At 53.0% G+C, this 66,361-nt stretch overlaps 7 protein-coding genes across 10 annotated transcripts in view; 4 read left to right on the top strand and 3 right to left on the bottom strand.

Moving 5' to 3' along the window:
• Positions 1–4,015, bottom strand: part of LOC129545288 (testisin-like) — a 4,591-nt gene extending 576 nt beyond the window's left edge. For both annotated transcript variants that reach the window (XM_088833022.1, XM_055409275.2), the window contains exons 1-6: positions 3,949–4,015; positions 3,824–3,853; positions 3,711–3,737; positions 3,324–3,489; positions 2,365–2,648; positions 1–131 (exon numbers count right to left, since the gene is read on the bottom strand). The exon at positions 1–131 is cut by the window's left edge and continues 24 nt beyond it. In XM_088833022.1, the coding sequence (XP_088689148.1) occupies positions 1–131; positions 2,365–2,648; positions 3,324–3,489; positions 3,711–3,737; positions 3,824–3,853; positions 3,949–4,015 (705 nt within the window). The remainder of the gene's footprint in view (positions 132–2,364; positions 2,649–3,323; positions 3,490–3,710; positions 3,738–3,823; positions 3,854–3,948) is intronic.
• A 6,696-nt stretch (positions 4,016–10,711) lies between these two features.
• Positions 10,712–20,048, top strand: LOC148773707 (testisin-like). Its single transcript, XM_088833052.1, has 7 exons — positions 10,712–10,778; positions 10,874–10,903; positions 10,990–11,016; positions 11,232–11,397; positions 12,074–12,357; positions 16,204–16,301; positions 19,983–20,048. Exons 1-7 carry the CDS (start codon positions 10,712–10,714, stop codon positions 20,028–20,030), a joined length of 720 nt encoding a protein of 239 aa, XP_088689178.1. The 3' UTR covers positions 20,031–20,048.
• A 6,108-nt stretch (positions 20,049–26,156) lies between these two features.
• Positions 26,157–30,027, top strand: PRSS33 (serine protease 33). The gene is given in 8 exon segments (XM_088833025.1): positions 26,157–26,165; positions 26,439–26,544; positions 27,330–27,356; positions 27,628–27,790; positions 28,111–28,324; positions 28,326–28,383; positions 28,796–28,965; positions 29,163–30,027. Coding segments are annotated over 7 exon segments (837 nt in total). The 5' UTR covers positions 26,157–26,165; positions 26,439–26,498; the 3' UTR covers positions 29,322–30,027.
• Positions 30,028–42,522: 12,495 nt separating this feature from the next.
• ELOB (elongin B) lies at positions 42,523–46,526 on the top strand. Of its 2 annotated transcripts, XM_088833184.1 has the most exons (5): positions 42,523–42,668; positions 42,818–42,952; positions 44,040–44,145; positions 45,306–45,441; positions 46,362–46,526. In XM_088833184.1, exons 1-4 carry the CDS (start codon positions 42,666–42,668, stop codon positions 45,413–45,415), a joined length of 354 nt encoding a protein of 117 aa, XP_088689310.1. In that variant the 5' UTR covers positions 42,523–42,665; the 3' UTR covers positions 45,416–45,441; positions 46,362–46,526. The 2 variants fall into 2 exon arrangements, with proteins under 2 accessions (XP_088689310.1, XP_055265255.1); XM_055409280.2 differs by lacking the exon at positions 45,306–45,441 and having other exon boundaries at positions 42,525–42,668.
• Positions 46,527–46,829: 303 nt separating this feature from the next.
• On the bottom strand, positions 46,830–50,083 carry LOC129545289 (serine/arginine repetitive matrix protein 2). Of its 2 annotated transcripts, XM_055409278.2 has the most exons (6): positions 49,941–50,083; positions 49,604–49,698; positions 48,906–49,190; positions 47,727–47,840; positions 47,488–47,598; positions 46,830–47,396 (listed from the first exon to the last, which is right to left on the bottom strand). In XM_055409278.2, exons 2-6 carry the CDS (start codon positions 49,678–49,680, stop codon positions 47,387–47,389), a joined length of 597 nt encoding a protein of 198 aa, XP_055265253.1. In that variant the 5' UTR covers positions 49,681–49,698; positions 49,941–50,083; the 3' UTR covers positions 46,830–47,386. The 2 variants fall into 2 exon arrangements, with proteins under 2 accessions (XP_055265253.1, XP_055265252.1); XM_055409277.2 differs by lacking the exon at positions 49,941–50,083 and having other exon boundaries at positions 49,604–49,850.
• A 1,123-nt stretch (positions 50,084–51,206) lies between these two features.
• LOC148773706 (uncharacterized) lies at positions 51,207–56,217 on the top strand. The gene is made up of 5 exons (XM_088833051.1): positions 51,207–52,107; positions 52,327–52,619; positions 52,867–52,936; positions 55,648–55,856; positions 56,167–56,217. The coding sequence occupies exons 1-5, from the start codon at positions 51,207–51,209 to the stop codon at positions 56,215–56,217; spliced, it is 1,524 nt and encodes a 507-aa protein (XP_088689177.1).
• Positions 56,218–57,681: 1,464 nt separating this feature from the next.
• On the bottom strand, positions 57,682–64,706 carry SRRM2 (serine/arginine repetitive matrix 2). The gene is made up of 11 exons (XM_055409279.2): positions 64,496–64,706; positions 61,197–61,467; positions 60,190–60,297; positions 59,835–59,999; positions 59,592–59,669; positions 59,116–59,178; positions 58,988–59,020; positions 58,714–58,764; positions 58,475–58,567; positions 58,113–58,389; positions 57,682–57,813 (listed from the first exon to the last, which is right to left on the bottom strand). Exons 2-10 carry the CDS (start codon positions 61,436–61,438, stop codon positions 58,347–58,349), a joined length of 876 nt encoding a protein of 291 aa, XP_055265254.1. The 5' UTR covers positions 61,439–61,467; positions 64,496–64,706; the 3' UTR covers positions 57,682–57,813; positions 58,113–58,346.
• Positions 64,707–66,361: the final 1,655 nt, after the last annotated feature.

Below are 66,361 nucleotides of genomic sequence, written 5' to 3'. Positions count from 1 at the left end.
AGGGTCGCCAGCGCAAATCATGTCTCCCCAGACGTCAATGCGGAAATCGGGCATTGAGAACAGGTGATTGCACATGGTGGTGTTTATGATCCCGACCTGCACTTCCTGGAGGGTGTAGGGAGATGGCAGACCTGCCACGGAGGTGAGGGAACAGAGAAAGACGGCGTCCTGAGCCTCTCCTCTGCCATCAGAATGGCATGCGGCAGGGGACCCTGGGGCACCCACAGTACCTGGGACATTGCCCTCGATTCCTCTGCTCTAGCCCAGCATCCAGCACGTGGTGGGTGATGAACACACCACGGAAGGGCCTAGAGGAGGGACAGGCTGCTACAGCTTCCCTCACCGCAGCCTGCAAACAACAGGCCCCGCTCCAGCCCCAGGGAGAGACCTTAGTACTCCGGGTGGGGCTGGTGCAGCTGGGGCGGTTTAGGATCTGCACAGTCCAGCGCCCAGGGGCTGCAGACGCGGGGCAGCCTGGCGTGTGCTCTCCCCCTCCAACTCTGCCCAGCCCGAGCCCAGAGCTCAACCAGGCGCTCCTGCAGCACCACTGGGATGCAGTGCAGTCAGCCTCGGTCTCGGGTAAGGAAAGATTCAGGAGGAAGGTCACCCCCCCAACCCTGGCGAAGCACCAGGAGCCGCCAGAGCCTAATATGAACCTGTGCATGCTAAGTTATTTCAGTCATGTCCAACTCTTTGCAATGCTATGGACCATAATCCACCAGGTTCCTCTGTCCATGGGATTCTCTAGGAAAGAATACTGGAGTGGGTTGCCATAATCTCCTCCAGGGAGTCTTCCCAACCCAGGGATCAAACCCTGATCTCATGTCTCCTGCATGGGTCAGCGGGTCCTTTACCACTAGCACCCCCTGGGAAGCCCTGATATGAACCCAGGCCTGTCCAAAGTCTAAACCTGAATCACTTCCTTGTCCTGCAGAGGATGGTGACCCCATTAACACTGAAAGCTGGTGAGGCAATCGTTTCTCAGCTGTCAGACGCTCTGCTAAGCCCTCACGTAGGAATGTTTTTAAGCCTCAGAACTACCCTCTCTGGTGGGAACTATTATTACCCCATTTTACAGATGAGGAAGGTAAGGCAGAGTGAAATGAAGTGCTTTGCCCAAGTTTTCCCCACTAGTACAGAGTACATCAGCTCTGGGGGTGGGGTCAAGAAGTCACCTTCTGCCTGTGGGAGTGAGGGTTCAGCTGGCGCTGGGTGTGAGCACCTGTCAGCTGGGGGAGGGACAGTGTCAGCCTGGCTGGGCCCCTCAGCTCACGGCCATCCAGTCCTTTGGGCCCAAGAAGTCTACAGTAGGGTGCTTTCTCCAGTCCCCTGGGGTGCAAGGAAAGGACATGGCAGGTCTCCAATCGACTCCCGTCTCCTCGCTGGCAATGCCAGGTGTGTGGCTGGCTACCTTCTCTGGGCCAAGGAGCCCTGGCTTCTCCATGGATCCCCAGGGCCTGGGAAACTCTCCATGCCTCTCCGGGCCTCCTCATCTGTAAAGCAGGCATAAAAATGCTCCCAGCCCCTTGGCAGGTAGACTTCAGAAGGAAGAGAGTCCTTAGAGCCCAGAACTGTGCTGGGCACACAGTGCACCAGGTGAGCTTGGTGTGTCACGGTTGCTGTGGTTGAGGGCAAGGCAGGGCTGTGCCAGGCCAGGGGGCAGCATGACTGGCAGTCTAATCCGTGAGCCCCTCTGGGGGACCTGGGCCCCGCAGATTCAAGGGACTCGTGGTGAGAGAGAAATGGGTGGCAGCTAATGGCAACCCACTCCAGTGCTCTTGCCTGGAAAATCCCATGAACGGAGGATCCTGGTACGCTATAGTCCATGGGGTCACAAAGAGTCGGACACGACTGAGCAACTTCACTTTTCCCTTTCACTAATGCCAGTACATGGAGCCCCGCAGAGATTCAGTGGGAGCAAGGCTAGAAGTTTCAAGGAGAGAGAATGAATGAGCTGGCACTCCAGGATGGGAGGGCTCCCCCGTCCCACCGCTCCTGTCAGTGCAGAAGGCGGGGAGCTGGAGTGGGAGGCTGGATGGAGCAGGTGGCGGGGAGCACCCGCTGGGGTAGAAAGAAGGGTTTCCTGAAACACACACACCCCTTCCCCACACAGCACCCAACAGACACCCAACAGGCTGGGGGAGCTAGCCTGGGCCTTCCTCCCTGGTTTCTGGCTCACAATCTCTGGAAGAGAAGGGAAGGTTAGGGTACAGAAAGCCCTGCTCTACGGGCGAGGGGCAGGAGTGGAGAGCCAGCGGGGAGAACACTGAGCAGGCTGCCAGCGTGAGGCTGGCGCAGCTAGAACCAGCGGGCGATGACACTGCCACCCTCGCCTGGCCCAGACCTGTCTGTCCCCAGACTCACTCAGCTCTTCTTCAACGTCTCCCCAGCCGGTCACCCAGCAGTCACTGCTGTTCTCAAACTCAGAGATGGAGGCCATGACACAGATGGGCTGGATGTACTTAGTGTAGGTGACTGAGGAGGACAGCTTCACCAGGGCGATGTCATACACTGGAGCTCCCAGATAGAAGGGGCTCAGGAAAATCTGATCCACATTATAACGGTTGTAGTAGGCTTGCAAGTTCCAAATGGATGGTGCGGCAGACAGCTCCCCAAACTGGACTGACCAGTGAAAGGGATTTCGGTTGCTATCAAGGGAGGAGAAAGCCCTCAGGGGTCTTCAGAGGGAGGGTGGGCCACCCCAGCACACCTGGGGCTGCTCCCTGAGCTGAGACCGCCAGGCCACTGCCCGGCTCCTCACAGACACAGGTCCTCCTTCCACAAAGAGGCCAGGGTAGCAACGGGGAGAGCCCTGAGAGCCCCAACCGAAGTCCCACACCTGGGGACTAGGGGCAGGAGGGTGCCTCCCCTGCCAGCTCACCGGGCCACTCACTCAACCCTGTCGCCTCAGGGCCCTCCTCTTAAGGGGACCAGCAGGTTTACGAGGGTCACACAGGCTGAACTCCAAACAGCTTCGGGGACCACTGACCCCACCAGCCGGGCTCCTGTCCAGCACTTTCCTCAGATCATTCCTCCCCCGGGGGACACACCTCCGCTGGGAGGTGGGGGAGGAAGGTGGAGGCTGGAGGTGCCATTTGGGGACAAACGAAGCGAGAAAGAGAACAAGACACACGAATGTTCCAGAAGAAACCGCACAGGGTCTCCTCCGGGAGCGCCCTGGGGGCCTCGCGCGGGTGTGGAACCGGCTGCAGCCCAGCCTGGGGCTCAGGAGCACACGAGGGCCGAGGCCACGTGGGACATGGGCGCGCGTCCTGGCACAGGCCCGTGACGCGGGGTCAGCGGGCCCCAGCCCCCAGACTCACTTTTCGAAGCAGTGCGCGGCCGAGAGCGCCCAGCGGCGGTTGAGCAGGCTAGCTCCGCAGAAGTGGGAGCCCCACAGACGCAGACTGCCCTGCCACGGCCAGTGCCCGATCTCTGCATCCTTTCCACCCACTATGCGTGTCGGGATGACCCGTTGGCCACAAGGCCCTGGGAGGGACAGACGAACACCAGGCTGAGCTGCGGGAGGCAGGCTCACCCTGCCCACCCTCATCCTTGGGGTGCGCGAAGGGAAGGGGCTCCCGGGGGAACCGCGCGTCCTGGGGTCGTGCCACCCAGGAAGCGTCGAACGCTGGGGACCCGCCCCACGTGGCCCGCGGGCGCCCGCCCCACCCTGCCCGCCCCCCGGCCCCCCGGGGCCCATCAGTTACATGCGAGCATCGACGAGTTCTGAAAACCTGGAGCGGGGAGAGGGAAAGCTGAGGCGCCCTTCGCGCTCGGGCCCACGAGCCCTCCGCGGGGAAGCGCCTCCCGCACGCCTTACCTGGAAGCAGCAGGTCCTTGTCCCGAAAGGCTGGGGGCAGGAGACGAGGTGAGCTCCCCCCGGCCTCCTCGCGCCCAGCCGCCCCCTTCACCCCGGCTCGCGCCGCAGCCCTCGCCCGAGCTCACCCTGCTCGGCGATTTCGATCCGCACCAGCAGCTGCGCCAGCAGCAGCGCCGCCCCCTGCGGGCGCATGGCCTCGCCCCCCGCCGCCCGCCGCCCTCTCGGCTCCCGCCAGCTCCAGGGCCCCGCTGAGCGCCCCCTGGGGGAGAGGGAGCCGCGGGAACCCTGGCCGCCCTCGCCAGGCCGACGACCTCGCTGGTCCAAGGTTTGTTTGGGTACCTGGGACGTCACAGTGCCCGGCTTTGAGCTTGTTACTGGGACTGGTCCCCAACGACGTACCTCGCCCTGGCCCGGGAACCGGTGCGAGCAGCCGACCCCTCTCTCGTCCGCCACGCTGGGGGCCTGGCCGCCCCCTGCTGCCCTCTGTACTAGCCGCTCCTTCCTCTAGAAAGGACCAAGGACCTGGCCCACCGTCAGGGCTCTCATGAAAGCACAGTCCCAAGTCCTCACTGAGTGCCGATTGGGGCAGGGCACTGTATTATCTGCTGTTAAAAGTAATGACGTTCACGGGACCCACAGAATAAATGCTGGCCTGATTTGACCATCTGCTGCTGCTGCTTCTGCTGCTAAGTCACTTCAGTCATGTCCGACTCTGTGCGACCCCATAGACGGCAGCCCACCAGGCTCCCCCGTCCCTGGGATTCTCCAGGCAAGAACACTGGAGTGGGTTGCCATTTCCTTCTCCAATGTGTGAAAGTGAAAAGTGAAAGTGAAGTCGCTCAGTCGTGTCCAACTAGTAGCGATCCAATGGACTGCAGCCCACCAGGATCCTCTGTCCACGCGATTTTCTAGGCAAGAGTACTGGAGTGGCTTGCCATTGCCTTCTCCGGATTTGACCATCTAGGGGGCTCTTAACCTCCCTGTCTGCCTGTTGCTGGGCAAGGAGCCTCATCTATCTCTACAAGAGCCTACAGGTTGCTTCCCCTCCTTGTGGACACTGTTGCAGGCACAAGGTCACTTTGTGGGCACAAAGTCAAAGTCAATGATTTTTTAGGAGGATTCACAGAACTCACAAAAGCTGTTCCTCTCCTGATTGTGGTATCTTACAGTGAATGGATACAGATAACATCAGCACATGCCAAAGGTGCAGAGGAGAGTCTGGAGAGACCGGGTGCAGGCTTCCAGCTATCCTCTTCCAGAGGGGTCGGGTGGGCACTGCTTAATTTTCTCACTCATGAAGTGCTGTCAACCAGGGGCACTCACCTAAGCTTTGGTGTCTGGAGTTTCTATTGGGATTTCATCACAAAGGTATGGAGTGCCCATGTGGCTGGTCTTAGTTCTGAGACTGTAGCCACTCCAGAGGTCCAGCTGATCCAGTCTGACCCAAGGCCCCACCATAAATTACATCATTAGCAACAACTATCTGGAGAGGCCCCAGGACCCCAGATCTACAGTCTTTTCAGGAATGACTCTCCAAGGGCTGGATGCTATTTCCTAACAGCTGTTAAAGGGCCAGTCCTTTCTTTGGACTATGCAGGGTTTGACAGTCCTAGACCTGTTCAGTTAACCTTTTACTGCACAGCAACCAAGAGTGAAGAAATGTTCACAGAAAATTTGTACATGCAGTGGAAGGATCTATTCAAATAAACTGAACTGGCTCCAGAGGAAACTGAGATATTACATGGAACAGCAGACAGCTTGAAAAATTCTAACTGGTTTCCTCAGAAAGCCTGAAGAGGTGTTTATCAGCATTAAGTAAGAATTATACTACAGAAGACCAAGCAATCAGAGAATAAGAAAGAGTGTCTGGAAATTTAAAATATTGCTGAAGTAAAGCAGTTTAGCCAAACACCTGAATAAGAAAATGGACATAGCTTTTTAGCTATGAACTGGCAAACTTAAAGACAGAGTAGTGAAACATGGAGAACTTAGAGCCAAAGGAGTGAAAGATTAGAACTTAGAGCTAAAGTTTAAAGGGGGCATATTACATGAGAGAGAAATGTAGAGACATGGAATGACAGTCAAGACTGGTTCTTGTTGGGACTTCCCAGCCATTAAGAATCTGCACTGCAATGCAGGGGATGAGGGTTTGATCCTTGGTTGGAGAACTAAGATCCCACATGTCGCCACAACTACTGAAGTCTGAGAGCTCTGAAGCTCGCTCTGGAGTCTGAGAGACACAACTAGGGAGTCCGTGCACAGCAAAGGAAGATACCCCGCGTGACACAACTAACACCCGCCACAGCCAAATAAATAATAATGAAGAGTGGTTCTTGTCTATCCATTTCTCCACAATAAAAAGTGCTTTAAGTGAAATATAATAGGGGATTGAAAAAAGGTGAAGATCAGGCCTGCCTCTAGAATCGCCATTAGCAAACCATTAGAAAGGCAGGTCGGGGGCTTCCCTGGTGGTCCAGTGATTAAAAATCCTCCTGCCAATGCAAGTGACACGGGTTCAATTTCTGGTCCGGGAAGATCCCACATGCTGCAGGGCAACAAAGACCGTGTACCTCAACTACTGAGGCCTGTGCGCCTGGAGCCCATGCTCTGTGACAAGAGGAGTCACTGCAAGGAGAAGTCCGTGCAACTCGACAAAGAGTAGCCTCCACTGGCTGCAACTAGAGAAAGCCCACCAGTAGCAACGAGGAGTACCGCAGCCAAAGGGAGAAAAAAAGCTCGGCTGTACATGGTATTGGTTCCATATCTATTTTCACCTCCTCAGTATCATTCTGAATAGGTGACCCGACACTCATGAACATAAAAAGAGTAATTGAGAGCTTCCCTGGTGGCTCAGGGGTGAGGAATCCGCATGCCAGTGCAGAAGACACGGGTTCGATCCCTGATCTGGGAGGGCCCCACATGCTGCAGAGCAACTGAACCTGTGCCCCACAGCTACTGGGCCTGTGCTTCAGAACCCGGGAGCCACATCTACTGAAGCCCGAGCACCCTAGAGCCCTGCTCCGCAACAAGAGAAGCCACTGCAAACAGAAGCCCAAGCACCAGAACTAGAGAGTAGACCCTGCTCGGGACGGCCGGAGAAAAGCCCGCAGAGCAAGGAAGACCCAGCACAACCAAAAATAAACACAAAAAAATAACAACAACAGCAATAACAAAAGAGCTGTTGAATGGCTGTGGGTCCTACGGGACATTTGATGATCAGGAGTGTCGGGATGTCTTTATTTGTATTTTTTATTAAAATTTTTTCTGTTGAAATGTGGTTGATTTACAGTGTTGTGTTAGTTTCAGGTGTGCTGCAAAGTGACTCGGTTTTTTGTTTGCTTTTTTGGCCGTGCCAGGTGGCATGTGGGATCTTAGTTCCCTGACCAGAGATCAAACCTGTACCTCCTGGCAGTGGAAGCTCAGAGTCCTAATCACTGGACCACCAGGAAAGTCCCAGGTTTATACACACACACACACACATTTTTTTTCAGATTCGCTTCCCTTATAGGCTATTATAGGACATTAAGTATAGTTCCCTGTGCTCTACAGTAGGTCTTTGTTGGTTGTCTATTTTATATATAGCAGTATGTATATTTTAATCCCAAACTCCGAATTTATCCCTCCCGCCTTTCGTAACCATAAGTTTATTTTCTATGTCTGTGAGTCTGTTTCTGTCTCATAAATCAGTTCATGTGTATCATTCTCTTTTTAGATTCCACATACAAGTGATATCATATGATGTGTGTCTTTCTTTGACTTACTTCACTTAGTATGATAATGTCCGGGTCCATCATGTTGCTGCAAATGGTATTATCTCATTCTTTTTTTCTCTTCTTTAACAAAACTTTTTATTTTATATTGGGGTATAGTTGATTACAAGCATGTCTTTACATCAGATTTACTGTGAAATGCACTGGCTCTTACATAATTCTGATAATCTAGACATTCTCAAAATAATTTCTGGGACCAAAGAAACAAAAAATCACAAACAGGCAGGATGTGCCTTTCTTTATCCCCATAAGGTGTCAGTAAATCATGAAACTTCTGTTTGTTTGTTTTTTCCAATAGCAAAAATCTGTAATACTGTTAGCAGAGGTACTTTACTATTTTACAAGGATTCCAGCAAGTCTATTCCAATAAGGGCCAAGTATAAGTAGGTTGGGCTTTCCAGGTGGCACTAGTGGTAAAGAACCTGCCTGCCAATGCAGGAGACATAGGAGACTCGGGAAGATTCCCTGGAGAAGGGCATGGCAGCCCACAGCAGTATTTGGCTGGCAAACCCCATGGACAGAGGAGCCTGGTGGGCTACACTCAAAAAGAGTCAGACACGACTTAGCATGCACACATAAGTAGGTGAAGAAATTTAACTTCTTGTAATTTCTTTCTAGGACTTCCCTGGTGGTTCAGGTGATAAAGCGTCTGCCTACAATGCAGGAGACCCAGGTTTGATCCCTGGGTTGGGAAGATCCCCTGGAGAAAGAAATGGCAACCCACTCCAGTATTCTTGCCTGGAAAATCCCATGGACGGAAGAACCTGGTAGGCTACAGTCCATGGGGTCGCAAAGAGTCAGACATGATTGAGACGGAGCACACACGCAAGCATTTGGGGCTTCTCAGAGACCCACGGAGTCCCCTTGGAGGGGGAGCTGCCTGCAGGCTAGGCTGATGTGAGGGGCAATCCAAGATAGGCACTTTTTTTTTAAATCTTTTGGCTGCGCTGCACAGTATGTGGGATCTTAGTTCCCTGATCAGGGAATCAGGGTTCCTGCATTGGAAGGTGGATTCTTAACCACTGGACCAACAGGGAAGCCCCTGGGCTTGCTCCGTATCTCTTTTCCTCTTCCTCCAATCCCTGTCTTTTCAGGGAAGCCTGAGAACTGGCTGGAGAAATGTAAGCCAGCCACTGGTGTAGGGAGCACAGGGCAGGACCTCAGGCAGGGGCAGGGGTGCTGGCCACTGTGCAGGGAGAGGAGGCAGGAGTGGGGGTCCTTTGGGACCTCCATCTGTCTTTCAATTCCTTGAACATTCACCAGCTGTGTCATACACAGTCCCTGGAGGCAGTCGACAGCTGCACATGCAAATGACGGAAAAAGGTCATTTTGGATATTGCTAAGTTCTGGGAAGGAAATGGACTTCCCTGATGGCTCAGATGGTAAAGCCTCTGCCTGCAATGTGGGAGACCCAGGTTCGATCCCTGGGTCGGGAAGATCCCCTGGAGAAGGAAATGGCAACCCATTCCAGTACTCTTGCCTGAATAATCCCGTGGATAGAGGAGCCTGGTAGGCTATAGTCCATGGAGTCGCAAAGAGTCGGACATGACTGAGCGACTTCACTTTCACTTTCAGGAAGGAAACACAACAGGTCAGTGAGAAGGACAGTCAGTGGGGGCATATGGGCTTGACTTGAAGGCTCAGAAGAAGCTTGCCCTGTGACCATCTGGGTGAGAAGTCCACCGAGAGAGGCTGGCCCAAGGCTGGAAGAAGCTTGGTGTTCACCAGGAAAGGACAGTTGGGGCAGGGGACAGGCAGGTAGGTGGTCAGAAGGAGGAGAGATCTCTGGGACCAATGTCAAGGACCAGGGCAGGACCTGTGTAAGCGGTCCCTTGGGTGTGGGGGAGGCAGGTGCTGGCACTGCGCCTCATCTCTTGCAAGGGGCTGCGCTCAGCCCTGACCCAGGGAGCTCACAGGGACTGGCCAGTCACAAGCGCTCTGTAACAAAGACCACAGAGGGGAACTTCTTAGGGGAAAGCAAACCCCCTGATGCAGACAGTGTGCCCCTGAGCCCACCAGTCAGAGCCACACCCACTGCCCCTTCTGCAGCGTGTGACGTCCAGGAGGGGTGCTGACAGCCCAGCATCAACCTCTGGAGAAGTTTCCATGCTCCCCAAGCACCAGGTATGTCCCCCATGTCTTCCCAATGTGCCCCCAGGTCAAGAACAACCTGCTCTGCCTGCTCCGGCCCCCAGCAGCTCGTTCCTTTAGAGTCACCACCTGGGCCCTGCTGAGGGTACCAGGGCCCAGTATCCCTGAGGGTGCCCACCTCCTTGGGATATTCCTGCAAGTCCAGACTCCAGACTGCCTCCCCTGCCTGGAGGGACACTCCCCCAAGAAGCCAATGCCTGGGGACTCATCACTTGGTGCACAAGGAGGGGCACCAAGTAGGCACAGGTTCCTGTCTGTAGCATCACAGGGACACAGGAATAAATAAATAATAAATAAACAACTCTTCCTTTTTTTTTTTTTTTTGCCATTTTCTTCCCCACAGGACCCAGGTAAGAACGTTTGTAAAAGGTGATTTAAACTTGAAAATTTCAACTTGAAAATCACCCAGAGGGTGACAAGAAGGGCTGGAACCTGCCACTAGGGGGGAGCTTGGGCCACACGTGGGGACCAGCCTGAGGCCCGCAGAGGGAAGGACGAGACCCAAGACCACCAGTCCCCCAGGAGAGGCTTGTGAGGGGTCTTCCCCTCCCGGCTCAGCCCAACAGCGCCCGGCCCCAATCGGCACTCAGTGAGGACTTGAGACTGTGCTTTCATGAGAGCCCTGACGGTGGGCCAGGTCCTTGGTCCTTTCTAGAGGAAGAAGCGGCTAGTACAGAGGGCAGCAGGGGGCGGCCAGGCCCCCAGCGTGGCGGACGAGAGAGGGGTCGGCTGCTCGCACCGGTTCCCGGGCCAGGGCGAGGTACGTCGTTGGGGACCAGTCCCAGTAACAAGCTCAAAGCCGGGCACTGTGACGTCCCAGGTACCCAAACAAACCTTGGACCAGCGAGGTCGTCGGCCTGGCGAGGGCGGCCAGGGTTCCCGCGGCTCCCTCTCCCCCAGGGGGCGCTCAGCGGGGCCCTGGAGCTGGCGGGAGCCGAGAGGGCGGCGGGCGGCGGGGGACTAGGCCATGCGCCCGCAGCGGGCGGCGCTGCTGCTGGCGCAGCTGCTGGTGCGGATCGAAATCGCCAAGCAGGGTAAGCTCGGGCGAGGGCTGCGGCGCGAGCCGGGGTGAAGGGGGCGGCTGGGCGCGAGGAGGCCAGGGGGAGCTCACCTCGTCTCCTGCCCCCAGCCTTTCGGGACAAGGACCTGCTGCTTCCAGGTAAGGCGTGCGGGAGGCGCTTCCCCGCGGAGGGCTCGTGGGCCCGAGCGCGAAGGGCGCCTCAGCTTTCCCTCTCCCCGCTCCAGGTTTTCAGAACTCGTCGATGCTCGCATGTAACTGATGGGCCCCGGGGGGCCGGGGGGCGGGCAGGGTGGGGCGGGCGCCCGCGGGCCACGTGGGGCGGGTCCCCAGCGTTCGACGCTTCCTGGGTGGCACGACCCCAGGACGCGCGGTTCCCCCGGGAGCCCCTTCCCTTCCCAGTGGGTGAGGGTGGGCAGGGTGAGCCTGCCTCCCGCAGCTCAGCCTGGTGTCCGTCTGTCCCTCCCAGGGCCTTGTGGCCGCCAGGGCATCCAGGTGCGCGTGGTGGGTGGAAATGAGGCCAAGCTTGGGCGCTGGCCGTGGCAGGGCAGCCTGCGCTGGAATAAAGTCCACTTCTGCGGAGCTAGCCTGCTCAACCGCCGCTGGGCGCTCTCGGCCGCGCACTGCTTCGAAAAGTGAGTCTGGGGGCTGGGGGCCCGCTGACCCCGCGTCACGGGCCTGGGCCAGGACGCGCGCCCATGTCCCACGTGGCCTCGGCCCTCGTGTGCTCCTGAGCCCCAGGCTGGGCTGCAGCCCGTTCCACACCCGCGCGAGGCCCCCATGGCGCTCCCGGAGGAGACCCTGTGCGGTTTCTTCTGGAACATTCGTGTGTCTTGTTCTCTTTCTCGCTTCGTTTGTCCCCAAATGGCACCTCCAGCCTCCGCCTTCCTCCCCCACCTCCCAGCGGAGGTGTGCCCCCTGCGGGAGAAATGAGCTGAGGAAAGTGCTGGACAGGAGCCCGGCTGGTGGGGTCAGTGGTCCCCAAAGCTGTTTGGAGTTCAGCCTGTGTGACCCTCGTAAACCTGCTGGTCCCCTTAAGAGGAGGGCCCTGAGGCGACAGGGTTGAGTGAGTGGCCCGGTGAGCTGGCAGGGGAGGCACCCTCCTGCCCCAAGTCCCCAGGTGTGGGACTTCGGTTGGGGCTCTCAGGCCTCTCCCTGTTGCTACCCTGGCCTCTTTGTGGAAGGAGGACCTGTGTCTGTGAGGAGCCGGGCAGTGGCCTGGCGGTCTCAGCTCAGGGAGCAGCCCCAGGCGTGCTGGGATGGCCCACCCTCCCTCTGAAGACCCCTGAGGGCTTTCTCCTCCCTTGCCAGGAACAGTTACACCTCCGAATGGTCTGTCCAGTTTGGGGAACTGTCTGCCACACCATCCGTTTGGAGCCTGCGGGCCTTCCTGCGTCGATATGGAGTCCAGGATATTATCACATTTCCCCAATTCAGGAAGAATTTGCAGCATGACATCGCCCTGGTCAAGCTCTCCTCCCCAGTTACCTTCAATAAGCACGTCCAGCCCATCTGCGTCATGTCCTCCTCCTCGGAGTTCAAGAACCGGAATGACTGCTGGGTGACTGGCTGGGGGGACATCCGTGAGAGAGAGAGTGAGGCTGGGGACAGACGGGCGGGGGAGGGGAGCGGTGTCCGCCAGGCCCTGTGCTGCCCCGCACACCAGCTGCAGGGGCCCCGCCTCAGTCGTGCCCACTCTGTCCTCAGCAGTGGGCCCTCACCCCCTCACCCCCACCGCGAAGCAGGGCTTTCTGCTCCCACACTCAGCTCCCCCTCCCTTCCAGAGGCTGCGAGCCCGAAGCCAGGGACCAAGGCCCACATGCCCAGACCTGCAGCCCCAGCCTACAGGGGTGTGCGAGGTTTTGGGGTGCACTTATCGGAAAAGCACCGGGCTTTTTTTTTTTTTTTTGGAGATACAGTTCACAAAGCATAAAAATTATCCTTTTAAAGTGTACAATTCAGGGACTTTCCTGGTAGTCCGGTGGTTAAGACTCTGCCCTTCCACTGCAGGGGTGGGCATGGGTTCAACCCCTGGCTGGGGAACTGAAATCCCACATACTATGTGGTATGACAAAAAAGAAAGAAAGCATAGAATTCAGAGGGGTTTTTTTTTTTTTGGATACTCAGAGTGGTGTCGGTATCACCACTATCTAATTATGGAACATTTTCATCATCTCAAAATGAAATCCCAGGCTTATTAGCCACTACTCCTTATTCCTCATTGTCCTTGGCGGCAGTCCCTGGCAGCCACCAATCTACTTTCTGTCTCTATGGATTCACCTACTCTGGTCACTTCATATGAACACATCTACAACATATGGTCTTTGGTGCCTAGCTTCTCTCACTCAGCATAACATTTTCAATGTTCATTTTTGTTTTGGCATGTGTCAGTACTTCATTTCTTCTTTCTTTTTGAGTTATTTCTCATATTAACCATTTAAAAATATATAATTGGAGACTTCCCTGGTGGTCCAGGGGTTAAGATTTCGCCTTCCAATGCAGGGGATGTGGGTTCCATCCCTGGTCAGGGGACTGACCTCCCACATGTTGTTGTTCAGTTGCTAAGTCGAGTCCGACTTTGTGACCCCACGGATTGCAGCATGCAGGATCCCACATGCCTTGGGATGTAAAACAGAAGTGATGTTGTAACAAATTCAATAAAGATTTTTAAAATGGTCCACATCAAAAATAAAGTCTATAATCAATAGCATTTCAAACATGCACAGTGCATAACCATTGACTCTATCAAGTTCAAAAATATTTTCATCACGCCCAAAGGAACTCCCATAACCATTAAGTAATCACTCCCCATTACAGCCCTCCCTCCAGTCCTTAGCAACCACTACCAGCTTTTTGTCTCTATGGATTTATGTGTTCTGGGTATTTCAAGTAAATGGAATCATCCACTATGTCACCTTTCATGTTTGGCTTCCTTCACTTAGTGTAAAGTTTTCAAGATTCATCCATGTTATAGTATGTACCAAAACTTCATTCCTTTTTTACAGCTGAATAATATTCCATTGTATGGATGCACCACAATTTGTTTATTCATTCATTCACTGATGACTGTGTCGTTCCGTCTTTTGGGTATTTGTGTCACTATTAGTATACAAATTTGTGCTTGACTACCTCTTTTCGGTTATTTTGTGAATGTACTTAGCAGTGCAATCCTGGGTCACATGATAATTCTATTTTAACTTCTTGAGGAGCTGACAGTGTTCCATAGCAGCTGCTCTGTTTTATAGTCCCATCAACAATGAGGGTTATAATTTCTCTCCATTCTCCTCCACACTTATTATTTTCCAGGTTGTTGTTGTTTGGGGGGAGGGCATCCTAGTGAGTGTGAAGTGGTGTCTCACTGTGGTTTTTTTAGATAATAATGTTTATTTATTTTGGCTATGCTGGGTCTTTGTTGCGGGCAGGCTTTTTTTCTCCAGTTGTCTGCAGACTTCTCATCACAGTGGCTTCTTCTGTTGCAGAGCTTGGGGTCTAGGGTGTGTGGGCTTCAGTAGTTGCGGCTCCTGGGCTCTAGAGCACAGCCTCAGTAGTTGTGGCCCACCAGCTTAGTTCCTCCACAGCATGTGGGATCTTCCCAGGCTAGGGATGAAACCTACACCTGCTTTGGCAGGAGGATTCATAACCACTGAGCCACCAGGGAAGCCCCCTCTCACCATGGTTTTGATTTGCATTTCTCTAATGACCAGTAATGTTGAGCATCTTTTCATGTGCTAGTTGGCCATTTGTATATCTTCCTTGGAGTAATGCCTATTTAAGTACCTTACCCTGGTTTTTTTTTTTTTCTTTTGGCACACTACACAACTTGTGGGATCTTAGGGATTGGACCTGGATCCTCAACAGTGAAAGCATGGAGTTGTTACCACTGGACCACCAGGGAATTCCCAACTCATTTTTAAAAAATATGTAGGTTATATATTTGGCTGATCCTGGTCTCAGTTACTGCACAAGGGATCATTGATCTTTGTTGCAGCATGAGGGATTTATTTTTTAGTTGCTGCATGTAGGAGCTAGTTCCCTGGGAAGGGACAGAACCTGGGCCTCCTGCATTGGGAGCAGGGAGTCTTAGCCCCTGTATCACCAGGAAAGACCCCCAACCCATTTTTTAATTGAGTTGCCTTTGCAGTTGAGTTGTAATAGTTCCTTATATATTCTGGATACTAGACTCTTTTTAGAGATGTGATCTGCAAATATTTTTTCCTATTTTGTGGGTTTCTTTTTTTTCTTTTTTCCCCTTTTTTTCTTCTTTTTCTTTTTTTTTAAACTGGTCCCTGGGTCTTATTCCGTAGATTTAATTGGTCTGGGATGTGGCATGGACACTGGGGTATTTTAAAGCTTCCCAGATGATTGTAATATGAAGCTAGGGGTGAGACCAGCTGGCTTGTTGGGGTTCATGATGAGCAGAGGGCCAAGTGATGCCAGGAAGGAGGGTTACGATAATCTCCAGGAAACGGATAAAGAGCTAAAGATTTGAAAGTTGAAATGAAGACCTCGCCAAAGTTCTGTTGAACAGGTAGGCTTTAGTGTCTGAAAGCTGTGTTTTGAATCCTCTTACATAACTCTTCAAATTCCTCGAAATAGGGATCATAACCTCCTTCCTCCCAGGTTGCTCCACGTTGTCAGTCCCTGGTGTTGATGCGGGAATAGCACTGCAGACGCAGGGCTGAGCCAAGACTCACGGACCACATCTCTGTTCACTTTCATGACAGTGTCTATTTTTTTAATATATTTATTTGTTTATTTTTGGCTGCACTGGGTCTTTGCTGCTGCTCATGGGCTTTCTTTAGTTGCAGTGTGCAGGCTTCCTCTCACTGCAGTGACTTCTCTTACTGGGGAGCATGGGTTCCAGGGCATGCAACTCCAGTAGTTGCGGCATGTGACCTCAGTAATTGTGGCTCACAGGCTCAGTAGTTGCGGCATGTGGGATCTTCGAGGACCAGGGATCGAACTTGTGTCCCCTCCATTGGCAGGTGGATTCTTATCTACTGAACCACCAGGGAAGTTCATGATAGTGTCTGTCAATGCACAACATTTTTAATTTTGATGAAGTTCAGGTTGCTTTTTTCTTTTGCTGCTTTAACTTTTGATGTCATGTCTAAGAAATCATTTTCAAGTTCAAGGTCGTGAAAATGTACTCTCATGTTTTCTTGAAGAGTTTAAGTTTTGTTATAGTTTTAGCTGTTATATTGATATGCGTGTCTGATTCATTTTGAGTTGATCTCTGACTAAATCTCTTTACCTAGCTTTCCTCTTTCTTCTTGCACTTGTTTTGGTGTTTTGTGTGTTTCTGGACTTTGCTCGCTTCTTCGTGGTTGTCTGGTTTGTTGGCGCACAGTTGCTCATAGCGCTCGCTCACGGTCCCCACAGTTTCCTTAAGGCCAGTGATGGTGGCCCCACTTTCATTGTCAGTTTTGTTGATCTTTCAGAGAACCAGTGCTGCGCTCAACATGCCAGCAAAGTTGGAAAACTCAGCAGTGGCCACAGGACTGGAAAAGGTCACTTTTCATTCCAATCCCAAAGAAAGGTAATGCCAAAGAATGTTCAAACTACCGCACAATTGCACTCATCTCACACGCTAGTAAAGTCATGCTCAAAATTCTCCAAGCCAAGCTTCAGCAATATGTAAACCGTGAACTTCCAGATGTTCAAGATGGTTTTAGAAAAGGCAGAGGAACCAGAGATCAAATTGCCAACATCCGCTGGATCATTGAAAAAGCAACAGAGTTCCAGAAAAACATCTATTTCTGCTTTATTGACTATGCCAAAGCCTTTGACTGTGTGGATCACAATAAACTGGAAAATTCTGAAAGAGATGGGAATACCAGACCACCTGACCTGCCTCTTAAGAAACCTATATGCAGGTCAGGAAGCAACAGTTAGAACTGGACATGGAACGACAGACTAGTTCCAAATAGGAAAAGGAGTACATCAAGGCTGTATATTGTCACCCTGCTTGTTTAACTGATATGCAGAGTACATCATGAGAAATGCTGGGCTGGAAGAAGCACAAGCTGGAATCAAGATTGCCGGGAGAAATATCAATAACCTCAGATATGCAAATAACACCACCCTTACAGCAGAAAGTGAAGAAGAACTAAAGAGCCTCTTGATAAAAGTGAAAGAAGAGAGTGAAAAGGTTGGCTTAAAGCTCAACATTCAGAAAACGAAGATCATGGCATCTGGTCCCATCACTTCATGGCAAATAGATGGGGAAACAGTGGAAACAGTGTCAGACTATTTTTCTGGGCTCCAAAATTACTTCAGATGGTGACTGCAGCCATGAAATTAAAAGATGCTTACTCCTTGGAAGGAAAGTTATGCCCAACCTAGACAGCAAGCCAGAGACATTACTTTGCTAACAAAGGTCCGTCTAGTGAAGGCTATGGTTTTTCCAGTGGTCATGTATGGATGTGAGAGTTGGACTATAAAGAAAGCTGAGCACCGAAGGTGGAAAAGACTCTTGAGAGTCCCTTGGACTGCAAGGAGATCCAACCAGTCCATCCTAAAGGAGATCAGTCCTGGGTATTCATTGGAGGGACTGATGTTGAAACTGAAACTCCAATATTTTGGCCACCTGATGCGGAGAGCTGACTCATTTGAAAAGACCCTGATGTTGGGAAAGATTGAGGGCAGGAGGAGAAGGGGACAACAGAGGATGAGATGGTTGGATGGCATCACCGACTCTGTGGACATGAGTTTGAGTGAACTCCGGGAGTTGGTGATGGACAGGGAGGCCTGGTGTGCTGCGGTTCATGGGGTTGCAAAGAGTCGGACACGACTGAGCGACTGAACTGAACTAAATGAGTTTTTGATATGTTGTGTTTTTATTTCATCTCACAGTGCTTTCTAATTTTCCTCATGTTTTCTTCTTTGGTTAGGAGTATGTTGTTGAATTTCCATATAGTGAATTTTTCAGTTTTCCTTCTATTATTGAAGGAACAGAATTCTAGCCTCAATCAGCTGTTTTCTATGCAGTCAGTCTTTTCTACTTTATTCTAACTCATTTTGTGGTCTGACATCTATCTTGGAGAATGTTTTGTATCCACTTAAAGAGAATGTGTGTTCTGCTCTTCTTTGGGGGGATTGTTCTGGTCTACTGACTATTCAGAACCTCAGTTTTCTTAGTGGTCTTCTCTTTGATTGTTCTTTCCATTAATAAGAGTGGGACATTGAAGTCTCTGGCTGTTATTCTAGAATTGTCTGTTTCTCCCAGAAGTTACATCAATTTTGCGTCATGTAATTTGGGGCTGTTATTAGATGTGTAGATATTTATAATTATTTTATTTTGAAGACTTGACACATTTATCAATATGTAATGTCCTTCTTTGACTCTTATGACACGTTTTGACTCAAAATCTATTTTGTCTAACATTAGTACAGCAACCTCAGCTCTTTCTGGTTACTATTTGCATGGAATCTCTTTTTCCAACCTTTCACCTTCAACCTATATTTGCATTTGGATCTAAAATTATTGTCTTGTAGACAGGATATGGCAACCCACTCCAGTATTCTTGCCTGGAAAATCCCATGGACAGAGAATCCCGGGAGCCTATAGTCCATGGGGTCACAAAGGGTCAGACACGACGGGAATTAACTTCTCACCTCACAGACAGGATATAGTTGGATCCTTGTTTTTAATCCATTCTGCCAATCTCTGCCTTTTAATTGGTGTTTAATCCACTTACATTAAAATTAGTTACGATAGGGAAGAATTTACTGCTCTCTTTATTCTGTTGGTTTTCTATATTTTGTCAGATATAGAAGATATAGATATTTTGTGTCTGTCTCTTATATCTATGCCTATGCCTTATATCTTATTTCTTCTTTTCTTGTTTGATTGATTTTTATTAGTATACTGTATTGATTTTCTTCTCATTTCCTGTTCTGTGTATTTTTTAGTTATTTTCTCAGCAGTTGCTCTGGAGATAAATTAATAATTTAAACTTATAACAGTCTATTTTGAATTAATACCAACAGGTTCAACAGCATACAAAAATTCTGTTCCTATACAATTCTGTTCTCCTTTAAGTTGTTATTGTCACAGTTTACATCTTTATATATTGTGTAGTCATTAACAGAGGTTTATAATTATTCTTATGCCTGTGTCTTTTAAATTGTATAGGGAAAAAAGTTATGAACCAAAATTATAATAATACTGGCTTTTATATTTACCTGTGTAGTTACCTTCACCATTTTTCTTTATTTCTTCCTGTGGGTTTAAGTTTCTGTCTACTGTCCTTTCATTTCAGCCTGAAAGGGTCCCTTTTCCATTTCTTGAAGGGCAGGCCTACTATGATGAACAGTCTCAGCATTTGCTTATCTGGGTATGTCTTAATCTCACCTTCATATTTTTGAAAGGAAGTTTTGCCTGATATTGAATGCTTAGTTGACTGTTTTCTTCTCTTAGCACTTTACACATGTCATCCCACTGCCTCTTGGGCTCCAGGGTGTCTGGAAGGAATTTAACTGTCAGTCTTGCCAAAGATCCCTTATACTTGATGTGTGTCTTCTCTCAACATTTTTTTAAATAAGATTCTCCCTTTGTCTTTTGATATTTTGATGAAAATGTATCTTGATTTGGATCTCCTTGTGTTTATCCTAATTGGAGTTTGTTCATCTTCTCGAATGTATAAATTCATGTGTGTGTGCGTGCTCATTCATGTCCGACTCTGCGATTCCATGGACTGTAGCCCACCAGGCTCCTTTGTCCGTGGAATTTTCCAGGCAAGGGTACTGGAGTGGGTTGCCATTTCCTTCTCCAGGGGATCTGCCCAGCCCAAGGATTGAACCCACATCTCTTGCACTGGCAGATGGATTCTTTATTACTGAGTCACATCTTTCTTTCATCAAATTTGGGAACTCTTCAGCCTGGATCATGCAGCTGTTGTATATTGATTACAAACAAGGCCAGCAGCATCAGCCCCTCCCCACTGTGTATGCTTCAGCCAAGATTTCTCCCCACTGGTCCAGGCAGGGCTGTCATCTGCAACTGAATCTGGGGAAGGAGCTTTAACAGCCTCCCCATCCATTAGGTCCTTCTGTGGTCCACCATGTGCTGGGTGCTGGGCTGGAGCAGAGGAGCCATGACCTGGGGACTGTGGGTGTCCCAGGAAGTCCACTCCCCTGCTTCTTACCCTGTTTCCCCAGATGGCAGAGGAGAGGCTAAGGTTGTTTCTTTCTCTCTCCCGCCCTCAACGCCTGGAAGAGCTGCTGCCTCCCTACAATCTCCAGGAAGTACAGGTCTCCATCATAAACAAATCCAGGTGTTCCTACCTGTTCCAGCAGCCTTATTACCGCAGCCACATCAATCATGACATGATTTGTGCTGGCTCTGAGGATGGTGACGCTGACAGCTGCAAAGTGAGTACCCCTGCCCCAGTGAGGGCCGTACCACTCCTCCCAATCTTGGTTCTGAGGGCAACCCTCTTGACTCCCTACCAATCCACCCTCAGAGTGTATTCATGAGATAACCGTAGACCTCATTTATCCAGCCTGTAAAACAAGCTTCCCGTTGCACATTCATTGTACCTCCTTGGATCCTTATGAAATCCAGAGGACAGACTCTGCTCTCCCAGTCTCTCCTGGGGCCCCTCCTGCCCCGCCCTCGGCCTTGCTCACCCACACTGCTTTCCAGGGTGACTCAGGCGGACCCTTGGTCTGCGAAAAGAATGGGCAGTGGATTCAGATTGGAATCGTGAGCTGGGGAGTGGGTTGTGGTAGGCGCAACCGGCCTGGTATCTACACCAATGTCAGTCATTACTTCAACTGGATCCAGTTGCTGACGGCCCGAAGCACACCCAGGCCAGACCCCTCTTGGTTGCTGCTCCCCCTCACTCTGCTCTGGACTCCCTTACTCCTGCAAATGGCCTGTGCACACTTGAGTCCATAAGGATGCTGTAGTTACTGCAGCTCCGGACACATTCACCAAGGACTGGGGACACCCTGGTGGCAGGCCGGCCTGCTAGATCAGGCCTCATCCCCTTCTGTCCCCTTTGCTAATAAAGTGTGTATATTCAAATTGATGCCCTGCAGCACATTCTGTGGCTCCGGGTGGCTTCCTGGACACCCTCATGGTCACCCACGCCCTGTCCACCCCAAGACCACTCTTTAACTCCTAAATCATCATCCAGTCAGGTCTGGGTTGCAAACAACAGAACTCTCTCAGGTAGTTCAATCTGAGAGGACATTAGGAGCATCAGGGTGGCTGGGGCCTTGGAGGGCTGGAATGGGGGTGCTGTGGCAGAAATGCCCCCAGACTCCCCAGTGCTCATATCATGTTCCCCACAATACAGACGCAGACACTCTGGTCTCACCACGGTCCCCAAAGGCTGACCTGGGACCAAGACAAGGGTGTGGGTAGTTCATTTGGGAGGCAATGCCAAGAAGCCCCAGTGAAGAGCAGGGAAACTGAGGCAGAAGAGGCAAGAGCCAATGACATTTGACCCTTGTGGCAGCTGAGGCCCAGTCTGGCTGGGGCCCCCAGAGAGTTCACAGAGACACACCTCAGCATTGCCTGGGGGACAAAGACCCGGTGTGGCCACTTTTCTCCTGATTCCCTGTGGTTGAGGGTTGTCCTGGGGGCATGGAGGCTCCAAGCTCCATCACGTGGCCTGGGTGGAGGGGACGGCAACAAGCATGTCTGCCCCGCCCCCACTGGGCCCCCAGAATGCAGCCTCAGTGTGGCCAATGGACAGGTCAGCAGGGTTGTCTGGGGCCCCTGGGAACTGCTCGGGCAGATGTGCATTTTCATGGGACCCACAGGTGCTGTGAGCACAGAAGGTGCTAGAAGCTCTGGTCCAGCTAGGGCTGGTCACTGTGGTGAGGCAGGCAGAGGAGTCTGGGAGGGGTGTCCTTGTCACCCCTGCCTGCCCAAAAGCCACATTGGCTGTGATACCACTTTCCTGCCCCTTCAGTTCAGTTCAGTTCAATTCAGTCACTCAGTCTTGTCCAACTCTTTGCGACCCCATGAATCACAGCACGCCAGGCCTCCCTGTCCATCACCAACTCCCGGAGTTCACTCAAACTCATGTGCGTTGAGTCAGTGATGCCATCCAGCCATCTCATTCTCTGTCGTCCCCGTCTCCTCCTGCCCCCAATCCCTCCCAGCATCAGAGTCTTTTCCAGTGAGTCAACCTGCCCCCTCAGTTCAGTTCAGTTGCTCAGTCGTGTCTGACTCTTTGCGACTCCATGAATCACAGCACGCCAGGCCTCCCTGTCCATCATCCCAAAGCTGGAGCTTCCCCTTCCCCAACAAGTGAGCCCACAGGCCACAGTGAAGACCTGATTCAGCCAAATAAATAAACGTTTTTTTAATAAAATAAATAATTTTTTAAAACGATGAGGGGCTTCCTTGGTGGCTTGGTGGTACAGAACCTGGCTGCCAGTGCAGCAGACATGGGTACGGTCCCTGTTCTGTAAAGATCCCACATGCTGCAGAGCCACTAAGCCTATGCACCACAACTGCTGAGCCCATGCTCTGTAACAAGAGAGGCCGAGCAGCACGGCCAGAGAGTGGCCAACCCCCGCTTGCCATGACTAGGGGAAGCCCACGCAGCAACGAAGACCCAGCACAGTCAAAAATAGACAAATTTTTCTTAAAAAAATGATGAAATGGAGACTCAGAGAAGTGACAGAATCCTTCAAGTCACCTAGCTCACAATGGCCCATGTCGACCTCAGGCTGCGTGGCGTGCATGACTCAAGGGCCAGCAGGCGCCTGGTGCCTGGTGTTTTCCACATGTCCCAGGTTGGACTCACCTGCTTTGAGATTTCCACCCCCCGCCATCTGCCCTTTGGAGCAGTCAAAACCTGAGGGCGTCCCCGCTCATCTCCGCCAAAAGGCCCTCCGGGCTAACCCCACACAGAGCTCTCACTGCCTGCTGTCCTGTGTGTTACCAGAGGACCGCGTGATTTAATGCCTGTGAAGCACTTGGCCCCAGCCCAGCCGCCCTGCGACACTGCCTCGCAGGCCTGCCTGGCCACGGCCCCTCCTCCAACAGCAGGCCGAGTAACCTCTGGTGGCCTAGTGCCTGCGTGATAGTCTTGTCGACAGAAATACCTTCAAGCCTGGCCAGGCACATATTCCTCATAACGTCCTGTTCAGGGCCACTTACCCCAGCCCGGTGCCACAGCGCACCCCTCCCTATGGCCCGGCTCACCCCACACGGTTGTCCCTCCTTGCATGACTCCGGTTGTTGGGGTCGGCATGGGGTGGGCTCAGGCTGCAGCCCTCCCAGAGGGTCCGGGTTGTGCTGGGACATCAGTGGGAAAACCCCTGGGTCCCGGGAAGGCCACCCCCCCACCTCATTTGCTGCCAGGTATGCAGGGTGCGTCAGGGTCTGGCCAAGAGCAGGGTGGGCACTCATCAGAGACGAGTCCTGTGCTGCAGGCAGCAGGCTGGGTGCCGCCACCCTGAAACACACTGGCAGGGCAGCCGGCTCAGGGGCACCTCCCCTCCACCTTTGTTGAATGTATCTTTGTCTTCATCTTTGGCACTTAAAGACTTTTGTTGTAAGCAGCAGGATCCCTTAGAACCAGCATGGGTGAAGGAGAGTTGGTTTAGAAGGATACAGGACAGCCCTCCGAGTGCAAGGGTGGCTGGAATGAGGAGCTCCAACCCTACAGGGCACTCTTCCTCAGTCCGGAAGATTCCAGGCTCTCAGGCTGGCTGAGAGTCCTTGCCTGTGGCCGCAGCTGTGGCTTCCCCTGCCTGGGCCCCAACGGTCCTCGCTCCTTCCCTCTCCAGGGTGAAAATCTCAGGGAAGGATTCTGATTGGCTGGTCTGGGGTCACATGTCGCCTCTTGACCCATCACTGTTACCTGGGGGCCATGGTGGGATGCTGGCCCCGTCTGGGCCATTTGCCCATACCTGGGAGTCAGGGCAGGTCCAGCAGCAGAGAAAACTGGTGCTGACTCAGCTGTGGCCCACAGAAGGAGGGTGGTGAGACGGGCAAGCAGATGACATTTGTCCAGGGGCCATTTGTGCAGGGTGATTCTGGGGTAGGACTGGGGGCATGTGGGCCAGCAGGGGCCTGTGCCTCAGTTTCTCGATCTGAGACAGGGGGCTGGGTTGGGGTAAACCCCTGGGAAGGGGTTCCCTTCCTACTCCCCTCAGGTTTGATCACCCATTAGTCAACCAGTTCCAGATCCTCCCACCATAAGCCAGTTCCTCGGTGGGAATTTGTTTCAAGGTCCCTGCCCTCAAGTGTCCTCCAGGCCTCCCAAATTGCAACATGTAGATGGCCCCCAGCTCCCCTGCTGGACTGGGCACTCAGCCTTCCAGTGAACCCCCTCTCAAGGTATGGCCCACGTCCCCGGAGACGGCTGTGTGTCCCCACGGTCCTGGCTCACCCTCCGTCCCACCAGCCTCTCCAGCTACCCCAGCTCTGCCCACTGGGCTCCACCGCAGCCAAGGCCTCCAGTGGCAGCTGGATCCGGGGTAACCAAGGTCAGCACCTCAGGGAGGGCGCTGCTTTTATTCTCGTGACCCTTCTAGAGCGTTTCCATCAGCAGGGTATGGTTCCAGGCTCTGCCAAGGCTAACCCAGTTAATCATCACGATCACCCGGGGGGCGGGTTTTATAGAAGAAGAAACTCTCCCAAGGTCTTGGGGGTGGGAGGAACGATGTTCCACAAACCAGCTCCGGAGACTGGGGCGTGGGCTTGAGCCTGGTCCCGGAACGTGGACAATGGAAGTCAGGCCCGAGGCCACAACGACTGGGGCTGGTTCGCCACTAGGTCCCCTCATTCGTCTCCTTCACCCTCGCCGCCCCCCATGCCTACCGGCCCCTTCCAGTTACTCCCGAACACTCAGTGCCCACTCCGTTCTGGCGCTGCTCTTGCCATTGGGGACTGGATATTTGTGCATGTGCTCAGTCGTGTCCAACTCTTCGTGATCCCGTGGACTGTAACCCACCAGGCTCCTCTGTCCCTGGGATTCTCCAGGCAAAAATACTGGGGTGGGTTATCATTTCCTCCTCCAGGGGATCTTCCTGACCCAGGGATGGAACCCGTGTCTCCTGCGTCTCCTTCATTGACAGGCGGGTTCTTTACCACCGAGCCACCAGGGAAGAAGAACATCTGTGAACTTTCCAAAATTTGTATGTTTAATCTTTAACCCCAATGACTCTGAAAGTAATTAAATGAAGTCATAGGCTGGACTTATTAGTGTCCTCATAGAAAGAGATACCAGCGACTCTCCTGATGGTCCAGTGGCTGGGACTCTGAGCTCCCAATGCAGGGGGCCCAGGTTCGATCCCTGGTCAGGGAACTAGATCCCACATGCCACAACTAAGACCCCACACAGCCAATAAATAAATAAATAATTTTTTATAAAAAAGAGAGACACCAGGGGACTTCCCTGGCAGTACAATGGTTAAGACTCCATGCTTCAATTGCTGGGGACCTGGGTTCAATCCTTGGTCAGGGGACTAAGATCCTGCATGCCACACAGCACAACCAGAAAAGAAAAAAGACAGCAGCACCTCCCCCAACTACCCCTCATGCCCAGCAGACACAAAGAGAAGGCTATGTGATCATTCAGTGAGATGGCAGGGCAGCCCCCTACAAGCCAAGAGAAGAGGCTCCTATCTGGCCAGTTCCTTGTTCTTGGATGTCCAGCCTCCAGAATGGAACTTAAGCCCCCAGTCTGTCAGCTCAGACAGTAAAGAATCTAAAGAATCTACCTGCCATGCAGGAGACCTGTGTTCGATCCCTGGATTGGGAAGATCCCCTGAAGAAGGCAGTGGCAAACCACTCCAGTATTCTTGCCTGGAGCATTCCATGGACAGACCACGGGGTCGCAAAGAGTTGGACACAACTGAATGACTGACACTGTGGTGTTCTGTCCTGGCAGCCTGAGCTAAGACAGGGACAGAGACCCAGACCCTGCCTCACAGAGGGGTGACAAACAGGTATGAATCAGATCTCCCCTGTCACACATCACCACTGTCTGGGACATGGCCAAGGAGGGGGTGTGCTGGACAGGAAGGCCCCCAGGAGGGGGAACCAAGTGGTTGGCTGCTGGAGGGGGACACTGACTTGGTAAAAGGAGGTTTCGGAGCCTTTCTGGGAGGTGGGAGCAGTCCTGCCCCCACCCCCGCCCCATCCCATTCACCGCCCCCTACTCCACCCTGGCCTGGCTGGACTCAGGCTCCCACCCCCAGTTCCGTACACCTTGGCCCAAGCCAGGCTTCCTTCGAGAAACCCAGGTGTCCCTTTTCTGCCACGGCAAAAGCAATGTTCAAAGCATCTTTGTTCAAGGCCGGACTGAGGAAGCCACAGCCCCGCCCTGACCTCCTTAATTACCTCCTGGCCCCCACCCCCTCCTGGCTCTTTAAGTCCCCAGATCCTCTCCCAGCCCAGTTAGCAGAGAGGACACCAGCTGCAAGGGTGAGAAAAGAATCCAGGGTCTGTGGGGAACAGGGTTGGGGGGCACCTATCAGGGAAATACAAGATGGGGGAGGGGCTGGGCTCCAGGGCTTGCATGGAGACCTAAGGTGCCCAAATCATGCAGCACTTGGCGGGGCAGGGGTGGTCCCTGGGGCCTGGGCATAAGGCATAGAGCCCGGGCCACAGGGCTAGGTCTGGGACCAACCAGGGTCTGAAGGAAGACAAAGGAGCTCAGGGTCGCGGGGTGGCTAGATCCTCCTCTTCTCTCGGCAGGCTCCAGCCAGGCTAGTCCTGGGCAGTACCACCCTTACCGGGCCCAGCGCTGAAGACAGAATGAAGTGGGCTTCCTCCCTACAGGTCCTGCTCCTACTGCTGCTGGGTGAGTGGGGGCGGGGCTGGGGGTTGCTGACTACAGGAGCTTTGGCTTCCATCTGCCCAGCCTTCCTGCTTCCTCTAGAGCACGCTAAGGCATCCTACTCTTTTTTCTATTTTTGGCTGCACTGGGTCTTACTTGCTCCTCCCAGGCTTTCTCTAGCTGCTGCACATGGGCTTCTCACTGCTGTGGCTTCTCTCTATGCATGATGGATCTTCCCCGACCTGGGATTGAACCTGTCTCCCAATCCGCATTGGGAGGCCGATTCTTAATCACTGGACGACCAGGGAAGTTCAGGCATCCTATTCTTGGCTCCAGAGCTTCCCTAGTGACTCAGCGGTAGAGTCTGCCTTAACGCAGGAAACACAGATTCTATCCCTGGGTGAGGAAGATCCCCTGGAGAAGGAAATGGCAACCCACTCCAGCATTCTTGCCTGGAGAGTCCCATGAACAGAGACTGGCGGGCTACAGTCCCAGGGGTTGAATAGAGCTAGACACGACTGAAGTGACCTAGCACACCCGCACTACTGGCTCCAAGGGTTCAAGCTCTCTCTGTCACTGACCTTGGGCTCTCCGAATCTGGTTGTGCTGTCTGTGTAATGGGTGTAAGTCCCCACCTCACAGGGCTCTGGGGAGGGTTTAATCCTGTAGCCGATTGCACAAAAATCTGGCATCAAGTCAGTGCGACATATACATTCCACTCTCCTTCCTAATCTGTGACCGCCCTCCCCGTCACCCCGTTACCTGACACCAGACCCGTAATCCAGTCCCTTCCCTGCTTCCACCTCCAGGAGTAGCGGGGACCCTGGCGTCTGAAGGTAAGGAAGCCACGGAAATCCCCTGTGCCTACCCTCCATAACCCCGCCTCCACCCGCCTCCATAACCCCGCTCCCACCCTCCTTCATAACTCCGCCCCCATCCGCCTCCCCGGCCCCACCCCTTCATAACTCCGCCTCCATCCGCCTCCCCGGCCCCACCCCTCCATAACCCCGCCCCACCCACCTCCCCGGCCCCACCCCTCCATAACCCCGCCCCCCGCCTCCCCGGCCCCCACTGCTCTGCCCACCCCCAGTCCCCTTGTCCTCCCAGCTTGTGGGCAGCCTCGGGTGTCCAGTCGTATCGTGGGCGGCCGGGACGCCAGGGCCGGAGAGTGGCCGTGGCAGGCGAGCATCCAGCACCGCGGGGCGCACGTGTGCGGGGGCTCGCTCATCGCCCCGCAGTGGGTGCTGACGGCGGCACACTGCTTCCCCAGGTCAGCAGGCAGCCGGGCCCCGCCGAGGGACGGTCCCCTCCCCCTAGGGCTTCGCGTCGAGGTTTGCCGGGCCGGGGCGGGTGGAGCAAGACCCAGGGAAGGTCTTGGATCCGGGGGCTGTAAGTGGCCACGTTTGTACAGACCCCCGGGCGGTTGGGCAGGGCACAGCCCTTGCTCCAGCGGCCCACACCCACCGGGACTCCGCGCCCAGACTTCGCGCAGGTCTCACCCCGGTCTGTGAGAGAGAGGGCAGCGGGGACTAGCGCTCCTGGGCTGGAGGGGGAGCTGCTTTAATTAGACCTAGCGCCCCCGTCACTCAGGAAGACGCAGCCCGCTGAGTACCGCGTGCGCCTCGGGGCGCTGCACCTGGGTTCCAGCTCGCCCCCTGCTCTCCTGGCGCCCGTGCGGAGGGTGCTGCTGCCCCCGGACTACTCGGAGGACGGGGCCCACGGGGACCTGGCGCTGCTGCTGCTGCGCCGCCCAACTCCCCTGAGCACCCGAGTCCAGCCCGTCTGCCTGCCGGAGCCTGGGGCCCCCCCCGCCTCCTGGCACACCCTGCTGGGTCACTGGCTGGGGCAGCCTCCGCCCAGGAGGTAAGGCAAAGGGCAGGGCAAGGGGGCACTGGGGGAGGGCCAGGGGCTCTCTCCCCAGCTCGCTGTGACCTCCAGGGACCCAGACATCCTCTCTGTCAGGCCAGGGAGCCCTGGGCTGGCAGGTGAGGCTTTTCCCACCAACACCTGCTTTCCACCTCACCCTCTGCGGGCTCTTCCTGGGTGTTCAACTCTTGCAACCCCATGGACTGTAGTCCACTAGACTCCTCGGTTCATGGGATTCTCCAAGCAAAAATACTGGAATGGGTTGCCATGCCCTCCTCCAGGGGATCTTCCAAGCCCAGGGATCAGACTCACATCTCTGAAGTCTCCTACATTGGCAGGCGGCTTCTTTACCACTAGTGCCAACCTGAAAAGTCTCTGCCGCCTCTTTGACCTCCCCCTTCTCCTCCAGTGCCACTCCCGGAGTGGCGACCCTTGCAGGGAGTGAGGGTGCCACTGCTGGATGCTCGCACCTGTGACCACCTCTACCACTTGGGCACCAACGTGCCCCAGGTCGAACACATAGTGCTGCCGGGGAGCCTGTGCGCTGGCTACGTCGGGGGCCAGAAGGATGCCTGCCAGGTGCGAGAAGCTGCCTGGCACGTCTGGAGCCCACGCCCCTGTGGCCAGCACCCTGCCTCCTTAGAACCTGGGACCCAGGATGTACCACCTCCAGGCTCAGTGTGCTGAACCCCGACCCAGAGGCACCACTGAGGGATGGCAGCCTGGGACCCAGAGCCCCTGGGGGGCTGGGACCTAAGCTCTCCTTTCTCCTGCAGGGTGACTCTGGAGGACCCCTGGTCTGCATGAAGTCTGGGCTCTGGGTACTGGTGGGTGTGGTGAGCTGGGGCAAGGGCTGTGCTCTGCCCAACCGTCCAGGGGTCTATACCAATGTGGCCACTTACAGCCCCTGGATTCAGGCTCACCTCAACATCTGATGCAGTGACTGACCTGAAGCCAGACTCTGGGCTGTCTGGTCTGTCTGGGGACCGACACATCCCTCACCCTTCTGACTGAAGGCTCAGAGGCCTGATAAAGCCAAGGAGCCACCCATCCATCCATTCGTCTGTCTGTCTGTCTCTCCCAGGCATCCTCCATAGAGCTCACCAAACGCGAGTTGCCAGCCCCCCTCCAGAAGCCTCCCTTGTGTCTAGGGGTCTCCCACTCCCTCTGTTCCCTTCCTGCTCATGTCTACCCTCCTGAACTCCAGCCAGGGCACCCAAAGACAGGCAAGTGAGTCAGTGCTGGGTCTGGACTGCGTGCCCCTCTTTTCCGGAAGGAGTCAGAGAGATACAAACGGGATCAGGACCCAACCCCAAGGAGACGATTGTCCATTGCTAGCTTTGAAGATGGAGGGGCCACGTGGCAAGGAGCTGAGGACAACCCCTGGCCGACAGCCAGTAGGGAAAGGAGCGCCTTGGCGCAACAACTGCAAGGTACCAAATTTGGCCAATAACCTGAACAGGCTTGGAGGCCAACAACTCCTCCCCCAGCCTGCGGACCAGAGCCCTGACAGTCTATGCCCTTGATTTCAGCCTGGTGAGACCCTAAACAGGAACCCCGTTGAGCCTACCTGCAGAGTTGTTATGTAATAAATTCGTGTTTAAGCTGCTGCATTTGTAGTCATCTGCCATAGCAGTAGAAAACTCATATTTTGCCCCACTGTAGTGAAGGTGCCCCAGAAGGCAGGTGGTGGCCACCAGACCTGGCCTTCCCACACATTCAGAAATCTGGGGCACTTGGCATCATGCCCTCTACCAAGAGGGGCCCCCAGGTAGGCCTAGCCGTAGCTTCTGCTGTCCTTAGCTTTTTCTGTCACTCCCCCATTCCTTGCCCTGGGTGGGTCTGGGGCTTCCCGGCCCAGGACCTCCCTTCCCCGCCTGCATCTGGAGACCGGCCTAGGCCCTTTCAGCTCCCTGACCACCCTCACATGCTGGCACCTGGTGTCCTTGTCCCTCTCTGCCATCTCACCCCCAGGCCAAGGGTCATCCATCTGTATAGACAGAGCTCAGTTTCTAGAGCAGCAGAAGGAACAAGAACCTGAACAAAACCTAGAAACTCCAACCTTCAGAACTGACAGGGGCAGGGGGGCAGGGGAGCAAGGGAGGCTATCCCTGAAGGGGCAGCCTGGCTGGACGGGGCCAAGCGCGGCTGCCCCCACGGAGGCCTGAGCCGTGGCTCCCTCCCTTTTCTTTCTTTTTTTTGTGCCACTCGGTGTATCTTGTGGGATCTTAGTTCCCCAACCAGGGATTGAACCCATGCCGTCTGTGGTGAAAGTACTGAGTTCCCACCACTGGACTGCCAGGAAACTCCCCCTCCTTTTTTTTTCTTTCCAGGGGAAAAAGTGACTGCAGCAGGTGGTCGCTGCTGGGCCCGACCCCACTGGGAGGGAGGGTGGGTCTATGAACAGCAAGGGAGCTCCAGGCTGCCACCTCCCCTAGTCCCTCAGGGGCAGAGGTTGGCTGTGGCGGGCCAGGCGAAAGGCTGTGAGCGCGTCGCAGTGGGGCCCTAGTAGCCCCAGCTGAGCGATGCTGGCTGTCCTCCCATCCCGCCCTCAGCCTGGGGCCCACCAAGAGAACATCTCCAAGACGCCTCCCAAGGTATTGAGATCAGAACAAGCCAGGGACTGAGAGCCAGGATGCCTCAGTCTTGGGCCTGCCATGATCAAAGTAATGTGTGCCCATTCAGAGCTCAGTGTTTCTTTTATATATATATATAATTTATTTCTATATAATTTATATTTTTTATTTATTTATTTAAATTTTGGCTGTGGTGGGCGTTCATTGCTGTACACAGTCTTTCTCTAGTTGCGGTACTTGAGCGTCCCCTTGCAGTGGCTTCTCTTGCGGCAGAGCACGGGCTCAAGGGCACAGTTGTGGCTCTCAGGATCTAGAGCACAAAAAGGGCTCAGGAGCTGTAGGGCACGCTACACTGCTCCTCTGTGCCCCTCAGGCTCAGTGGCTCAGCACCCTGTGCCGCTGCATCCCACCCATCAGCAAGGCCAGTGAGGCCGGAGGGGGCGTGCGAGGGGTGGACCGAGCCCAGCATCATCCCCACGCTGCACCCTGTCCCCGCGGGCCTCAGAAAGCCTGCCTGACCTGCCAGGAGGGGCTTTCAGAGTAGTCCTGAGAACCACCCTTGCCGGGGACAGGACGCTGGACTGCTGTCTGTGCAGGTATTTGTTAGCCTTTCACCTGCTCCAGTTGGTAGCACTGCAGCCAGATGGCCCAGCCTCTCCCAGGATTACTGACGCACCTGTTTCCCCATCTGTGATCTGACCTGGTAACATCTGCCCCGATATGGCTGTTGGGAGAGTCAAAATGACACAGTTCTGCCCAGCGAGCACGCGGGTTGTGCCAGGCATCGGTGGGCTCTCAACTGATCTCTGAACACTCGGGAGGTGTTCCCGTTTCATGAATGGGGAAACAGGCCCCGAGAGGCTAGGTTATGCGCCCCACGACCCACAGCAGGCAAGAGGTGGAGCCAGATTTGAATCTGGGCCGTCAACTCAAATTCCACAGTGAGTTATGTCACTTCCCTTATAGAAAATAGTTGTAAAATGCTCCAAATGAAAGACACACTAGTAACTAGCAGTGATTGGCAATTACCATTCATTTATTTTTAATATGTGTTTTGTTTGTTTGGCTGCGCTGGGCCTTAGTTGCGGTGTGTGGGATCTAGTTCCCTAACCAGGGAATCAAACCCAGTGTGTGCATGCTGAGTCACTTCAGTCGTGTCTTTGTGACCCCATGGACTGTAGTCTGCCAGGCTCCTCTGTCCTTGGGATTCTCCAGGCAAGAATACTGGAGTGGGTTGTTGTGCCCTCCTCCAGGGAATCTCCTCAACCCAGTTATCAAATCTGTGTCTCTTATATCCCCTGCACTGGCAGGTGCTTCTTTACCACTGAGCCACCTGGGAACCCCCAGCTCCCTGCACGGGGAGCACACAATCTTAGCCACTGGACCACCAGGGAAGTCCCTGACAATTGCTATTTATTAATAACCTTTTAAGAAATTTAAATAGAGCAAAGGAGAAGGTCCACCAGCCGAGATCCTACACGCTTGGTTTAGAAGTCAGGGAGAGTCTCCATGGTGAGCCTTCAGTGGTTGAAGCAACAGTGCAGAAAGGACCCGGGAAGACTTCCTGTGCAGCTTGCCAGCTGCCTCACCTGACAACTTGAGGAGGGTCTGCACCCAGCTACAGAGCTGGGGGCTGGGGGCTGAGCCTCTACACCTCCCTCAAGCCTCTCCTGACCCCATTCTCCCTGAAGGAGGTGTTACTGTACTCATTGACACGAGGAGTTACCTCCTGCAACCGACCACCCACCACAGCACCATAGGGCGCACAGAGATCCCATGTGAGCAGAAGGGCTGACTTGAGGCCTAGGGAGGGAGGAGACCCAGGAAGGACAGGATCTTCAGAGGACTCCTGAGGAGCCAGAGGTCAGAAGTCAAAAATTATAACTATGGCTATAGCTTAGGAAACATCTGTATTTATTGAGTGCTATCTCTTGCGTCAGACTTTATTTTTTGGGGCTCCAAAATCACTGCGGATGGTGATTGCAGCCTTGAAATTAAAAGACGCTTACTCCTTGGAAGGAACGTTATGACCAACCTAGATAGCATATTAAAAAGCAGAGACATTACTTTGCCAACAAAGGTCCGTCTAGTCAAGGCGATGGTTTTTCTCGTGGTCATGTATGGATGTGAGAGTTGGACTATGAAGAAGGCTGAGCGCCGAAGAATTGATGCTTTTGAACTGTGGTGTTGGAGAAGACTCTTGAGAGTCCCTTGGACTACAAGGAGATCCAACCAGTCCATTCTAAAGGAGATCAGTCCTGGGTGTTCATTGGAAGGACTGATGCTAAAGCTGAAGCTCCAATACTTTGGCCACCTCATGTGAAGAGTTGACTCACTGGAAAAGACCCTGATGCTGGGAGGGATTGGGGGCGGGAGGAGAAGGGGACGACAGAGAATGAGATGGCTGGATGGCATCACCGACTCGATAGAGGTGAGTTTGAGTGAACTCCGGGAGTTGGTGATGGACAGGGAGGCCTGGCGTGCTGTGATTCATGGGGTCGCAAAGAGTTGGACACGACCGAGCAACTGAACTGAACTGAACTGATCTCTTGCTGGTATTACCCAAAAGCTGGGTTTGCTTCTTGGTGGGTATCAAGCAAAAAGACACAACCAAGAAGTAAGGATTTATATTATTTGCGGCAAGCGAGGAGAACACTTTGGGTATCTCTTCCAAAGCAGTGTCTCCCTGGACAGCAGAATTGGGGGAGTTTTAAGCTAAGGGTACATGCACATTCACGAAGGGGGTTGCATTGAGGCCAGGCTTAGATCACAAAATGGCCTAGGCCAAAAATGGCTTCTCTTCTGTCAATAAAACCATACCAGGGTCTCTTTCTCCAGGGACACACCCCCCCATCTGCTTACAGTAAGGCTCTACAAACTTTACAAACAGCTATTCTGCCACTTCAGAGAGGTGGAAACTGGGCTTTGGTGAGGTTAACTGCCCGAGGCTGCACACCCAGTTCCAGAGCAAGGATTTGAATCTCAGCGGGTCTGAGCCCAGACCCTGCATGGCTAGCCACCAACTTGATTCGGGGCCAAAGCAGCAGCATCTTCAGATTCCGCCCACTCTAAAGAATTATCAATTTGTGGCCTCGGTAACTGCTGAGCTGTTCAGCATTCAAGATCACCACTGGTTCATTTCTCATTGGTGCCACAGCATGCCTCTCTGGCACATGCCAGCAATGACCCAGATGGGATTCTCCTCCCTGGGAGAGGTTGCAAGAAAAGCCTCCTTGTCTTGCTCTAGAGTAACTGCCATTTGGGGTGACACAGAAGACTGTCCAAGGAGGAAGCCCTAGGCTGTTAGTAGGGATGAGGGGTGGCCAGTAGGGAAACCAAGTCCACATGCCCTTCCGGAGCCAGAGTGGACCTGGGCAGAAGAGTAGGTAGGTGCCCAGGGCACCCTCCACCTGGGAAAACTGAACACCGACTTTGACCATGCATGGTGCTTCTAACAAGTTGGGCTGTTTGATGGCCTAATTAGTTATTGAATGGAGGTCCTACTGCTTGCCACTCACAAAATCAATTACATACTCACAAATGTTGGTGGCAAAAGAAAGGTACTTTTAATCAGAATGCTGGCAATCTGGGGAGATGGTGGACTCAACCTCCCCCAAAAACTTTTAAAGGGAAGAAATCTCAGTTAGTCCTTGAGATGGGGTGTCAGAATTGTCACCATCACCCCATGAAACTGTTTACCTCAGATTGGAACTTGAACCCATGTGCTAGGGTTGAACCCAAGGCTCCAACTAGCCAAAACGTTGCTTGGGACTTGAACTCACAAGATTGGGACTTGAACCCTGCCAAAATCAATAGTCTTCCAAATGAGATCACAGACCTGGTTTCAGGACCTAACAAACCTCATATCAGAAAGAATTCAGTGAGACACAAAGTGATAGCTAAGAAATGTATTTATTCAGAAAGAAACATACTCCATAAAGTGCAAGCCATCGCAGAGGGTGAATGCTGTGGCCTTGAAATACGGTGTAGTTACATTTTATGGGTTGGGTAATTTCATATGCTAATGAGTTAATGTTACTCAGTGGTGTCTGACTCTTTGCAACCCCATGGACTGTAGCCTGCCAGGCTAGTCTGTCCATGGGATTCTCCAGACAAGAATACTGGAGTTGGTTGCCACTTCCTACTCCAGGGACAGGCTAATAAAGGGGAGGATTATTCCAACTATTTTGGGGAGGAGGTGGAGATTTCCAGGGGTTAAGCCACTGCCCACGTTTTGGTCTTTGAGGGTCAACCTTTGAGATCTTTCAGGGTCAAACTGTCATTATGGCTCACATTAGTTTGCTGCTGTGTTACAATTAGTTTATACTGAGGAGCCGGGTCTAGTCAGCTTGACTTGTCTGCCATCTTGGACCCATTTGGTTCTACTCAGCTTATGTTATGCCCTCTGGTTATGTCATTCTTTCAAAGGTTGTGCCCTGCCTGCTTCCCTCCTGTTTCACCCATGTAGTCAACTTCTTGTGCTCTTCCTCCAGAGACTATCTTGTTCATAGTTTGTTCAGATTACTGAATTAGAGATAGGGAAGCAATCCAGTCACCTTGCTGAATTCTTCATTTCTCCTTTCTTGATCTGCAGAAAGAACTAATATGGCAAGATATTATGCGATTAAAAATTTGAAAGGTGTGCTTAGCCCAGAGGTGGGTAAAGCATAGTTTCAAGGAGGGAATGTGTGTGCTGGTTCAAAACTTGTTTACAATTTAGCTTTGCTGAAGTGACAAGGAGCTTCCTGCTGAGGGCAATTTCCTGCAAAGAACTGCATTCACACTGCCTGACACCAACAACAGCATCCAAGGGTCCTTATCAGTTCAGTTCAGTTGCTCAGTCGTGTCCAACTCTTTGCAACCCCATGAATCGCAGCACGCCAGGCCTCCCTGTCCATCACCAACTCCTGGAGTTCACCCAAACTCAACTCCATCGAGTCGGTGATGCCATCCAGCCATCTCATTCTCTGTCATCCTCTTCTCCTCCTGCCCCCAATCCCTCCCAGCATCAGAGTCTTTTCCAATGAGTCAACTCTTCACATGAGGTGGCCAAAGTATTGGAGCTTCAGCTTTAACATCAGTCCTTCCAATGAACACCCAGGATTGATCTCCTTGTAGTCCAAAGGACTCTCAAGTCTTCTCCAACACCACGGTTCAAAAGCATCAATTCTTCAGCGCTCAGCCTTCTTCACAGTCCAACTCTCACATGCATACATGACCACGGGAAAAACCATAGCCTTGACTAGACGGACCTTTGTTGGCAAAGTAATGTCTCTGCTTTTTAATATGCTATCTAGGTTGGTCATTGTAAGGTCGGACCCTGGTGGCCTTCTTGGCTTCCCCTTCCCAGTGGCCATCTTGGCTCCTTCTTCCCCTCTTCATCTCCCGCCGGAGGGAAAAAGTCCCTCCAAACCGCTGAGGTATCTCTGATGTAATAACCCTCTGCCAGGATCTACCCTCCTTCCTGACCTCCAGAGCGACCAACCCAGTCTCGCCACCTCGACTAGCTGACCATTCACAATCTCGCGTTCCCGAGCTTTGCCTTATTTAGGCCTGTCCAGGTTATATGATGTCACTGTCTGCCCCAAAGACATAAAAATCACACTCTGCCTTTGTTCGGGGCAGAACTCCTCGTGGCCATTCTTGCGGTCAGTGGGTTCTGCCTGGGAGCGCACTGCCAATAAAGCCTGTTACTTTCCCTTGGTTGTCTGGGTTATTTCCTTACAGCTTGAGACGCCCATTTTCGCAACTTTACATTTGGCGCCCAACATGGGGCCCGAGGAGAGAGCCCTTCCCGCTGGGCACGAGGCTTGCGGCTCCCTTGGGCCCGGCCCGCACCCTGGGTTGATCCACCACCTCACTAAGACTGTTCAACCGTCCAACAGGATACGGGGTAAGTTCCCTGGGTTAGGTCCCGGAGTAGCTCTCCTCCTTGGCGAGTAATCCGTGGGAGTCCAGTCCTTGCGGGCCAGGCCCGTCACAAAAATCACAGTGCTGTGTCTGGCTCCCTCCTCTGGGCACCAGTTGAGTCGGAGACGTCTGCCTCAGCTGCGATAGCCCCCTCTGCAGGCCAGGTCCTGCTTCTGGGGCACCAGTCGATCTCGGAGACGTCCATTTCGGCTGCGGTTAGCCCTTCTGCTGGGGTGCTAAATCTTTTGGGGACGCCTGATTGATTTGCCCCTAAGTCTATACTCCGTCACTCACCAATGGGGACAACTGCTTCCAAGCCTGACCAGGGTTGGTCAACTCCTTTAGATTGCCTTCTGGCCAACCTTAAAACTCTGCGTCTTTCAAACGATATACGACGCAAACAATTGATTTTTCTCTGTTCTGAGGCCTGGCCCCAATATTCTCTTGACAATAGCTCAGAACGACCCTCAGTGGGAACTTTCGATTTTTATATCCTCCGTGATTTAGATAATTACTGTCAAAGTACAGGAAAATGGTCTGAGATACCATATGTGCAGGCTTTTTGGCTGTTGCGCTCCCGTCCCGCCCTCTGTACTAACTGTTCTCCTTCTCAGATCCTACTAACAATGCCTCCACCTGTGCCTCCACCAGCTGCCTCCCCATCGGCAACCGTCTCTCCTACAGCTCCAAACTCTCTCTGCTGATAACATCCGAGGTCAAACGCCACAACCCATGGACGAAAATTCTGCTTTCACAGTCCCTCCGGAAGACTTGGTGGCCCCGCCTCCTCCATACGCTGCGCGGCCCCAACTCCTCCTCCTCTATCACCTCCTATCTCTCCAAGTCCACCAGATCCTCCTACAATTGCTGCTCCCACTCCTTGATCTCCCTCTCCAGAAAAAGCAGATCAGAGACCCCGTCCGTTCCCTCCCTCTATCCGCCTCTTCCAAAAACACCTCCTCCCATGGATTCGCCTGTTAGTTCCCGTACTAGGTCTCAAACTCTATCCGCCATATCTGCTCCTATAACCGCCCACACCACCCACTTCCATGTCTCCGCTTCGGCAGGTTGTCGGACCTGAAGGGGTAGCCTACGTCCATATTCCTTTTTCGCTGCAAGATCTGTCACATATTGAACAAAAACTGGGCTCCTACTTGGCAAATCCTTCTAACTACATAAAAAATTTCACTCAATTGTCTCGCTCTTATGCTCTCACTTGGCAGGATGTCTATGTAATTCTAGGCTCCACAACCACTCCTGAAGAACGGCTGGCCATCTGGGCGGCGGCCAGGATGGTAGCTGACCAGAGCCATCTAGCAAATCCAGCTGATCCTGATCGGCCCCCAGCTGCTGCTGCTATTCCAGATAGTGACCCAGGTTGGGACTACCAGGATGGAAGGCGGGGAAAGGCAAATATTCGGCACCTGATAAAATGTTTATTAGAGGGAATGGAAAACACCTCTCTTAAAGTTGTTAATATGTTAAAACTGGATGAGTTAACTCAGGGGCCTGATGGAAATCCAGCAGCTTTCCTTAATCGACTAACGGAGGCCCTACTTACTTATACTCGGATTGCCCCTGATTCCCCAATGGGTGTCGCCACTTTGGCTAATTGTTTCATTTCTCAATCAGCTCCGGATATTAAAAAAAAAAGCTATCCAAAGCAGAGGACGGACCACAGACCCCCATCCGAGATCTGGTAAAAATGGCCTTTAAGGTATATAATGCACGGGAAGAAGTAGCTGAAGCCAGCCGCAAGGCAAGACTGCGATAGCCCCCTCCGCAGGCCAGGTCCTGCTTCCGGGGCACCAGTTGATTTCGGCCGAACTTCAGGCTAGTCTCCTAGAAAAACATACCCAGTCACTAGTAGCAGCTCTAATGCCGGCTACACGGCCTCAGGGGGGCCCCCAGAAGATACCACCAGGAAAATGTTTTAAATGTGGCCAAGAAGGGCATTGGTCACGCTTCTGTCCTAATCCTAGGCCTCCGACTAAGCCATGCCCACGCTGTGGGAAACAGGGACACTGGTCGAGTGACTGCCTGCAGGGGTCTCGGACTACGGCCCCTCCAGGCCGAGTCCAAAACCCCAAACAGGTGATCCAGCCCTTGTCCCCTGCTCTAGAACTTCTCTCTCTCAATGAAGACTGACGACGCCCAGACTCGGGGACCCCCATCACTCAAGCCAAGCCTAGGGTAATGCTTCAAGTGGCAGCAGGCAATTCAAACAGCATATGACCAATGCCTGATCTGTGCAAAGACCTCCCCTCAACGAGGTTTCCGACTACCTCATAAGACTCATCAGCTAAGGGGCCATCTTCCTGGCCAGGACTGGCAAGTTGATTTTATCCACATGCCTCGACATAGGTCTTTTTGATACCTTCTGGTCTTCATTGATACCTTCTCGGGTTGGGTAGAGGCATTCCCCACAACATCAGAAACTGCCAGCACGGTCGCAGACAAACTTCTAAATCATGTTATTCCCAGGTTTAGCCTGCCCACTTCTATGTAGTCTGACAATGGTCCAGCCTTTGTCTCTCAAATAACCCAGCAAGTGGCTAAAGCCCTAAATATCTATTGGCATTTACATATTCCTTACAGGCCCCAATCATCTGGCAAGTTTGAACGGACCAACGGCATTCTCAAGAACCATTTGACAAAACTCTCCATCAAATTACCCTTGTCCTAGGTCGAACTTCTGCCGGTGGCACTTAACTACTCCACACTCAAAAACAGGTTTAACCCCCTTTGAGCTGTTATACGGTAGTCCGTATCTACTCACCAATCTCCCAGACCCTCCTTTGCCTCCTCTCGGAAACTACCTGCCTTATTTTACATTGCTCCGATCTCTCTTACGTGAACACGCAGATCGATCCCTGCCTCAACCAGAAAACGACCAATCTCAGGACCCCTCTCTAAACGCTGTGGCCCCTGGTGATCAAGTGCTCTTTAAAAATTGACTCCCACCCCTCTTCAACCTAGATGGACAGGCCCCTTTACTGTTATCCTTACAACTCTCCCACAGCAGCTAAACTCTTGGGATACAAGTCCTGGTATCATTTGACCCGACTGAAGCCAGCACCCTTGCATGGGTTGCCTCCCCAGCCTTCTACTCCAACATACTCATATACTTCAAAAAGTTTAACCCCCACTAAGCTTATTATCTCCAAAACCCCATTACCACCCATTGCTGAATCTGAGTAATGATTCTTCAGCTTACTGGGTGGGATTTAGCTCTTTTATCCCTATTAGCTATAAGATTGTAGAATGCAATGGCAAGCCACTCCAGTACTCTTGCCTAGAAAATCCCATGGATGGAGGAGCCTGGTAGGCTGCAGTCCGTGGGGTCGCTAAGGGTTGGACACGACTGAGCGACTTCACTTTCCCTTTTCACTTTCACACATTAGAGAAGGAAATGGCAACCCACTCCAGTGTTCTTGCCTGGAGAATCCCAGGGATGGGGGAGCCTGGTGGGCTTCCGTCAATGGGGTCACACAGAGTCGGACACAACTGAAGTGACTTAGCAGCAGCAGCAGCTATAAGATGGCTCTAGACATCCTTACAGCGGCCCAAGGGGGAACATGTGTTATTATAAAGGCTGAATGCTATGTATATATTCCTGATTTATCAAATAATGTGTCATCTGCCCTAAAAGATATGCAAACTCAAATCCAAGCTATGTCTAATGTTCAACCCCCATTTTGGGCTTCAGTTCTGGCCTGGATAAAAGGCGACTGGTGGAAATCAATTTAAAACATTCTTATTTTCATAGTAGTGCTCTTACTGTTTGGACCTTGCATCCTACAATGTATTGCTCAAAGGATTCAGACGATGGTCCAAGCTGCCACTGGAAAAATGATGCTACTAGCTACATATTCCAGAGTCCCCTGTTGAAGACCTAACAAGACCATAAGACCTCAAATAGAGTCAAGACCACTTAGAGTCCGACCATGACCCCTTCCCACGATGCCCCTGTTCAGCAGGAAGCAGCCAGAGACAACTACATTGCCCCTTATCCTATCAAAAGGGTCAGAATGTAAGGTCGGACCCTGGTGGCCTTCTTGGCTTCCCCTTCCTGGTGGCCATCTTGGCTCCTTCTTCCCCTCATCATCTCCTGCCGGAGGAAAAAGTCCCTCCAAACCGCTGAGGTATCTCTGATGTAATAATCCTCTGCCAGGATCTACCCTCCTTCCTGACCTCCAGAGCGACCAACCGGTCTCACCACCTCGACTAGCTGACAATTCACAATCTCGCGTTCCCGAGCTTTGCCTTATTTAGGCCTATCCAGGTTATATGATGTCACTGTCTGCCCCGAAGACATAAAAATCACACTCTGCCTTTGTTCGGGGCAGAACTCCTCGTGGCCATTCTTGCGGTCAGTGGGTTCTGCCTGGGAGCACACTGCCAATAAAGCCTGTTACTTTCCCTTGGTGTCTTGGTTATTTCCTTACAGCTTGAGACGCCGGTTTTCGCGACCTTACAGTCATAACGTTCCTTCCAAGGAGTAAGCTTCTTTTAATTGCAAGGCTGCAATCACCATCTGCAGTGATTTTGGAGCCCAAAAAAATAAAGTCTGACACTGTTTCCCCATCTATTTCCCATGAAGTGATGGGACCAGATGCCATGATCTTCGTTTTCTGAATGTTGAGCTTCAAGCCAACCTTTTCACTCTCCTCTTTCACTTTCATCAAGAGGCTTTTTAGTCCCTCTTCACTTTCTTTCATAAGCGTGGTGTCTGGCAACCCACTCCAGCGTTCTTGCCTGGAGAATCCCAGGGACGGGGGAGCCTGGTGGGCTTCAGTCTATGGGGTCGCACAGAGTCGGACACGACTGAAGTGACTTAGCAGCAGCAGCAGCAGCAGCGGGTGCTATAAGGATGCTGCTGCTGCTGCTGCTAAGTCGCTTCAGTCGTGTGCGACTCTGTGCGACCCCATAGACGGAAGCCCACCAGGCTCCCCCGTCCCTGGGATTCTCCAGGCAAGAACGCTGGAGTGGGTTGTCATTTCCTTCTCTAATGTGTGAAAGTGAAAAGTGAAAGTGAAGTCGCTCAGTTGTATCCGACCCTTAGCGACCCCACGGATTACAGCCTACCAGGCTCCTCCATCCATGGGATTTTCTAGGCAAGAGTACTGGAGTGGCTTGCCATTGCCTTCTCCGATAGCACCCGCTAAAGTGGTTTAAATAACCCTCACAACCTAGGCTAGGGCGGGGAAACAGTAGTTTTCTGATACGGTGGCCGAAAGATCCAGAATTTAACACCTCCTCAAAATGGCCACCAGGGAGTCCCATAATCATGAGCCAGAATTCCAGGTCTGACTGGGATGAATACTAGATCTATGGCAGCCCAGATCTCTCTGTGACGTGACTGTCTTGACGCCGCGATGACCATGGCATATCACTCATACACTCTCCTTGGGGCGTGAGGCACTTGCGAACTTCAGCCCTGTATTCCCTGCAAAGATGGACCTGCGACCAGGCCTCCGCCAGACTGCATCATCAAGGGGACCTCCCCTTTGCCACAACCAAGATGGCTCCACCGCCCAGAGTCCCTCCCGCGCTCGGTCCCCGCCCGACTCCCACCGCCTCCATCACTCCGCCAACCGGCCCCGCCCGCGCCACGGCGCCAAGATGGCGGCCAGACGCTCGGTCGGAGCGCCCCCTTGGCGGATTACTTAAAATGGCGGCACGGGGCGGGGCCCTCGGGCGCGAGGCACGCTGGGACCGGCGCGCGGGCTGCCGGGAACGGGGCGGAGCGCGGCCGCGCCGGCGCGTCGAGGGGGAGAGGCAGCCGCCGCGATGGTGAGCGGGCGCGGGGGGAGGGGCGCCGGGGCCGAGGCCGGGGCCGGGGCCGGGGCCGGGGCCGGGGCCGGGGCCGGGGGGCGGCAGGGGCGCGGGACCGCGCGCGCGAGGGGCCCGGCTCCGCGCTCACGCCGGCTCGCCGCCCCCAGGACGTGTTCCTCATGATTCGGCGCCACAAGACCACCATCTTCACGGACGCCAAGGAGTCGAGCACCGTGTTCGAGCTGAAGCGCATTGTCGAGGGTATCCTCAAGCGGCCGCCGGATGAGCAGCGGCTGTACAAGGTGCGGTCCCGTAGGCTCCGGGCGCTCGGGGGCTGCAGGCGCCTGTGGGCGCACGGCGGCAGCGTCGTTGATGTAAACATCGGCGACCGGCCGCCTCGGGCCGGAACTCCCCCGCGTGGGGCCGTTGCTCGAACTCAGGGAGATGAAGCCCCGATAGCGCTCGCTGCACCGGGGTTCTCGATCAGGAGGGCGTGAGCGGCTCGCTCCAGACCCTATGCTGAACGCCGAGGACGGCGTCTCATCTCATTCCTACAGCGGTACCCCTGCGACGTTCTGGCTCTTGACTTCCTAGCTCGGCCGTGAAGAAAACTGAGGCTCGGAGGTGGCCACTTGACCAACCCAAGGTCGTTGGCAGAGTCAGGATTTCAGCCGCGATGCTCTTAATCCTCTGAAAGCCTATCACTCGCCCCTCGGCCCAGACACTCCTTAATGTAAAGAAACGGAGGCTGTTGAGATGAGTCAGGTCCCACCACTTCTTCCCCCAACGACTGTTCATTACTCCCCAGCTTACGGGTGATGTTCTAAAAGCCCCCCGCCCTTCCCCCCTTTCCCTTACAAACCAATCGCAATTATTCAGCAAGGATGGCTTGGGGTTTGGCGTTTGGGGGCAATCCAGAGTGTAAGCCCCTCTTTCAAGTCTGGCAGCAAGAGGTCGCTCACCTAAGTGCATTGATCTGCTTCTGCTTGGAAACTGATCTTTTGCTCCACTCCCTTTATCTGCTAAGGCTTTTTTTCCTTATCTAAGAAAACTTCACATCAAAAAGAGGAAACTGTCCAAGGTGGTAGAGCTGGGGTGCAACCAGATCTACCTGTGGCCAGATTGGTTCGCTGGCACTTGGAATTGCATTCACCTAGAGTTAGGGGGTGGGTTGGGGAGCAGGGGAGATTCCAGAGCCCTGTCCTGGGAGATTCTGATATGTCTTGGGTGTAGCCCTGGAAACTTACATACTCTGGAGTGGTTCTGGGCCCTACCTAGGGTTGTGTCTCTTCCCTCTTCTGACTTTCAATGTAGGTATTGACCAGAGAAGTCTTTGTGACTTGCCTCTCCTGGGGCCTCTCCTGAAACCCCGCCTTCCTCTCTCCTCAGGACGACCAGCTTCTGGATGACGGCAAGACGTTGGGCGAGTGTGGCTTCACCAGCCAGACAGCACGGCCTCAGGCCCCCGCCACTGTGGGGCTAGCCTTCAGGGCAGGTGAGAGGGGCAGTGACAGGGTGGAAATAGCCAGTGAAAGGGGTGTTCAGGGAGCCTGCAGTTGTTCCTCCAGGCCTCTTGAACCCTGTTTCCCCTTACACCAAATACAAGCAACAGACAGTGTGCTTGCTTCGCCACTACAAGCAATGTGAAGCATGTGAGATGCCTGTGGGAACTGAAGCCCGTTTCTTGGAAGATTCAAAGATCTTTGGTCACAGTACTGGCCTACATTTACAGAGGACTAAGGGCTTGGCCCTGCACTCTGCATTTTATTTCCATTATCTGATCCAGTCCTCTGGCTGGCCCTGAGGGGTAAGCATTGCCATTCCCATTTGGGAGCCTCGGATGCCCAGGCTTGCTGGCAGCCATGTGGGGACCCCCCAGTCCAGATGAAGGCTGCCGGGACCTTGTTTGATCTGGGCGCCATGCCACCTGCTGTCTCCATGGTGCATTTGTGTACTGGGCAGACTTTTATTCGGATCATTTTAAGGACGAGTGAGCTGAGCCTGCCGAGGTTAGAGTTCTGCCCTTTCTTGCCCTCAGAGCCGGCACTCTCCTCAACCACGTGCCACCCTGACCAAAGCTTAGATACCTGAGTGGTGGGGGTGGTTTATGTTGCTCCAGTGTGTATCTTTTTCCCAAGAAAAAGATTTAAATTTTATCCTTTGTCTCTGAAAATTTAAACAGGGGTTATAGGGTCTTTTCACAGCTGTAGACCTGGGGGCTGGTGAATTTGGATGAAGTTACAAGTTTCTTTTTGTAGCTTGTAAGAAATCTTAGCAAGGGCTTAGGAGGGAGCATATAGCCTCAGTTACACTTTAGCCTCACAAATATCCTTTTCTGAGGACAATTCAAGTGAAGCCTCAGCAGCTGTGTCCTTGGACAGCTACTTCATGCCCCACGCCTCCCAGACTGGTGTGGTCTCCAAAAAGGAGTATGCCGCTGGGACCAGCCTCACAGCGAGGGACAGGCCCCACCAGTGCTCAGGAAAAGGCAGTTCTAGGGGCCTTTATGTGGGTTCCCTTGAGTCTCGGTGACAGGCAGGTAGGTGCAGTGCTCTATAAAGGCGTTCTCTGAGGCAGGTAGGGGAGGGCTGAAAGGACATGTGTTCTTCCCAAGCTAGGCCAGGAAGCTGATCTGTTCCTCTGATTTGAACAAAGGCACTCTGGACTTGCAGCACCTCAACCATCCTGCAGGTGAAAACTGTCACAATGCAGTGAGGTGGTTTGCTTTTCCCCATGACCCCCAGTTGTGGCAAACGTTGTGGTGACTGCACCTTGGGTGGCAGCACCTCAGGTATGTAATAGCCATTTTGATGGGGGCTGTGGTGTGGACTGAAAACAGGCCGATTCTGCTCACAAAAGCGCACTTCTGGGGGCGGGGGGTTGTCTCCCTGTGTAGAGACAGGTCTCCCCACCTCACCGAAGTGGCTGCTTAGGTAGGGAGGTGTGTTAACAGTGTCAGATGTTAAATGGCACCTTTCAGACCATCTCCAAAGAATGGAGAGAGGTGCTAAGAGACTGGAATTCTGACTCAGATTTGTGTCTTGGAAGATGAATTGGTTATGAAGCTGGGCCATGTGTCTTCAGCACTGCTGACACTGGGGCTGGATGATTCTGGGTGAGGCTGTCTTCTGCACTGCAGGACGTTTAGTATTCCAGCTCCTAGTAGAGATGGTCATCTCCCCACTAGAGGCCAGTTTCAGCTGATTAGCCAGGGAGCCTTCCTGAGCCAGGTGAAGAGGTTTTTCATGCAGAAGAAAAAATGCAGTTCATTGCTCTGTGCTGAGGTCACAGCAAGAACAAGACAGGGAAAGCTTCCTGGGACCCACTGTTCCTAGTAGAGCAATGCCCACGAGAAACAGGGCATTCCCAACTGGTGGTTGTGTGTCCTGGGCATTGGGAACATAGAGGGACTGTATAGGGTGCCTGGGGAAGGTTTCTCTGAGGAGGGGGTATCTGAATGCCCTTGGGTGCCTGGAGGCAGCAGCCGTTCTAAGTGGCAGAGGGCAAGGCAAGAAAAAGCTTGATGTGAGAACATGTGGAGCAACATAATGGCATGATGCGAAGCAGGAAGAAGTGTGAAGGGAATGGGGGAGATCGTAGGTGGCTCACTCAGGGAGACAGGGTAAGGAAGAGGGCCCCTGCATGACCAGGCTGGGGGAGGGCAGCAGAGGCCACCCCAACTCCAGCGAGGTCCCCTTTCCTCTCCCCCAGATGAGGCATTTGAGGCCCTACGCATCGAGCCCTTCTCCAGCCCGCCTGAGCTGCCGGATGTGATGAAGCCACAGGACTCAGGAAGCAGCGCCAACGAACAGGCTGTGCAGTGAGAGGCCTCCCCCAACTGTCTCCCCTCAATAAAAGATTTGGGTGTCCACCTGGTTGCTGCCTCTTTCTGCACACCCTCTTCTGACTCAGGCATGCCCCTCCCTGGTGTGTGGCCCACCCTCAGCCTCTTCCAGCCCAGCCTTCTCAGCCTGGGAACAAAAAGGTCTTCCATTTTGTTTCTTCAGGGCAGCCCCTCCCAGCATGCTGGCTAGAGTGGGTTCTGGGGGGGGATCTGGAGCCTAGGCAGCCTCACCAGGCTCCCCTAAGACGTGGCCCTTTGGGGCAGGGGACACAGCCAGAAAGCAAAGACAGCTCCTCTCCTAGCCCTCCCACCCCCAATAAAGTTTGTAGACCCAATTCCTGCATTTCTCATTTTTATTTGACAGAAAAAGTTGCTCTTGCTGTACAGATTTTAAAAAACCAAAATGCCTTTAAGAAACGTGAAGAAAAGTTGGGGGGAGGGGCCACCACCTCACTGGGAGGCCAGGAGGAGCCAACTGATTTCAACTCCCCTTCCTTCTGGGTGTAACTCACACAGGTTCGCAGGTTCCAAACCATCATCCCCCCAGGAACTCGGGGTTAAAGGGGGGCAGTTCCTCTGAAGTCCTTTCCGAGTCAAAACCTGGGAGTCCCAAACCTTATCCTCCCCTCCCGCAACTCCCATTCTCATTCCCAACCCACCCCAAACCCCCCCAAAACATGTGAACCAGGAAAAACTCACAGAGATTAACATTTCACAGAACAAAGAAAAAAAGGAGAGGGAGGGAAGTAAGGAAGCCCTCCCCAAAGGGATGCTGCCAGGGTTGGGGGGGGAGGGCAGACAAGGGCCCCTTCCCCCGGCTCTGTTGGGAATAAAGGAGGGCACGCCCCGCAGCTCCAGAACTTGGGGCAGGATGGAACTCCCCTGAAAGGATTCACGGAGACCTGAAACGGAGGAGAGTCATCAATGCAGAGGCCCAGGCAGCCCCGCAGCACTCAGCAGTGGGCCCATCCCCGGAGTGTGACAAGGACTCACCTTGAGGAGCGGTGCCGCACAGGGCGGGGGCTGGGTGTCTCCTTCCTGCGCTTGTGACCCGGGGAGCGGCTGTCCCCACGCTGGCCTCTCCGGGAACCCCGCTCGCTGCTGCTGCAATGGAGAACGGTCATGAGACCACACACAGCACATCACCAACACCTGGTACCTTGGAGCCTTAAAACTTCATTCTGCAGAAATCGGCAGCTAGACTGGGCAGGAGAGCACAGTGGCAACTGTACCTCTGCTGGTCCCGTGGTGAGGGCTGGGGTGAGGGGCGGCGGCGCTCAGCAGGCGAGTAGCTGAGGGACCGGGAATCCCGGAGGGAGTCTATTGGCTTCCGGGGGCTGCGGGACCTGGGGATCAGAGCAGGTCTCCATAGTGCCACACTCTTCCAAACGCAGCGGCCACACTCAGGACCACCCCCACCCCACCCCAGGTCCTGACCGCCAAACCTCGTACCACACAGGGCCAACCTCAGACCCACCTTCATCCGCTCACTCACCCATCCGCCCGCACACCATCCACCGAGTCCCCCAACAGGCGGGGCACGGGGTGCAGCGGGGGACGCAAAGATACAGACAGTCCCTGCCCTTGGAGGGGCTCAGTCTGATGGTGAGGGAGGCCAAGGGAGGCTCGCTGGGCCCATGTGTGGGAAGCAGCCCCACAGTTGTACACAGGGTGTACACAGGGTCTGGGGACCCAGGGGAGGGAAGACAAGGGCAGGGCAGGGAAGGGGCAGGGCAGTCTTCTCGAAGGTGCTGTTTGAGCGGAGTCTTGCAGAACGAGGAGTTCACCAGGCGGACAAGGGAATTCCAGGCAGGAGGAACAGCATGTCCAAAGGCATGGGGTTCTCCTTAGACTGCAAGGCGCTGCTGAGTGTGGCTGGAGCACAGGGCATGTGTGGGGGCGGGCAGGAGAGGAGAACACAGGGCAGGCAAGGCCAGTTGGTGAAGAGCCTCACACGCCATTCCCGCAGAGGTGGGGCTTTATCCTGCAGGCCACAGGGCGTCCCGGAAGGATTTGTGGAGTGAAGGGAGTAACCAGATGTGCGGTTTTAGAAAGATCCCTCTGGCTACGTGTGGAAGAGAATGGCGTGGAGGCAGGGAGACAGGGAAGAGGCTGTGGACAGAGTCGGGAGAAGATGACGGTGGCCAGACCAGAGCCCTGGTAACAGTAACAGGTTGACTTAAAAGCTAGAATCCCTGGGACCTGGGACCAGGCTGTATGTCAGGGGCAGGGAGAGGAAGGAACCTAGAACTCCCCAATTCTGGCTCACGCACCCACTTGGATGGCGCAGCCCTCCGCCAGAACAGGGCACAAGAGGAGCAGGCAGGGAGAGGAGAGCCCAACTCCTCCTGTACAAGCAGACACACCCCAGGGTCACACCCCACCCTTGTGTCCACCAAGGCAGCACTCACCTCCGCTCGCCAGGGGGTGGCTTCTTGGGGCTTGCAGGTTTGGGCAAGGCCTGAGGGCCAGGCTTAGCAGGGGAGGGGGAAGAAGAAGTAGAGGAGGAGGAGGAGGATGAGGAGGAGGAGGAGGAGGAAGAGGAGGAAGAGGAGGAAGAGGAGGAGGAAGATGAAGAGGAGGAGGAGGAGCTGGAACTGGAGCTGCTAGAACGCCTCTTCCGCTTGGCTGGGGCTGGCTCCTGAGGACGGCCCTCTCGAACAGCCTCCTTGGGGGCTGGGGCAGGGCTGGGGACCCTGTGGGAGAAGAGGGTGTCACGTGGAGACAAGATGCCCCAGCCCCAACCCTACCTTCCTTGGCCTGGAGGAACGGCAGTGGGGGGATGGGTGCTGAGGAAGGCCCTGGGAGCTCCCCGAGCTGAGAGCTGAGCCGGGAGCCTGTGAGCGCATTCTCTGGAGAGCGTGGCCCCAGCCGACCCAACCTCTGCTAACACAAGCAACAGGCTGGGGCCCGCAGCAAAAGGGATCAAGGTTAAACCTCAAGAATGTCCCTGAAGGAGGAATAAGGCCCCTGGGCTCAGGTGTGGAAGCCGAGCTGGGTGGTCTCCGTCCTCGGAGAGGAGAGCCACAGCTTGGGGAGGCCACTGTGTGTGCGGGTTGGCTGGGGGAGGGGCCGTCCTGCCTGGAGGCAGGGAGAGGGATAGGATGACCTCTGAAGATCCTTCCAGCCCAGGGAGTTCCTCTTGAGGTCTAACTGCCATCCCTCCTGCTGTAAAATTAAGTCCATTTCCTCTAGTTCTGTCCTCTGTAGAGACGGAAAACTTATCATTATCCTCTAGAGAATTAACCTTCGGAGACTTTTACCTGTCCCATCCCTCCCCCCGTTAACCCCCACCCCAGCATTCTCTTCTACCCCCAACTTAAGGGTCAGGGTCCCCATACCTCCTCTCAAAGAGCAAAGAACCTCTGGATAGGGCTTCTCCCTCCCCACTCCCACCAACCGTCCCCGAAGCCTTCCCCGTACAAGAGTTGCACAACTCCCCTCACCTCTTCAGCGCTACCTCAGGTTGAGCAGGAAGGCTAGAGCCCTCCGAGTCACTAGAGCTGGAGCCAGAGGAGGAGGATGAGGAGGAGGACGAGGAGGAGGATGAGGAGGAGGAGCTAGACGACGACGACGAGGAGGAACTCCGCCGCTCCTTGGCTGGCTGCAGGGCAGCCAGTGTGGAAGGCTGCTGGGCCCCCGCACAGGCAGGTGGTTCCCCACCCTCTGGGTGGGACACCCCGGGGACAGGGCCAGAGAGCATGCCATTGTGGTCACCACCAGAGGACGTGGTCTTTGCCACCGTCCCGGAGGAAAGGGACTGAGACCCTGCTACAGGGGTGGTCTGGGCAAGCAAAGATCGAGATTGGTCAGAGAAAGCAGATGGCACAGGGGACCTAGGCCGATCCTGAGCTGGAGGAAGAGCAGACTGTGAGGGAGCCTGGACCATTCTAGAAGCAGGAGAGGGAGCCCGCTCAGAGGTCATTCTAGACTGGCTTGGGGCAGATGGCGGGGTTCTGGACCTGGCTCGGTCAAGGAGTGGTGGTGAGGTTCTCCCACTAACACGCTCATAGGCAGAGAGGGGCACCCTGGGGCTGGTGAGGTTTGCACCAGACAAGGCTGGAGCCATTCTAGCACTAGTGAGGTTTGCAGGGGCCAAGGCTGGAGGGGTTCTTGAGCTGGCGATGTTCACAGGTGCTGTGGCGTGTGCAGACCGAGGGCCCACCAGGTTTGCGGGAGTTGGAGCCTGGGGTGCTCTGGAGCTGGACGGATAATTTGCAGCAGTCGGGGCTGTGCCAGAACCCGTGAGACTCAGAGCTGCCAAAGCAGCAGGGGTTCTGGCTCCTGCTAGGTTCACAGCTGGGGCTGTGGGAGCACGAGGGTCAGCGAGGTTCACGGCCGCAGGTGCCACCGCTGTTCTGGGGCTGGCCAAGTTCATGGCTGCTGCTGCAGCTGGTGTTCTGGAGTCAGCCAGGTTGACTGCTGAGGGCAGGGCAGGTGTCCTGGCGCTGGCCAGGTTCATGGCTGCTGCAGAGGCTGCAGGGATCCTACTGGCAAGACTGGCCGCAGGGGCTGTTCGGAGACTCATGAGAGGCACTGGAGCTGGAACCTGGGACATTCTCGCAGCAAGGCCAGCCGCAGACATGGACGGAGGAGGCCGAGCAGTGCCAAGGCTGATGGCCGTCAGGGCAAGTGCAATTCTTGACTGAGCATGGTTTTCAGGTACAGATGCTCTTGGGTGATCAGGAATTCGGGGACCTGGACCATCCATCATGGAACCGCCAGCTTGCTGCAGGACAGACATGGGTGTTCTGGAGCTGCCAAGGGGCTCAAGCACTCCGGGTGACCTACAGCGGTCAAGAGGAGTTGGTGACATGCTAGGACGGCTGAAGCAGCCCATTCTGGAGCTATTGAGAGCTACAGGAGGTGTCCGAGAACCAGAATGGTTTCTTGTTGCTGGAGGAGTAGCAGAACGTGACCGATCGGAACTGCTTCCAGAGGCGGAACGCCTGCGGATGGCCGGAGGAGATCTTGTTAAGGACCGTTTGCCCCGAGCCATTCGTGGAGTACGGGATCGGGAACGGCGGCGAATAGCAAGTGGTGAGCGACTTCGAGAACGCTTGCGTGGCAGCAATGGGGTTCGAGACCTGGAGCGGCGCCGAATAGCTGGAGGAGTTCGGGACCTAGATCGGCGGCGTGTCACTGGAGAGGTTCGCGAGCGAGACCTTCTTCGAGTTACTGGAGAAGTGCGAGATCGTGATCTCCTTCGGGTGACTGGGGATGTTCTGGATCTCGATCTTCTGCGAGTGATAGGGGAGGTTCGGCTTCGAGATCGCCTCCTGGTTACCGGTGGAGTCCTAGATCTGGACCTTCTTCGAGTCACTGGTGGTGTTCTAGAACGGGAACGCCGGCGGGTCGGTGTTCTGGATCGTGAACGTCGGCGGGTTACTGGTGGTGTTCTGGACCTAGATCGCCTTCGACTCACAGGCGAAGCTCTTGATCGGGATCTTCGTCTAGTCACTGATGTCCTAGACCTGGATCGTCTCCGACTGACTGGTGAGGTTCGAGACCTGGACCTCCGTCGGCTAACCAGGGGTGTCCTGGACCTGGATCGCCGGTGGGTAGCTGGAGAAGCCCGAGACCTGGAGCGTTTCCACGGTGCTGGTGATGTGCGTGAGCGGGAACGCTTCCGACTGGTTGGGGGTGTCCGAGAGCGACCTCTGCGACGTCGAGAGGAGGTTCTGGAACTCTCCTGCCGAGCAGGAGATCTTGAATGGTAACCAGAGCCTCCCCTCCGACGGCGAGTAACCCGAGACCTCGACCGACTCCGCTGTCTTCTCCGAGAAGTTGACTGAGAAGATCCAGACCTATCCCGACGTCGGGTGGCCCTAGTTTTCTCCCTCCTCGAGCGGGAACGGGACCTCTGGAGCCCACGAGGCTTTGGCGAAGGAGAACGGCCTCTCCTTGAAGTTGTCTTAGCGCGTGGAGAGGAAGCTGAACGCCGCCGGCGTGAGGATCTCGACTTTTCAGCCGGCTCTGGGGAAGATACTGAGGGACTTCTTCGGCGTCTTGGGGGAGTTCTAGAGCGGGTCTCTGGTGAGGATGACGCAGAACGGCTCCTACGGGAGAGCCGGGCCTTCCTAGTCAGCTCAGGAGATGACCGGGAGCTGCGACGGCGCGGCGGAGTACGAGACTTAGTTTTGGGCTCTGGTGATGACCGAGAGTTTCTTCTAGCAGCTCTGGATTTGGGAGGGTGTTCTGGAGAGGACTCAGAACTGCTGCTTCCTTCAGGAGAAGGGCCTCTGCCTTTGCTTGATGAACCTGATCTACTTCGTCTTGGAAGGACTCGAGGGGCAGGAGCCTTGGGTTCAGGAGAGGAATCAGAACCACTCTGTGCCCTGGGTGCTGCTCTTGGCTTCTCTTTAACCTCAGGGGATGACCCAGACCTACTACGCCGAGGAGAAGGCCGGGATTTGCTGTCCACCTCCGGAGAGGATCCAGAGTGACTTCTCTGCCTGAGTGGCATTCGTGTCTTAGCTTTAGAATCTGGAGAAGAGTCTGACTCGCTTCTCTCCTGAGGGGATGCACTGGGTTTCCCATCAAGTTCCTGAGAAGATCCAGACCGACGTCTCTGCCCAAGAGGTGTCCTAGCCACAGTCTTCTGTTCAACTGATGACTCCGACCCACTTCTCTCTCTCTGGGGGGTAAGACACTTATTGTTGAGCTCTGGGGAAGATGGAGAATGACTCCTCGGCCTAGGGGTCTGAGGCAAAGCTTTTGGTTCTGGAGAGGAATCACATTCACTTCTCCCCCTGGATGGTGTTCTAGGTATATCTTTCATTCCGGGAGATGACCCAGATAGGCTGTGCCTGGAGGGAGTCCCAGATCCATCTCTAAGTCCTGGGGAAGACCCAGACCTGCTTCTCCTTGAGGGGGTTCTGGGTAAGCCATCTTTCAGTTCAGGAGAAGACGCAGAACTACTTCTTTCCCTTGAAGGTGTTCTGGGTATAGCATCAAGTACTGGTGAAGACACACTCTGGTTTGAAGACATTCCTGCTTTTTCCACCACATCTGGGGATAACTCAGAGCTGCTGTGTCTGGAGGACCTCGTTGATTGTTCTTTCACATCTAGAGATGGATCTGTCTCTAGCTGATTAGGAAAAGGTCCGTTCAAATCTTTACCCTCAGGAGAGACTCCAGTATTCATTTCTGCAACAGGGCCTCCTGAGTTTCTAAATTCTAAAGGTGATCCAAAGCTATTCTCCCTGGGAGGAGAGTTTGACAGTTCTTTATGTTCTGGAGAAAGGTGTGGCCCACTCCAAGCTGAGGCCATTGCGGGGACTTCTTCCGAAGAAGCCAGCAATTGGCTTTGGTCAAGAGTCAAAGGTACAGCAGGCCTTTCTCTTTCTGGAGATGATTCAACATTACTTCCAGCCGTTTCTTTACGTTCTGGAGACAAATGTGGCAGGACTTGGTTTGAGGATTCTTCAGATTTCTCTACTACCTCCATTAATTCTTCATCTTGGCTTGGCTTACCTAATGCAGAACTTTGGTCTTTTGTATCTGGAGATGACCCAACACCACCTCTTTCCCTTGATGGAGTTCTAGGGGTATCTCTGAGTACTGGTGAGGACTCAGGCCTATTCTGCACTGGAGGAGGACTTAATTTGTCTTTTGGTCTTGGAGGTGATGCACTAACGTCCTCCTGTAGGAGTAAGCCAGTTTTTTCTTTTGATTCAGAAGGCTCTAATCTGCTCTGCCCCAGAAGAGATTTAGAGTCTATGGCAGGATATGAGGAAGAGTCGGGCAGGGACCTGCTCTGTTCTGGAGATATTCCGGATTTCAGCCTAGGACTTGCTGGCAATTCACCTCTTGCTGGAGATCTGGGTGCCAGCTCAGTGACTGGAGATGAGGGCCTAGAGCAGCCGCCCTGAGGAGGTGTTTGAGATTTGCTCTGCAGATACGGAGATTCAGAATGACTTGGTCTCATTTCTGGGCTTGAAGTACCAGATCTGGAGTCTGGTGAAGTTGGACATTGTCCTTTCTGTTGCAGAAATGAGGGTGGCGTGCTAGACTTGACTCCTGGACAGAGGGACAAGGATCCAGAGTAACTTTGTGCTAGTGAATCTTTAGACTTCTCTTGGGAACATGGGGACTTTGATTCAAGATTATGCCCTGGTGGAGTTTGGGGCTTTGCTTTGGGGCACGGCGAAGTAGACCCTGAGTGACTTTGTCTTGGTGGTGTTCCAGGTTTCACTTTGGTATCTGGAGAGGAAGATCTAGAATGGCTGTGTCTTTGCAACAATCTAGATTCTGTCTTAGAGCATGGAGACACTGATCTGCTTTGCCTTGGAGGTGTTTTAGATGTCATCCTACTAGGACTTGGAGAAGAGAAGCCAGAATGACTTTGGACTGGTGATGTTACTGCCTTCACTTTGGGTTGTGGAGATAACGACCCAGATCGGCTCCGTCTTGGAGGTGTGCCGGATTTCACTCTAGGAGAAGACCCAGAGCAGCTATGTCTCGAAGGGGTCCTAGACTTCACTTCAGGGTCAGGTGATGATTCAGAACGGCTCCGTCTCTGTGGCGTTGCAGACTCTTCATCTACCTGGGGACTTGTTACAGACCCTTGCACTGGTGGCGTTCCAGACTTCATTTTAGGTTGAGGAGATGAACTGGAATGACTTTGCCTTGATGGTGTTTTAGATTTCTGATTACCAGGCGGAGAAGAACCAGAGCGACTTCGTCTCAGTGGTGTTCTAGATTTAGTTTTGCGTTGGGATGATCCGGAGCGACTGCGCCTTGGTGGTGTCTGAGACTTTTGTTTAGGGCACGGAGAGGACTCTGAAAGGCTTCGCCTCACAGACAAGCGGGATTTTGCTTTGGACCTTGGTGAAGAGAGAGACCTGCTCCGCCTAGAAGAAAGCCGTGATTTCTTCATTTCTGGACTTGAGTTGGACCTGCTCCTTCTCTGTGATGTGCGGGATTTGTTCTTCCGCTCTGATGATGAACCAGACCTGCCCCTTCTTTGTGGTGTTCTAGAGTGAGATCTTCCCCGTCTAACTAGGCTTCTACTACGGGATCTTCCCCGTCTTGCTGGTGTCCTAGACTGAGATCTCCCTCTCCTGTTTGGGCTTCTAGAGCGTGACCGGCCACTTCGTCTAGTTGGCGTTCTAGAGCGTGACCGGCCACTTCGTCTTGCTGGTGTTCTAGAGCGTGAGCGCCCACGCCTAGCTGGGGTTCTGGAACGTGACCTGCCACTTCTCCTGGCTGGTGATCTACTACGAGACCTCCGTCGTACAGGTGATCGGGTCCTAGATCTACGCCTAGCAGGTGTTCTAGACCGAGACCTGCCTCTACGGGCGGGTGTTCTAGATCGTGACCTCCGCCTGGCGGGTGTTCTAGATCGTGACCTCCGCCTGGTGGGTGTTCTAGACCTAGACCTGCCTCTCCGGGCAGGTGTTCTAGAACGAGATCTGCCCCTAGTTGCAGGGGATCTAGAGTGTGACCTGCCTCGTCTTGCTGATCTAGACCTGCCTCTTCTCTGTGCATTTCTGCTCCTGGACCAGCCTGGTCGCTGAGGAGACCTAGAGCGGCCACGGCGCTGGGGGCTTCTAGATCGTCCCCACCTCTGTGCAGAACGTGACCTACGCCACTGAGGTGACCGGGACCGAGAATGACCTCTCTTAGTAGGGGTTCGAGACCGAGACCGCCCCCTCTTATTGGTGGTAGGACTACGGGACCTCCCCACCCTACGGGAAGGAGTATGAGAATGTGACTTAGCCCGTTTTGCTCGGCCATGAGAGCGACTCTTGGATGCAGGAGAAGAACTCTCTCGGCGGGACCCAGGAGCTGGTGCTGGTTTAGGGCTTTCAGGGGAAGAGCTGGCATGCCGAGAAACTTTGGTAGGTTGAGGGGATGGTGGGCAGCTCTCTGAAGAAGACTGGGGAGGTTTCTCAGGAGACTTAGGTGGTGAATGACCCTGGGCTGGAGAAGCCTCAGAAGGGGGATTCACTGGCTCCTGACTTAAGGGGGTTGTTGCAAGGGGTTGTGGGGAGCCGCCATGTTGCTCAGCAAGGAGCAGAGTGGGAGCCGGTGGTTCTGGCCCTGTGTTGCTCCTTTCCGGAGAGGGACTAGGTCGAACTGCAGGTTTCTAAGAGTGGAAAAGAAAGTAGGGGTAGGGATAATATAAGCTCCAAAACTTCCTATTATCTGTAAGGTCCCAACACCCCTTCCAATGAAACACCTTCTCCTCACCACAGGCAGTCACATTCAGTAATCACATAGTACAAAATACAGTTAAAAACATATGAATACAAAGTCTATAATAATCTCAAGTCTTCTAATCTAGGAAAAAAACAATGCAATCTAATGTACTATTAGTTCACAACAACCATTATGATATGCTGAATGCAGAAGAGTATTTTTAACTGTAAAGATAAAGCAATTTCCCAAAGTGATTGACTTCACCCTTAAAAAATAACTACATTAAAGTAAATGGGAAAAAAGTTTGAGAACATGGCATGTAAATAACAAAAACTATGATAAAGTATAGAAAAACACAGAAAAAGAGACCAAGTTATAAAAACCTTAAAACATAAGCCAAAAGAAATAGGAAGTAAATTGTTTCTGAGGTAATCCAACTTGCAGTTTAAAAAACAAACTGGAGAACATGCAAAATAACAGGAGAGCTACAACTTTAGCAAAGAGCAATTTAAAATATATCGTGATGGTAGAAATAAGAAATCACGATTAGCGTTTGAATTAGAATAGCAAATATAAAAGAAAAGATATGGAAAAGGTATTTCCAAAAGTAGTTTTCAGACTGCAAACAGCAACTCAGTGGACTGAGAAGTTTTAGTAAGCCACAACTAGCATTTAATGAAATAAATACTAGAGACACTGAATAATAAAAGGCTAGTAAGTGTAAAGAAAATTTTTTGTTTCAAATTTTATCTTACAGTTACAAACAGACAGTAAGGTAAATCCTATTTATTAATACTTAGCGAAGTTTGAAAGGCACAATTCTAAATGATTTGCAGATGCAAAAGAGCAACTTTATGAATTCCAAAAGACAAATCAGAAAACAAAACTGATCATACTTTTTCCTTAACTTTGAACAGCTATCCTGAATCCACAGACTTGCAACCCCAAGAACATCCATTAACTCAGGAACATACCTCCTTCTTGTCTTTATCTTTGTCTTCACAGGGACTGCTAGGCTGCTTTGTAGAAGGCTCCGGACTACTCGGCTGCCCTATGTCGGTAGTACCTGATTCCCTGGGAGGTACATCTCCCTCCCCTCGACGCCCCAAAGCAGGCGAAGGACTTCGTCCAGTCAAGGCAGTTGTATGGGTTTTAGCTGCAGCACTTCGAGACCTGAGAGAGGTAATTGAGGACGGGAAGAGAGAAAAAAATCAGTTCAGGAGAGAACAGAAAACCCCCTCCCCAGCTCCCATCTACCTTTCCTGACTATAACCCTCCTCCAAAAAGCCTTCTCTCACTTACAAGATTCAAATTACTCATATTGAAATTCAGGTCCAGTTCATTTTGCTCCTTCTCTTCTCAACATCAATCCCCAAAAATGTTCTCCCTCTACCCCTTCATATTCACCTCCCCCAAACCTCCCAGAACCCTCCACCCAAGTCCATTCCCTACCCGCTTCATTCACAACTCACCTCTGAGCCCACCTCCTTCAGGAAGCCTTCCCCGATTAAGGAAGCCAGGGTAAGGATTCCTTCCTCCCCCAGACACCACGAACAAACCACCACCCCCCCTATTCTGGCAGTCCATATATATCAGAACAAAACAAAAAATAACAAAATAAATAAAATAAACAAAAACAAAAAACAAAAAAAAGAGAAGGGGAAATGTATATGTCTGTCCATCCTGTTGCTTTAGCCTGTCAGCTCCTAGAGGGCAGGGACCGTGTCTTCCGAATGGTCTGTGCAGCGCCTAGCACACCGTGGGCGCTCAATAAATATTAAATTGATTAACCCACAAGTCCCTCTCCCTCCCTTCCTCCTGGACCACCCCTTACCGACTGCGGGAAGTATCTGAAGAAGAAGCAGAGTCAGCAGAAGTTGAACGGTGTGCCCGTAGACTCTTGGGGGCTGGAGTTGTACTTCGAGATCTGAAGAAAGACCAACATCACAGCTCAGGGCACTGTCACAGGTCTACAAGGTTCCCCTTATCCATCCCTCAACCTTCTACTGGACTACCCTATTCCCAAGTGGCACTCATCTACCCATTAGGCATATTTCCCTCTGATTTACTCACCGCTTCCGCTTCTTGTCCTTAGATTTACGTTTGCTCTTTGGAGTAGGAGACCTGGGAAATAAGGCAAGATTATTTAAAATAAAAATCATTTTTATGAGGAAAAAAAACAACCAAAAGTAGAAAGGGAAGAACTGTTATTCAGGAGAATCAACAGCAGGAAATCAAGGAACTGAGCTTTACTCTAAGGAGAAACAAAGAGCAAACAGAGCCATCACGCAGCAATGGCTCATCACTCCATGTGCCATATCTTGCTTATGCCACAAAGAGCTCTTACCTATGCTTCCGTTTCTTGGATTCAGACTCTGATCTGTGGACAAAAAACAAATAAATAAAACATAAACCATTATCTATGCCTGAACTCACCAAGCTTCTCCCATCATTCCAGGTACTCCCACCTCATACCTGTGCTTCTTCTTCTTAGAACTCTTCTTCCTCTCTCGTCGAGGAGAGCTGCTCTCTGACCTGCTAAACATGGGTTCAGAAACAGGGTCATTCAGCGTGCCTCCTTCCCTGGCCCGCCCTACTTACGATCCATTGTCAAAAGGCTGCACAGAACAACTCCAACAGCACCTATGTGCCAGATCTACACCCAGAACTTTACTCTCTAAACAGCATAAGTACCTATAACAACAGACCTCAAAAGAGAAGATAATACCAAAATTCTGATCAGTTCTTCAGAGCTACACAATCAACCCTTCCCCACTGAAGCAGCACACATTTTTTCTCTCAGCTGAGACCTGAATGGTAACTCCTCTTCCCTGACTTTCCTGACAACACCCTCCTGCTTCCTAGAAATAAAAATTCTCTTTCCAAAGAGAAAAAAAAAGCCTGACAGGTTCAGTCCTCTGGCTACTAAAATAACTTTCCAACTAACGTACCGCCCTCTATCTTTCTTCTTTTTCTTCTTCTTTTGCTTTGGCGTTGGTGAGCGAGAACTGCTAGACTCCCGGACAAGGCTGAGTGAAGAGGAAAAGAAGCAAAGATGGGTGCTAAGATGAATTTTCTGAGACATTTCAACTTCAGAACAAAATCTGAAGAATTTGAGAAGAAATAATCCACACACAAAAAATGGAGCAAAGTGCTTAGAATTAGGAAGAGAAACTGACACTAATCTCGTGTACCTGTAAGGTTTGGGAGGCTCAGGAGCTGGTTGTTTAGCTTCTCGAGCACGACGCTGGGGATCAAAAGAGCTGCCATCCACATAGGAATCACTGATGCCAAAGGCAGCTCGGAGTCGCTCATTCTTCTTCTCATTCAATTCTGCCAGCTGGTGAGTCTCAGTTACCCTAGAGGAGAAAAGGTCAAAGGTCTAAAGAAGATAGACAACAAAATGCAGAGTCATATTCACACAACTGCAGCCATGGACCCAACAGCCATGAGAAAAGGCAGATGAGAGCAGGGAGAAAGTCCACAGTAAGGAGAGAGAACAGCAAAAGCAGAAGAGAATCCAGAGAAAATGGAGAGGGAAACACTCACGCTGGCCTTTGCCCTGGGTTCTCCTCCTTCCCCCCAGGGTTCACATCCTTCTCCAGCAACATGAGTCGAAAGGTCGCCACTTTTTCCTGAATTTGCTGTTCCTCGTACCTGAAGAACAAAAGCCTTCAGGGTTAGACCCTGAAGAGACACTCCCCAGACCCAGGTTCACAATTCCCTCGTGCCCAGCAGGACCCCTTCCCTTTCCATGCACACAGAAAACTTTTCACTCACTGTCACCCAAAAGGCCCTCCTATTACATTCTGCTCCTTTCCTGTAACTTTCTTCCCTCCACTGACTACACCCTCTAGAACAGTGGATTTTAAACATGCTACACTCCGGGGCCAAAAGAGGAAAGTTAAGCAGGCAGAGTTCCAAGTGTTCCTCCCCAACTTCAATCAACATGAACAGGTCTTTCATTTCATGGGATTCCAAAGTAACATGCATTGTTAAAAAAAAAAAACAACAGGGGGGACGCCACTGCTGAAGTTTGAAAACCACTGCTCTAAAAGGTTTTCTGCCCGAACATTCTCCTTTTCCACCAATCTCACTTCCCTACCCAACTCATGATCCCCTTCATCCAGGTGTTATTCCAATTTCCTGTTTTCCTTCCTTTGCTACTCTCCAAGGCCTCAACCCTTACGTCCATTCACCTTCCTTTTCTCTACCAATGACAACGCTTATCAGCTTACCAAGCTCTTGTGTCTTGCCCGGTCGGCTTCCCCACCTCTCCCTTAAAGCGTGTATTTCTCAATGGCCCCCCCTCTTTCCCCCTGTGCCTTCATCTAAATAATTCAGACTCCCTCAGGCTCCCTTTTATGTTCCAGACACAGGTTCCACTTTGAACTGCCCCTCAACTCCTTTCAATTCGCTAGCTTCTTTACCGCCTCCCCTCCTACAACTCACTCCTCTCCAGGCCTCTTTCAACTTGTCCGACGCTCCCTACAGCCCACCTAACTCCCCAGCTCTGCACTCACTCGGTGCATGGCTCTCCCCCAGACCTCCCTCACCCCTGCTCCTCCATCATCTCCTCCAGCTCGAGGCATCGCAGCTCCACGCGCCGCTTGCGCTCGTGGTCCAGGATGTCAGGATTAGGCCGCTTCACCAGGGCAGCCTCCAGGCGCCGCAGTTCCTCCTCTCCCTTGTAGTCAGGCCGCTCACCCCGGCGGCCCCGCACCAGGGACAGGTTGCGCTGGACGTAGCCGTTGGTGCCGCTGCCCCGGGGCGTCGGCAGCCCGATCCCGTTGTACATGGCCCCGTGCCCGGGGGGCACCACCGCTCCTGAAGGGGAGCGGGGAGACACGGGTCAGGCCCCTGGCCCCAAACTAGCCACTCACCACCACCCAAATCCCTGCTCTTTTTCAACCCTACTTCAACACATCTCTCCACACTAAACCTCCTTTGGCTGCATAATTCTCCTGGTCTCCTAAACAAACCCTTCCTTCATCCTTCCCTCACTTTTTTTCTACCAAATCAAAACCAGCTCTTACAGTCTTTACCCACAGTGTGCAAGAGCCACTTCTGTTTGTACCTAACTTTTCCTTACTCACCCCAAACAAAGATCCCATTTCTCCACATTATCCCTTTATTCTCCTTTGAACCCAATATGCACAAGTGATATCTTTACCAATTACTCTTGATTCCTAACCCTTGGCAACTGACTGAGGCTCCAAACAGGGCACAACAAACACCAACAAAAAATAAAGAGAGAGAGAGAGATCTGTGGCACACAAGGGCCTGCAGTCAAGTCTAGAGTCTTCCAAGAACTGACCTAAGCATTTCAGGCTAGCTACCCTGAAGGGAGCCAGAAATTATGAATACAAACTGACTCAAGAAACCCTAGAGATCCAAAAGGAGGCCTAACCTAAAAGTCTACCACGCACTGCAGAAACACATGAAGCCTGGATACGTAATTCTCATATACTTCGTCTCTCAGGTAAGGGGCATGTCCAATCAACTATCCCATCTGATATGTTATTTCTTCAACTTCCTTCCCAATAGGATTTCTCACATGTTTTGTGGCTCACCCAAGTCTCCCGAGCTCCTGTTAAAAGATTACACTTTCAACTCAACATTCTATATACATCAAACCGGCCTCCTCTAGCCCAACTGTTACCCATACCTTCTTCTCTACATTCCTTTCCCTACACTTAGTCACAAAAATCCCACTCTTTCTCCCTCACCTTCATTAATGTCAAATTTCTGACTTTCTTTAACAGTCCCTCGTTACCTTACTTCCCAGTTTTTCTCATCCAGCCCCACAGGACTCTGAAGAAACCCTCAAATTCTAGTTTTTTCTGATTAGATTTCTTGACTACATAGGCTCTATTCCTTTCTTCTGCTCTATGTACCCTTTTTTTCTCCAACTCCTCCTGTCCAAGATAGTTTCACAAGGGAAACATGTGAGTGAAAAGGACCCCAGGAAAAGAACCCAAGGAACAAAGTGGAGAGATTAGTGAAGGCAGAAGAACCAGATAAAAACGAAAGTTTCATTTAAAATATTCTGGAAGAAACATAAAAAAAAACCTGGAAAAATGTACTAACCTCCCTCTTTACAGGCAGATGTTGAATGAAAAGAAAACAGCTCAACTCTAGAACAGTTTGGTACCCCTTACCCCCCAACTCTAAGGCTGGGTCCCTACCCAATCCCAGTTGCAGACTCTAGAGATTGTGAAGAAATGAAAAATTTCTTTACAGTGCAAGAAATCTTCCAACCTTCGCTTTTACTTTCTCAAAGTTTCTCCTTACTCTTAAAGCTAGATTTTCTCTGGCTCTATATACCCTACCTAGTTTCTGCTTCGCTTGCAGAAAGCTTCTCACCTGCAATTAATTCTTCAGTTTAACCATTCACCCACACTTCCATACCACCTCACACAGTAATCCTCCCACTCCCTGGAAAAGGATAACCAGCAGCTGCTAAGCAAAGGGTATTCAATCACAACAGACTACTTTTAGAGAACGAGCCAGCAAAGAAAACAAACAAATACAATGGCATCCAAGACAATGCTGAAAAAGGACAGATGAACAAGAAGAATGTATCAATAATACATATACACAAATCACCGAAACCTAAATGGAGATACTTAAACTGGGGTCCACGGACTACGGACATGCAAAAGTCACCCAAGCTAAAGGCAGATAATAAAAGCAAGCTGCAAAAGAAGATAAAAAGCAGTTTTTTCTGTTGGAGAATTATCACATGTCAAACTAACAAAACAAAAGGAGTCTTAAAATTCAGTACTAAGACAGTCAAGGAAAGAAACTCGCCAAAAAGGGAGCGGAGGGTGCAGGAAAATGAAACTAATACCTAAGCACATCAAGTTCAGCACTGGGGCACCACAGTAGCTGACGAGGGACTAAGGAACCCAAAAAGCTGAAGTACTAGCTCAGTAAAAAGAGGCCTAGATTCAACACATTCAAAAGGAAAGACACCACGACTTTTAAAAATTTTGACCCAAAAGATATATCTTATATAAGAGTTTGCGTGAAAACCAAGGTCTGGAAGAGTTTTGAGTCAAATTATAACAAAACCCTGAGCTTTCTCCTCAAGAAAGGGCCGGCAGCCGCCTCCCCAGCTTCAATACGACTTTGGAGATCATAAAAAGGAGCAAGAAAAGAGCACGTGGTCTGCCTTTACATACCTAGACTGAATACTTAATTAAAAACAAACAAAAAAACGTTTTGAACGCTTCGCTTCTTAATACTTCATGGCGGACAGTAACGAATCCAAATTGCCTAAATCTAGGAGACATCTAGTTCAAGACCTTCTTAGCACAGACTGAGCCGCCAAGACCTATTTTCGGCCTTGAGGGATGGGGGAGGGGGCTGCGCGGCGCCCGGTAGTCTGGGAGGCTCAGGGCCAGACCCCAAGCCCCGGGGAGGGACGGTTGGGCCGGACACTGGCGAGGCGCGGGGCAAAGGAGCCGACAGCCGGCCCCCGCCGCCGCAGCCCCCTCCCCGCAAACAAGATGTCGGCAAGGACAGCTGCAACGAGGCCTCGTCGCCGCACGCGTCCGGGAGACGAGAAGCCCGAGTCGCGCGCTACCCACTCCTCGCCGAGAACGCGCGCGAGCCCAAATGCACTCGGCGGCGCGCGCCGTTGCCATGGGGGAGGGGGAATAAAAGCCCGCGCGCGACAAGAACCGCGGGAGAGGGGGAGGGGAGGCAGGCGAGCAGGGACGTCCGCGCGAGCTAGGAGCGGCGAGCGCGCGTGCGCGCGGCGGCCTGGGCCGTTCTCCGCGCGCTTTGGCCCGGCGCCGGGGCCGCCGCCCCTCCCCCACCCGGCTCGCTCGCTCCCTCACCCTCTCACCCGCCGCCGCCTCCGCCCGCCGCCTCCGAGGGGGAGAGGTGCTGCCGCAGATCGAGCTCCTGAGTCTTTCGGGGCCTGGAGCCGCGGCCCTGCCTCGCCAGTCCGCCCGACTCAGCCGACACAGCCGCCTCCTCGCTTCCTCAGGGGCCGCAGCGGGCTCCGACTGCGCCACTCGCACCCCGCCTGGGCCGCGTTGCACGTCAGCACGACCAACTAAACGCGTCAGCACGTAGCCGCGCGGGTCGCAAGGCTCGCCGGGAACCGTAGTACGCTCCGCAGCCTTGTGCGCCGGCGCCAAATCAGCACGGGATGTGTAGTTTCTTGAGTCCCGAAGGAGATTCAACTCTGTTGTCGATAAACTACGATTCCCATCAGCCAGTTGCGAGGAGGGGCTGGGGAGCGGCCCGGAGCAAGAAACGCATTCCAGGGGGTTTCCGACCGGGAGCAGGAGGACACAGGGCCTAGCGACGCTAGCCCTCGATCGCTCCCGCCTTCAACCCAGAGCATCCTGGGAGTTGTAGTTCTAGCGTGGCGTGGAACCCGTAGGTAGCTTCGCTCTCCCCCACCCACCCCCACGAGGCCGCCATTTTGTCTCCCCATGTTAGAAGGCAATGGGCCCGAGACCAATAACACCGCTGCCTCAAGTGACCGCACGCCTCCCGGAGTGAATCCGGGGGCCGTGCTACACCTATCATTCCGGACCCAGGAGTACCCACCCCTCAGACCCCGGCCGGCGGACACACCGGTAATCCCAGAGCCCAGCTACAGGCCCAGGGCCTGAGCCAAGAGCTGAGCCAGCAGACCGTGGTGTTCGCAGCTTCCATCCGCTGAACCGGGCTGGCTGCCCCTGAGGAATGATTTTTTTTTTTTATGACTACGAGTAAGGGGGCCAGACAGAGGTACAGTTTTTTTCCTGCAGAACATGAGGCGTGTTACATACGTGGCGGGGTAAAAACGTGACAAACCCCCCCCCAAATTTGTCAGCCCTCTGCAGAATGTCTCAGGTTAATGTTTTTAAGTCCGTTTTGTTTGAGCCTGAGGACCAGCCAGTCTCCCTCAGAGCAGAGTTGGGAGAAGCTGAGTTTTTCAGGCAGGCCAGTCGTCTGGGTTATCTCTGGTGGGGGTGGGGGCAGCCTGTAACAGCAGCCACTTAATGAACTGTGGTCCCTTTGACTTTGTATCTGATGTTACTAGGTTTTCTTTGTAATCGCGGAAAGAAACCCACCTCATATGCTGGACCGGGGCAACCCACCGCTTGGTGTAGGAGCTGTGGCTTTGGTTTAAAGGTGCCGGGGCTGATGTTGTAATCTTACCTTCTTGAACTCCTGGCAAGTACTCCCCGGAGTGGGACGCACCTTTGGAGTGATTTATGGCAAAGTGGAAAAGCCTGTCTTTTCTGGGCTTAAGCTGATATTTCTCAGGTGAGGGTGAAGGGTGATAGTTTCTTAAAACCCACTACCTTCAGTAAGACCCTTTCCTGTAACCAAATTCTCAATGATCTTCTTTCCAAGAGATAGGAGGGTAGGAGGTGGGGCACAATTTTTGAGAAAATGATATATACTGAGGACCCGAGATAAACACTGATTAGAATTAAATGGGTTCAAGATGGCAGACAAGTCAACTTTGACTAGAATGTGATCCTGAGTATATACTCATCTTAACATATCAGTGAGCTAGATGACCCACCGAGAGGCCCCATGACAGTTCCAGGGCCAATCATCAAAGACCAAAAACTGGGCAGTGGTCCAATTCTTGGAAATCTCCGCCCCTTTCCCAAATTAGTTGAAAGAATCCTCCCACTCATTAGCCTATGAAATTACCCAGTCCATAAAAGCTAACTACACCACCTTGTGAGGCTGCACTCAC

The sequence above is a fragment of the Moschus berezovskii genome, chromosome 27 (genome assembly GCF_049115385.1).
Source record: "Moschus berezovskii isolate FMDL1 chromosome 27, NW_MosBer_1.0, whole genome shotgun sequence".
Taxonomy (NCBI): domain Eukaryota; kingdom Metazoa; phylum Chordata; class Mammalia; order Artiodactyla; family Moschidae; genus Moschus; species Moschus berezovskii.
The sequence above is the reverse complement of the archived record's forward strand: the minus strand, read 5'-3'. Positions and strand labels throughout refer to the sequence as shown.

What these genes read in the sequence shown, in the direction of transcription:
- LOC148773707 (XM_088833052.1), top strand. Translation starts at nt 10,712, where the DNA reads ATGCGCCCGCAGCGGGCGGCGCTGCTGCTGGCGCAGCTGCTGGTGCGG. An exon ending in GGACATCCGTGAGAGAGAGA is followed by an intron (nt 12,358 to 16,203) that starts GTGAGGCTGGGG and finishes TTGATCTTTCAG; the next exon opens with AGAACCAGTGCTGCGCTCAA. An exon ending in CATTCCAATCCCAAAGAAAG is followed by an intron (nt 16,302 to 19,982) that starts GTAATGCCAAAG and finishes AACGCCTGGAAG; the next exon opens with AGCTGCTGCCTCCCTACAAT.
- ELOB (XM_055409280.2), top strand. An exon ending in ATGAGCAGCGGCTGTACAAG is followed by an intron (nt 42,953 to 44,039) that starts GTGCGGTCCCGT and finishes CTCTCTCCTCAG; the next exon opens with GACGACCAGCTTCTGGATGA. An exon ending in GGGGCTAGCCTTCAGGGCAG is followed by an intron (nt 44,146 to 46,361) that starts GTGAGAGGGGCA and finishes CCTCTCCCCCAG; the next exon opens with ATGAGGCATTTGAGGCCCTA.
- LOC129545289 (XM_055409277.2), bottom strand. Translation starts at nt 49,722, where the DNA reads ATGATAAGTTTTCCGTCTCTACAGAGGACAGAACTAGAGGAAATGGAC. An exon ending in GGCTGGAAGGATCTTCAGAG is followed by an intron (nt 49,191 to 49,603) that starts GTCATCCTATCC and finishes CTTCTCCCACAG; the next exon opens with GGTCCCCAGCCCTGCCCCAG. An exon ending in TCACCACGGGACCAGCAGAG is followed by an intron (nt 47,599 to 47,726) that starts GTACAGTTGCCA and finishes TCTCCATTGCAG; the next exon opens with CAGCAGCGAGCGGGGTTCCC.
- LOC148773706 (XM_088833051.1), top strand. Translation starts at nt 51,207, where the DNA reads ATGGAACCGCCAGCTTGCTGCAGGACAGACATGGGTGTTCTGGAGCTG. An exon ending in CCACGGTGCTGGTGATGTGC is followed by an intron (nt 52,108 to 52,326) that starts GTGAGCGGGAAC and finishes GGGTGGCCCTAG; the next exon opens with TTTTCTCCCTCCTCGAGCGG. An exon ending in TAGATCGTGACCTCCGCCTG is followed by an intron (nt 55,857 to 56,166) that starts GTGGGTGTTCTA and finishes TATTGGTGGTAG; the next exon opens with GACTACGGGACCTCCCCACC.
- SRRM2 (XM_055409279.2), bottom strand. Translation starts at nt 61,438, where the DNA reads ATGTACAACGGGATCGGGCTGCCGACGCCCCGGGGCAGCGGCACCAAC. An exon ending in TCTAAGAAGAAGAAGCACAG is followed by an intron (nt 59,021 to 59,115) that starts GTATGAGGTGGG and finishes TTTTGTCCACAG; the next exon opens with ATCAGAGTCTGAATCCAAGA. An exon ending in TCAGATACTTCCCGCAGTCG is followed by an intron (nt 58,390 to 58,474) that starts GTAAGGGGTGGT and finishes ACGGTGTGCTAG; the next exon opens with GCGCTGCACAGACCATTCGG.